General features: G+C 38.1%; 1 protein-coding gene across 2 annotated transcripts; it reads left to right on the top strand.

The window, feature by feature from the left end:
• The first annotated feature begins 26,935 nt into the window (after window positions 1–26,935).
• metrnla (meteorin like, glial cell differentiation regulator a) lies at window positions 26,936–55,638 on the top strand. Of its 2 annotated transcripts, XR_009824626.1 has the most exons (5): window positions 26,936–27,243; window positions 36,946–37,334; window positions 49,837–49,896; window positions 52,851–53,251; window positions 54,164–55,638. XR_009824626.1 is itself a non-coding variant. In XM_062037344.1 (4 exons), the coding sequence occupies exons 1-4, from the start codon at window positions 27,158–27,160 to the stop codon at window positions 53,162–53,164; spliced, it is 849 nt and encodes a 282-aa protein (XP_061893328.1). In that variant the 5' UTR covers window positions 26,936–27,157; the 3' UTR covers window positions 53,165–55,638. The 2 variants fall into 2 exon arrangements, 1 of the variants encoding a protein (XP_061893328.1); XM_062037344.1 differs by having other exon boundaries at window positions 52,851–55,638.
• Window positions 55,639–62,500: the final 6,862 nt, after the last annotated feature.

Below are 62,500 nucleotides of genomic sequence, written 5' to 3'. Positions count from 1 at the left end.
TCTTTAAAGGTCAAAGGCTTCGCTGGGGTCACAAGAAGGTTACCTGTCACCAAACCACTTCCGGTTCAGATTGCGGGACACACACTAAAGCACCCCTTCGTGATTGACCTGCACACACCCTGCCAGATTGGTAATGACCTCCTTTACAGACTGTACCCTGACATTCAATATCGCACAGAAGGAACCTTCCTGGTGTTACCTGACGGCTCAACCACCCAGCTGCGACACCACTACCAAGGCTCCTCCATGAGCTCATACCACAGCCTGAAACAACAGGAATGGCTGACATCCAACTGCTCTAACAGTGAAAACCCTGACTGACTGAGATGCTTCCGTGTGTTCTGCCACCCGACTCGCCATATGTTATGATCACCAGTTAGACACTCATACCAGGAGACCTTTGACTCCTTTGTATATTTATATATGTTGGAACTCAAGGTGTGGTTGCTCATGTTGACCTATCTTTGAAACAACTAACATGGTATAAGATTGACACAATTGTGTCCCACATTGTTCACTTGCTCTCTGTCTCGCCTACAAAACCAAAGAACTTAGGTGCAATGATAAGACACGGCGTAGCTGCCAAACATTACACCGACACCCAAATACCACATTTTCAATTGTTTAGGTTTAGCCCATGGTTATGTTAAACACATAACTATGGGCTGCACTTTAGACACCTGTAGGCTACGAGGAGCTAGCAGCTACACAAAGTTGCCATGGCAGAAGTCTGATAGAAAGTATTCAGTAACAAACGTGTCCGCATCATTCAACTTTCTACAACATGAGCTTGACTTAATGAATTATTGGGGCCACCAGGTGTGGTAAAATTTCAAAATACTATTGATAAAGCATCCGCCATACGGGTAGTATTTTTCTAGTATTTGTGACAATATAAAATATAAGCATATTTAGTGGAGTTTGAGTTATTTGTGATATTGCTAAGGGGTCCCCTACCCTAACAACACCCCCCAGTGGACCATAGAGGCTAAAGAGACAATCATTGACCTCAAACATGACCTGTCCTCCGCTACTTGACTATTAGCTGACCTTTTTCTTAGATGTTTCTGAAAGTGATAGTATGACTAACACAGTCCTTTTTTCAGAAACAGAAGGGGGTGAGTGAGGGTGGATACAGACTCCTTGGAACAAAATCGACAATCATCCGACTCTGACACATTCCATAGTTTTAACGTTTTTACCGTGGGTAAGAAGTTATAACTAATTTTAATTTGAAAATAACGATTTTACACATCGATAGTAGTTTAGTAGATCAAATTTAGAATATGGAGGAGGTGAGGGTGAACCATATATAGTCTTTGATTTCACTGATATGATCAATACGGTACAAGGGAAAAGGTACGTACTGACTTGTGTTGACAATCACAGTGGTTGGCCGGAAGCAACAACAGCCTCAAAAGAGGATGCAACATCAGTAATTAAATGACTTGTGAATGACCTAGTACCCCGACATGGTTTCCCCAAAAAGATTAGGTCAGACAACGGCAACCATTTAAAAAAAAAAAAAAACCTCACTTAGCCTTGGTCGAAAAGGCTTTCGGACTAGAACACAGGTTTGGGGTACCATCCTGAGTCCCAAGGTAAGGTTGAAAGGATGGACCAGAACATTAAAAACTAATTGGCTAAAATCTGTGCACAGACCAAATTTAATTGGATTGACATGTTGCAATTAGCGTTAATGATCATTCGAAGGTCCGTGAATAAAACTGTTTTACCGCCCTTTGAGTTTTTTCACCCTATGAGCTGCATACAGGTCAGCCATTCACAGGACCAGCAGCCGCCATGGAAGGAGGACTCAGCGTAAAACCAAAATGGTATTTTACACAAAAAATGCAGAATTTGTGTGCCAGTTCTTCTGTACAGATACGAGGATGACAGCCCGCCACTCCAGATTCCCTTCCGGCCGCTGAGAGGGTCAAGATCAAGGTCATCAAACGCAAGTGGACGGAGCCCAGGTGGACTGGTCCCTTCAAGGTCGTGGAACGGACGTCTCACGCCCTTCGACTAGCTGGAAAAGGGGACACCTGGTACCACCTCTCCCTCTACACTCCTGCTGAAGAACCTGACAGATTACCAGCGGATGTCATTGCTGACATCGCCACTACATCTGCCCCACTCGACCCCCAGCAGCACCTTTTGAGCCTGAGGCAGCTGAAGAAGAACGGGAGCAGAAAACGACTCATTTTTAGTGTCATAGAAGAGCGAGGCTTTAATTACACACACATAATCCTACAGCCCAGAAGACGACGCTGAGAGAGAGATTTTCTACCTATATTACTCTTTTTAACTTCTATATTGTATATCCTTATTTGAGACCAGCCTTTATACTCGAAGTTATCCAATTTCTCTTGCTTGTTTTCAGCATAACTATCTGTGTCGTTATATTAAGTGAAAAGTTTGATGTTTATCCCCGTTTCGTTACCTGAATTACTCTGATTTTGATAGACGAAAAGCAGGATGTCACACCGGGTAGTGTTCCCTGACGGACTGGTGCTTGGGCGTGTTCTACTGTTTTTGTGTCTCAGTTCTTCCTTCCTGACGACAGTGACTGACAAGTGTCTAAGAACAAACAGCGGACTTTAAATAGACTGGGTCAAAGGGGATAGCAAGACTTATTTTTTGACCTATGCAGTGTGATTAATTACGGGGGACACAATAGCTATTACCGTGGTAATAACCTCTATATTTGTTACGACGCAACCTGAACCATTGGTGTCGGATGCAGACAACATACTATGGTAAGTGGTGCCCATCGTCCCTTTTATGTTGTTTTGGGGGTTGACCTGACTGATACAGACTCTAATTATTAAAATTAATGTCCTTGAGAGGGCGTTAACTACCTCTACACCCTCTGTAGCACCTAAAGTACCACCCCACCTTGGTGGTGTTTCAAAGGCTCTCACATCTGTGCGTGCTAATGACATCACCACCGAAGGCCTGGTAACTTTGACCTTAGGAGCGGGTACAGGTAAACCTGTGGCTCAGGTGGATGCCAAAACCTGGGTGACTGTGTTGCTTGTTCCGCTGGACGTCCTTTTCCCCACACTTACCCCGCCCCTTTTAAGTTGACTGACATAAATGGCTCAAACTGTCTTATTTCCTTGTTCTCTGAACCCACGCCACCAGGGTGCGATTTGTTGGCTAGTGTGTACCCTTCTGTTGACAATTCCACCCGACTTCTTCCATTTGTGGCCCAAAAGCTGAATTACACGTGTTTTCAATTCAAAGGACCCTCTTCGTCCCCCAACAAATTGGGTGACATTAACCCTTCCTGGTGCACCACACTGATAGATGGCTCAAGGATAGGCCCTTGGGCACGAGCTGACGTATTCTGGTATTGTGGGGAGCACAAATTGTACATTAGAATCCCAACGCTATCCGTAGGGCTTTGTGCTATGGTTAGACTGGTGACCCCACTCACCCTAGTGGGTACCAAATTAACTCCCCTTGTAACTCCTGTCTCAGCGGCCTCTCTAACTTCTTGCCGACGCCGCCATGTTTTATCTCGGAGGAGTTTAAAGGGCTCCTTTGATCTGATGAGAAACCCTGATGGTGTTTACTTTGATGCAATTGGACAACCAAGAGGGGTCCCCTCACAACACAAATTGTGGTGTGAATCCTGTGCAGGTTTCGAGAACCTTCCTATCATTGGTGCTATTTTCCCTGTGACTGCTACTAAAAATGTAGAACGCATTAACTATGTTTTTTATAATCTGTTGAGACTGACCAACCTGACTCGTGACGCCGTTGAGGGACTTGCTGAACAACTTGCCCCGACCTCCCTCATGGCCATCCAGAACCGCATAGCCCTTGACCGCATCCTAGCCAAGGAAGAAGGTGTGTGTGTGCACAATGTTTGGTGACCAATGCTGTACCTTCATTCCTAACAATGCTGCCCCCGTTGGCTCGGTCCAGAGCGCCTTAGAAGGCCTCAGAGCCTAAGAACTTACTGAAGTTTCCGGTGTCTCTGACCCCTTTAAAGATTGGCTTCATAACACCTTTGGCAGGTGGTCTGACCTAATTAAGTCGGCCCTGGTCTCCATTGGAGTTTTCTTGGCCGTCATAACCTCATGCGGATGCTTTATTGCCCCTTGTGCTAGGTCTCTATGCACCCGCATCATTGTTAGAGCTGTCAAAGGTCAACCCCACCCTGGTTCTGGGCTTGCTATGTCACTGAAGGGGGTCAAGCATAGTGGTGACTTTCAGGGACCGTTAGTTTCCTTCCCTGACAATGACGACATTGACGTTGACTCCCTCCTTCTCTCTCCCATGTAACTATGGTTTGATTGTTTATCGATAGCTTGCTCGAAAACCAAAACAGCACCTACTTTAATGTAGGGCGTGCTTTAGAGGTGTTGCTCTCGTAGGAGAGATCTTTTGGTTAAGATCTGAAGGGGGATTGTAGATAATGCATATGTTTAAGAGCTATTTCTTTATTCATAATCATGTTTGAATCAGCTCATTTCTTTCCTTACCTTTACTCTGTATACTAGTTTCTCTTTGTCTTCAGATTGCCTGGTTAGATAGGGTCGTAAACCATCAGGAATGTGAACACAACCCCCAAGTCTCTCTTCTTATCAGTGTTGGGGGGAGGGGAAAGGCGGGCTTTCTTTGTGTGAAAAGAGTTGCTTTTGGCCTGTGGAAGGCCAGATCAACTTGGGCTGCGCATTTGTATGTGTTGTTCGAGGCTGGTCTCATTATTGCCAAAGCTTTGACAATAAAATTACAAAATACCTATTCTGTGCTTGGTGGTACGTTTGAGTTCAGTTGATATGTCATTAAGGAACTTGGGACTGACCAGCGTTTTACATCCCACTTGGAGGAACATCTGGTCAAACGCAACAATATATATATGTATATATATATGTATATATATGTATATATGTATATATATATATGTATATATATATATGTATATATATATATGTATATATATATATATGTATATATATATATATATATATTTATATATATATATGTATGTATACACACACACACACATGTGGGTTACTGGTTCAATCCCCACCTTCTACCATCCTAGTCACGTCCGTTGTGTCCTTGAGCAAGACACTTCACCCTTGCTCCTGATGAGTGGTGGTTAGGACCTTGCATGGCAGCTCCCGCCATCAGTGTGTGAATGTGTGTGTGTGAATGGGTGAATGTGGAAATAGTGTCAAGGCGCTTTGAGTTCCTTAAAAAAAGGTAGAAAAGCGCTATACAATTACAACCCATTTACCATTTACCGTGCATACATATATACATACATATATATGTTTGTATATTATATGTATGTATGTATTTATGTATGTTTATATATATATATATATATATATATATATATATATATATATATATATATATATATATATATGTATATGTATATGTATGTATATGTATGTATGTATGATATACCAGCCCTCAGACACATTTTTTTCTCTAAATTCATTAGCATTATTGACACACATACATATATATATATATATATATATATATATATATATATATATATATATATATATATATATATATATATATATATATATATATATATATATATATATATGATGTATACATATACACATACATATACATATATATACTGTATATACTGTATATATATATGTATACATATGTACACACACATATGCATACATATATACATACATATATATGTATGCATATATGTATGCATATGTGTGTGTGTGTGTGTACATATGTATACATATATATATATATATATATATATATATATATATATATATACCGTATTTTTCGGACTATAAGTTGCAGTTTTTGTCATAGTTTGGCCGGGGGTGCGACTTATACTGAGGAGCGACTTATGTGTGAAATGATTAACACATTAGTGTAAAATATCAAATAATATTATTGATGTCATTGACGTAAGAGACTAGACGTATAAGATTTCATGGGATTTAGCGATTAGGAGTGACAGATTGTTTGGTAAACGTATAGCATGTTCTATATGTTATAGTTATTTGAATGACTCTTACCATAATATGTTACGTTAACATACCAGTTGGTTATTTATGCCTCATATAACGTACACTTATTCAGCCTGTTGTTCACTATTCTTTAGACATTTTAAATTGCCTTTCTAATGTCTATTCTTGCTGTTGGATTTTATCAAATACATTTACCCAAAAAATGCGACTTATACTCCAGTGCGACTTATATATGTTTTTTCTCTTCTTTATTATGCATTTTCGGCCGGTGCGACTTATACTCCGAAGTGACTTATACTCCGAAAAATACGGTATATATATATATATATATATATATATATATATATATATATATATATATATATATATATATATATATGTATGTGTATGTGTGTCAATAATGCTAATGAATTTAGAGAAGAAAATGTGTCTGAGGGCCACATGAGGTGTGTACAGTATGTTGGACTACCACATGACGTGTGTACAGTATGTTGGACTACCACATGACGTGTGTACAGTATGTTGGACTCCCACATGAGGTGTGTACAGTATGTTGGACTCCCACATGAGGTGTGTACGGTATGTTGGACTACCGCATGAGGTGTGTACAGTATGTTGGACTACCACATGAGGTGTGTACAGTATGTTGGACTCCCACATGAGGTGTGTACAGTATGTTGGACTCCCCCATGAGGTGTGTACAGTATGTTGGACTCCCACATGAGGTGTGTACAGTATGTTGGACTCCCACATGAGGTGTGTACAGTATGTTGGACTCCCACATGAGGTGTGTACAGTATGTTGGACTCCCACATGAGGTGTGTACAGTATGTTGGACTACCACATGAGGTGTGTACAGTATGTTGGACTCCCACATGAGGTGTGTACAGTATGTTGGACTACCGCATGAGGTGTGTACAGTATGTTGGACTACCACATGAGGTGTGTACAGTATGTTGGACTACCACATGAGGTGTGTACAGTATGTTGGACTCCCACATGAGGTGTGTACAGTATGTTGGACTACCACATACAGTATCAGACACACAAACCCCAGAGCAGACAAGCTGCTGAGTCATCCCTCCAGAAGCTTCTAAAGGTGCAAAGGGTGTGTGTTGGGCGCCATTCTGCCTGAGCTGGCCAAGGACCCAGCGACTACCACAACAATAAGATCACAGAGCGTGGTGTAGCCGCACTCAGCCTCTCTGATCCCTCATCTGATCTGGCGGCTGATGGCGTGTTCTGTCCGCTCAGCAAATCGCCCGCTTTCAACTTGGTCCAGGTTCTTGTAGGTCGTAAGCTTCTTCCTGCTTGAGTTTAAAAGCTAAAAATGTCCTCCCAGACCTTGAGTGAAAGTCTATCGGGGTCATCTGGGTCCACGCTGTTCTACTTAGAAGGGAGAAGAAAGGTAGTGGTGGAATGAAGTATTGTACAGGAACTAATCACCCTGCACAAAGCATCTTGGGAATGAACAAAACAAGCTCCTCCCACCTCCGCGCTCTCATGACGGCTGTCGCCAGAAATTAGCCGTCTTAATGCCTGATGTGTTTGGTGCGGCGCATCCTACGCTGGTGAAGAATGAGGATGAACTTTCTCCTCCAGGAAACGGGCAAGGCACAAAGAAGGCGGGTGGGTGAGTGGGTGAGTGGGTGGGGGTGTGAACCCAGGACACTTTCTCCACAGGAAGCCATGAGAATGAGAGCAGCGAGGCTAATCTGGAGGAGCGGAAGTCGTCCTGCCTGCAAGTGCTTCCTGCTGTCAACCTTGCTGGTCTCTGCCCTCAGACTTCACTCTGACTGACTTCAGACTTCACTCTGACTGTCTTCAGACTTCACTCTGACTGTCCTCAGACTTCACTCTGACTGCCTTCAGACTTCACTCTGACTGTCTTCAGACTTCACTCTGACTGCCTACGAGCCTTATGGCAAACCTCTAAAGATGGCCAATGAGAACACAGTGTGGAAATTAAACCTGTTTCTCACCAATTTCTGAGTTAAAAGTTCAAGTTAAAGTACCAATGATAGTCACACACACACTAGGTGTGATGAAATATGCCCTCTGCATTTGACCCATCACCCTTGTTCACCCCCTGGGAGGTGAGGGGAGCAGTGAGCAGCAGCGGTTTCCCGCCCCAGGAATCAGTTTTGGTGATTTAACCCCCAATTCCAACCATTGATGCTGAGTGCCAAGCAGGGAGCTAATGGCTCCCATTTTTATAGTCTTTGGTATGACTCGGCCGGGGTTTGAACTCACGACCTACCCATCTCAGGACAGACACTCTAACCACTAGGCCACTGATATTATCTGCCACACGTAGAAAGCCGGTCCGTGAAAGTAATGAATACATTAAACCGGTCCGTGGTGGGAAAAAGGTTGGGGACCCCTGCTGGAGAGGACGCTGGTTCTCTGAAATATACAAAATGAGACTAATAGTGAAGGGAGTAGTCCGGCCCTCCGAATCCTTTTCTTCCTGGAAAGGTGACCTCCCCTAAAAATGTAGTGGACTCTCCCTGCCCTCGGTCAACCATGACCTTGGGGGAGCAGCAAAAGTGGCCCTTGCCCGTGCTAACTGGCAGCACGTGCAAGGTTCAATGACTGCAGGGTTAACAGTGGATACAGAGTCAAGTATTCTAAGACTCCTCTACACATACCTTTGTTTTGATGTCAGCATTCTTTCTGTCAGTGACATTCTGCATGAAGAGACAGCTGTAATGTCTTCATGTTGCAGTACCACTTCCGGAAGGATCCACGTTGGCAAGAACCTTCTGCTTTACTTCCATCATTTAAAGGCCTACTGAAATGATTTTTTTTATTTAAACGGGAATAGCAGATCCATTCTATGTGTCATACTTGATCATTTCGCGATATTGCCATATTTTTGCTGAAAGGATTTAGTAGAGAAAATCGACAATAAAGTTCGCAACTTTTGCTCGCTGATAAAAAAAAGCCTTGCCTGTAGCGGAAGTAGCGTGACGTCACAGGAGCTAGTATTCCTCACAATTCCCCGTTGTTTACAATGGAGCGAGAGAGATTCGGACCGAGAAAGTGATGATTACCCCATTAATTTGAGCGAGGATGAAAGATTCGTAGATGAGGAACGTTACAGTGAAGGACTAGAGAGGCAGTGATGGACGTATCTTTTTTCGCTCTGACCGTAACTTAGGTACAACGAAAATGAGAGTCGAGAACGCGAAATGGACATTCAGTGCCTTTTATCTCCACGACAATACATCGGCGAAATGCTTTAGCTACGAGCTAACGTGATAGCATCGTGCTTTAACTGCATATAGAAACAAAAAAATAAACCCCTGACTGGAAGGATAGATAGAAAATCAACAATACTATTAAACCGTGGACATGTAAATACACGGTTAATGCTTTCCAGGCTGGCGAAGGTTAACAATGCTGTGCTAACGACGCCATTGAAGCTAACTTAGCAACTTAGCAACGGGACCTCACAGAGCTATGCTAAAAACATTAGCTCTCCACCTACGCCAGCCAGCCCTCATCTACTCATCAACACCCGTGCTCACCTGCGTTCCAGCGATCGGCAGAAGGACGAAGGACTTCACCCGATGCGTTTGGCGGCCCGGAGACGTAGGAAGTCAAGGTGAGGTCGGCGGCTAGCGCGGCTAGCGCGGCTGGCGCGGCTAGCGCGGCTAGCGCTCCAACAAAGTCCTCCTGGTTGTGTTGCTGTAGTCCGCTGCTAATACACCGATCCCACCTACAACTGTCTTCTTTGCAGCCTTCATTGTTCATTAAACAAATTGCAAAAGATGTCCAGAATACTGTGGAATTATGAAATGAAAACAGAGCTTTTTGTATAGGATTCTACGGGGTACCATAACTTCCGTTACTCTGACTTCGTCACGCGCATACGTCATCATACCGCGACGTTTCAGCCGGATATTTCCCGGGAGATTTAAAATGTCACTTTATAAGTTAACCCGGCCGTATTGGCATGTGTTGCAATGTTAAGATTTCATCATTGATATATAAACTATCAGACTGCGTGGTCGCTAGTAGTGGCTTTCAGTAGGCCTTTAATTCCACATACAGATATATTGAAGGTATTAAGTGTTGTACGTGCATACAAATGTTTTAAATTACATTTTTCTCTAAGATTATATTTCTCCTCTTTTTTTGAGAAGAATTGTTGTATATGCTTGGCTAGCAGGTTGTAGTTTGCTATGTGTATAATTTTAGCTCTTCAAACTTAAAGTGTTTACAAAGTACAAAAAGAATAACCATGATAAACCTTCTGAATTTATTTCATCCATCCATCCGTTCATTTTTTCAAAATAATCTTACTCATCTCACCATATGAAATGTAATTTACTTCACGGTGTATTATTTATTTATTTTTATTGTGATTACTCAACTCAACTCAACTGTAAAAATTGTACAGTGTATGTCAAAATTGCAGTCCTAATTAGGGTTGTCCCGATACCAATATTTTAGTACCGGTACCAAAATGTATTTTGATACTTTTCGGTACTTTTCTAAATAAGGGGGACCACAAAATTGCGTTATTGGCTTTATTTTAACAAAAAAATCTTACTGTACATGAAACATATGTTTATTATTGCAATTTAGTCCTTAAATAAAATAGTGAAGAATAGACAACTGCAATCCAATCCAATCCACTCTATTTATATAGCACATTTAAACAACAAAAATGTTTCCAAAGTGCTGCACAACAATATCAAAAACAATATTCAAATATTATCCTTAGCGCCACCAATGACTGAATAAAAACAAAAAAATAAATAAACATAAAACCAATATAAAAACAATATAAAAATAAATATGATTAAAAACGATTTTAAAGGGTAAAACCAATTAAAACAATGAATAAAAATCTTAATTCAAAAACACAGAGGACCACACAACACACGTAGTGTTAAAAGCCAGAGAATAAAAGTGGGTCTTAACTTGTCTTTTAAAGACAAAGACTCCTAATTAGTCTGCTGACGTATGCAGTAACATATTGTGTCATTTATACACCTATTATTTTGTACACATTATGAGGGACAAACTGTAAAAATGTATTATTAATCTACTTGTTCATTTACTGTTAATATCTGCTTATTTTCTCTTTTAACATGTTCTATCTACACTTCTGTTAAAATGTAATAATCAGTTATTCTTCTTTTCTTTGATACTTTACATTAGTTTTGGACGATACCACACATTTAGGTATGGATGCGATACCAAGTAGATACAGGATTATACATTGGTCATATTCAAAGTCCTCATGTGTCCAAGGACGTATTTACTGACTTTATAAACACAATATACATTTATAAGAAAAAAAGATTGTGTGACGATAAAAAGTATCGATATAATCATAGTAGTATTGACTTGATACGCTCCTGTACTTGGTATCATTACAGTGGATGTTAGGTGTCGATCCACCAAAGCCGTTTGTTTACATTGTGACGCTGGTGAGCTACAATGTGTAGTGAAGCATGTTTAGCTATTCTTATTTGTCGCCATGGAGACCAGGATTAGTGATTTAGAAGTAGCTAAAACACTAGCCGCTAGCTAGCTAGCCATGTCTTAAAGCACCTCTTCCTGAGAGTGTTTCAGTGTTATAACTTTACCTTTATCTTTACTTTTTACGCCAAAATGCATCCATTCCCCCTTTTCTGTCTACACACTGTGTCTGCTTGTAAGTACTCTGTGTGTGTGCGCTGCCAAACATGCTCCTCCGCTCGTAAAACTAGCAATGTCAAGACGTGACGACGCGCCGTCATGCCCGTTAAATTTTTTTCTTTTTTTTAAATGGGGAACTGGTACTTTTCAAACAGAGAATAGTACCGTTTTTGATTCATTAGTACCGCGATACTATACTAGTACTGGTATACTATACTAGTACCGGTATACCCCACAACCCTAGTCCTGATTGACATCTGATGGCTTTTAATGACGAATACTCTCAGGCCTAAATTCTTCTTGTGAGCTCAGTTTGCTGGATGAAGGATTTGATAGCCCGGCACAGCTTGAAGGCATCAAGGGGCTCACGCAGGAACCTCCAATAGCAACCCCCACATGTCCTTGTAACAGATACTACTTTAGCAGCTCTTCTCTCGCTCGCGTCTTATTTTGAGATCCTGCGTTGGCGCGTAATCCAAACAAGAGGCAGCCTTTTGTCTTCTTTGGCTTCATGGAATGTTCTTTGTGACTTGAGCCAGATGTGACGTATTTGATACATTCCTCTCCACATGTCAATGACACTGTTTAAGTAAGAGGGTGGCACACAGGGGTGAAGAGATACACAGACCGTGTTTAAGTAAGAGGGTGGCACACAGGTGTGAAGAGATACAAAGACCATGTTTAAGTAAGAGGGTGGCACACAGGTGTGAAGAGATACACAGACCATGTTTAAGTAAGAGGGTGACACACAGGTGTGAAGAGATACAAGGACCATGTATAAGTAAGAGGGTGGCACACAGGTGTGAAGAGATACACAGACCATGTTTAAGTAAGAGGGTGGCACACAGGTGTGAAGAGATACACAGACCATGTTTAAGTAAGAGGGTGGCACACAGGGGTGAAGAGATACACAGACCATGTTTAAGTAAGAGGGTGGCACACAGGGGTGAAGAGATACAAAGACCATGTTTAAGTAAGAGGGTGGCACACAGGTGTGAAGAGATACAAAGACCATGTTTAAGTAAGAGGGTGGCACACAGGTGTGAAGAGATACACAGACCATGTTTAAGTAAGAGGGTGGCACACAGGTGTGAAGAGATACAAAGACCATGTTTAAGTAAGAGGGTGGCACACAGGTGGGAGGAGATACACAGACCATGTTTAAGTAAGAGGGTGACACACAGGGGTGAAGAGATACACAGACCGTGTTTAAGTAAGAGGGTGGCACACAGGTGTGAAGAGATACAAAGACCATGTTTAAGTAAGAGGGTGGCACACAGGTGTGAAGAGATACACAGACCATGTTTAAGTAAGAGGGTGGCACACAGGTGTGAAGAGATACACAGACCATGTTTAAGTAAGAGGGTGGCACACAGGGGTGAAGAGATACACAGACCATGTTTAAGTAAGAGGGTGGCACACAGGGGTGAAGAGATACAAAGACCATGTTTAAGTAAGAGGGTGGCACACAGGTGTGAAGAGATACACAGACCATGTTTAAGTAAGAGGGTGGCACACAGGTGTGAAGAGATACACAGACCATGTTTAAGTAAGAGGGTGGCACACAGGTGTGAAGAGATACAAAGACCATGTTTAAGTAAGAGGGTGGCACACAGGTGTGAAGAGATACACAGACCATGTTTAAGTAAGAGGGTGGCACACAGGTGTGAAGAGATACACAGACCATGTTTAAGTAAGAGGGTGGCACACAGGTGTGAAGAGATACACAGACCATGTTTAAGTAAGAGGGTGGCACACAGGTGTGAAGAGATTCAAAGACCATGTTTAAGTAAGAGGGTGGCACACAGGTGTGAAGAGATACACAGACCATGTTTAGGTAAGAGGGTGGCACACAGGTGTGAAGAGATACACAGACCATGTTTAAGTAAGAGGGTGGCACACAGGTGTGAAGAGATACACAGACCATGTTTAAGTAAGAGGGTGGCACACAGGTGTGAAGAGATTCAAAGACCATGTTTAAGTAAGAGGGTGGCACACAGGTGTGAAGAGATACACAGACCATGTTTAAGTAAGAGGGTGGCACACAGGTGTGAAGAGATACACAGACCATGTTTAAGTAAGAGGGTGGCACACAGGTGTGAAGAGATTCAAAGACCATGTTTAAGTAAGAGGGTGGCACACAGGTGTGAAGAGATACACAGACCATGTTTAGGTAAGAGGGTGGCACACAGGTGTGAAGAGATACACAGACCATGTTTAAGTAAGAGGGTGGCACACAGGTGTGAAGAGATACACAGACCATGTTTAAGTAAGAGGGTGGCACACAGGTGTGAAGAGATACACAGACCATGTTTAAGTAAGAGGGTGGCACACAGGTGTGAAGAGATACACAGACCGTGTTTAAGTAAGAGGGTGGCACACAGGTGTGAAGAGATACACAGACCATGTTTAAGTAAGAGGGTGGCACACAGGTGTGAAGAGATACAAAGACCATGTTTAAGTAAGAGGGTGGCACACAGGTGTGAAGAGATACACAGACCATGTTTAAGTAAGAGGGTGGCACACAGGTGTGAAGAGATACACAGACCATGTTTAAGTAAGAGGGTGGCACACAGGTGTGAAGAGATACACAGACCATGTTTAAGTAAGAGGGTGGCACACAGGTGTGAAGAGATACACAGACCATGTTTAAGTAAGAGGGTGGCACACAGGTGTGAAGAGATACAAAGACCATGTTTAAGTAAGAGGGTGGCACACAGGTGTGAAGAGATACAAAGACCATGTTTAAGTAAGAGGGTGGCACACAGGTGTGAAGAGATCCAAAGACCATGTTTAAGTAAGAGGGTGGCACACAGGTGTGAAGAGATACACAGACCATGTTTAAGTAAGAGGGTGGCACACAGGGGTGAAGAGATACAAAGACATGCGTGTTACGTCCAAATGACAGCGTTCTTGTGTTGCTCACAAGGAATGCGGCCCGAGGTTGGATGTGAGTGACAGTCTGGAAGCGAGCCAGGTAGGGAGGATGATGACAAGCGTACGGCGGCAGGTCGTCAACATACCACTACAACGACACATGGAACACACTTCTGTGACTGACGTTCCAATGTCAGCTTGTCGTCACCAGCTCTTACCAAACAGGCACAGCAGAAATCTGCAGAGTTCAGAGTCAAAACAGGAAGTTGGGAAACTTTATTTGTAATAAACATATTTATTTGTTTTCCAGAGGTGCGAGTTGTAGTTTAGTCAAACTGTCACACTCTAGGGTTGGAAACCTTATTGGCTGAGTGAGCCATGAAACATCAATATTTTCATAAATCTACCAATATTTTGGTACCAATACCGATGCTTTTCAGTACTTTTTGATACTTTTCTAAATAAAGGGGACCACAAAAAAATTGCAAAAATTTACTTTATTTTAACTAAAAATCTTAGTGTACATGAAACATATGTTTATTTTTGCAAGTTTGTCCTTAAATAAAATAGTGAACATACTAGACAACTTGTCCTTTAGTAGTAAGTAAACAAACAAAGACTCCTAATTAGTCTGCTGACGTATGCAGTAACATATTGTCATTTATACACCTATTATTTTGTACACATTATTATGGACAAGTGGTAGAAAGTGAATTATTAATAATATTAATAATAATAATAGATTTTATTTGTAAAAAAAGCATTTTACATTGAGCAAACAACCTCAAAGTGATACAGTGTATGAATAAATAAATAAAAACAAATATAAAGATAATAAAATAAATTAAAATAAAAACTAGTGAAGTGAATTATATTTATATAGCGCTTTTCTCTAGTGACTCGAAGCACTTTACATAGTGAAAGCCAATATCTAAGTTCCATTTAAAGCAGTGTGGGTGGCACTGGGAGCAGGTGGGTAAAGTGCCTTGCCCGGGGACACAACGGCAGTGACTAGGATGGCGGAAGCGGGGATCGAACCTGGAACCCTCAAGTTGCTGGCACGGCCACTCTACCAACCGTGCTATACCGCCCTAGAACAGCCTAATAGCCAGAACTAGCACGCATAAATCCAAAAAAAAGAAGGGTTTTTAAGCCTTTTTTAAAAGCATCCACAGTCTGTGGTGCCCTCAGGTGGTCAGGGAGAGCGTTCCACATACTGGGAGCGGCAGAGCACAAAGCCCGGTCTCCCATAGTTCGTAGCTTTGTCCTCTGAGGTTGGAGGAGGTTAGCCTGTCCGGAGCGGAGGTGTCGTGTGGAGGATTTGGGGGTGAGCAGTCTACTTAACATCTGCTGTCAGGTGTAGATCCACCCAATGTTTACATTGTGACGCGAGGGTGTGTAGTGCGTAGTACTTATAAGAAACTTTTTTTGTCGCCATGGAGGCGAGGATTAGTGATTTAGAAGTAGCTAAAACACTAGCTGCTAACTAGCTAGCCATGTCTTAAAGCACCTCTTCCTGAGGGTGTTTCAGTGTTATAACTTCACCTTTATCTTGTATCTTTACTTTTTAAGCCAAAATGCGTCCGTTCTCCCTTTTCTGTCTACACACTGTGTCCGCTTGTAAGTACTCTGTGTGTGCGCGCTGCCGAACATGCTCCTCTGCTCGTAAAACCAGCAAGGTCACCATGTGACTTGGACGCGGGCGCAGGGGGGGTGCGGGACCAATACGTTTCAGAGACGATATAGTACTGAATGTGATTCATTAGTATCGGGGTACTATACTAATACCGGTATACTGTACAACCCTAATCTAAACGTATTATTCATCATAGCATTGTTATACTGACTAATAAATTGAACACTTCTTACCTTGAATGTGACGTGTGTCAACCCTAACCCTAACCCTAACCCTGGATTCCAGTTCATTAAAATAGCACAACACTGGATATTGTTCAGAGAAGTTACATTTAAGAACTTGCACACAAAGCAACACTGGAGGTGACTATGACGTGGGTATTTTCCGCGCTTGCGTACTAGGTGGCATTGTGTCGGCGGACGGAGGGGGGCGGGGTCTTAAAACGGTGGCATTGTTGTGTGTGTGAGGACACGGATAAGGTTAGGTGGGATTTACCCTGGATAACCTTATCCCGGCTCAGTGTAAATGTTTCTAAGTTTAGACAATTGAGCGAGTTTAATTTCGGACAGGATGTGGAAATAACCCTGACAAGTGTAGGCGCAAAGTGTGAAAGGCAGCATGTGTGATGGTATGGGGGTGTATTAGTGGCCAAGACATGGGTAACTTACACATCTGTGAAGGCACCATTAATGCTGAAAGGTACATACAGCTTTTGGAGCAACATATGTTGTTATCATGGACGCCCCTGCTTATTTCAGCCATACAATGCCAAGCCACGTGTTACATCAGCGTGGCTTCATAGTAAAAGAGTGCGGGTACTAGACTGGCCTGCCTGTAGTCCAGACAATGAAAATGAAAATGAAGCCTAGAATATGAGAAGGGAGACTGTTGAACAACTTAAGCTGTACTTTAAGCAAGAATGGGAAAGAATTCCACTTCCAAAATGTGTCTCCTCAGTTCCCAAACCTTTACTGAGTGTTGTTAAAAGGAAAGGCCATGTAACACAGTGGTCAAAATGCCAATGAATCTCAAAAATTGTTGTTAACACTAGACATCACTTGTGAGTGTGAACGAAGTGGCCCCGCATAGTGCTAAAACTTCTCCCAATTAGTGACACAATGTCATATTTCATCGTTAAACAACAATCTATCGAAAGTATTTCAATTAGGGATGTCCGATAATGGCTTTTTTGCCGATATCCGATATTCCAATATTGTCCAACTCTTAATTACCGATACCAATATCAACCGATACCGATATATACAGTGGTGGAATTAACACATTATTATGCCTAATTTGGACAACCAGGTATGGTGAAGATAAGGTCTTTTTTTTTAAAATTAATTAAAAAAATAAGATAAATAAAATAAAAACATTTTCTTGAATAAAAAAGAAAGTACAACAATATAAAAACAGTTACATATAAATGAGTAATTAATGAAAATGAGTCAAATGAAGTGTTAAAGGTTAGTACTATTAGTGGAGCAGCAGCACGCACAATCATGTGTGCTTACGGACTGTATCCCTTGCAGACTGTATTGATATATATTGATATATTGTTAATATTAATAACTGTATCCCTTGCAGACTGTATTGATATATTATTATTATTATTATAATAATATATAATATATTATTAATAATAATATATTAATTAATAATATAATATTAATTAATATATTAATTAATATTATTAATTAATAATATATTAATTAATAATATTATTATTAATTAATATATTAATTAATAATATAATAATATATTATTATTATAATAATATATTAGATATTATTATAATATCTGTCCGATATTATCGGCCGATATATGCGTTAAAATGTAATATCGGAAATTATCGGTATCGGTTTTTCCATTATCGGTATCGTTTTTTGTTTTTTTTAAAAAATTTTTTAATTAAATCCACATAAAAAACACAAGATACACTTACAATTAGTGCACCAACCCAAAAAACCTCCCTCCCCCCATTTACACTCATTCACACAAAAGGGTTGTTTCTTTCTGTTATTAATATTCTGCTTCCTACATTATATATCAATATATATCAATACAGTCTGCAAGGGATACAGTTATTAATATTAACAATATATCAATATATATCAATACAGTCTGCAAGGGATACAGTTATTAATATTAACAATACATCAATATATATCAATACAGTCTGCAAGGGATACAGTTATTAATATTAACAATATATCAATATATATCAATACAGTCTGCAAGGGATACAGTCCGTAAGCACACATGATTGTGCGTGCTGCTGGTCCACTAATAGTACTAACCTTTAACACTTCATTTGACTCATTTTCATTAATTACTAATTTATATGTAACTGTTTTTATATTGTTGTACTTTCTTTTTTATTCAAGAAAATGTTTTTAATGTATTTATCTTATTTTACTAATTTTTTTAAAAAGTACCTTATCTTCACCATACCTGGTTGTCCAAATTAGGCATAATAATGTGTTAATTCCACCACTGCATATATCAGTTGATATCGGTATCGGTTGATATCGGTATCGGTAATTAAAGAGTTGGACAATATCGGAATATCGGCAAAAAGCCATTATCGGACATCCCTAATAAAAACTATACCAATAATAAAAAACCGATACCGATCATTTCCGATATTACATTTTAAAGCATTTATCGGCCGATAATATAATTTCAACAAAAGAAGATCATCTCCAGGGTGTGAGAGCAGACAAATCCCATCCTGTCAGCAGGGTCGTTTATTTGATGGTTGCTTTTTCACCTGCAGGTGGCTTCTGGTCATGAAAGTGAGTCAGCAGGAGTTCAAAACAACAACCATACCCCCCCCACCCCCACCCCCAACAGCCAACCCCACCCTGTCACCCTCAACTCCACAGGAGGTCCCCCCTCAATGTTGCATACCATGAGAACGCCTCCAATGTTGTAAAAAAGGAGCGGTGTCGGCAGACGTGTAACCGTTTCCTGCTGTCTGCCATCAATGTATGACTCCTGCGTCTCATCCCGCCAAAGCAATGCTCATGACAGGTGGAGGGTGAGAGTCAAACCTGTTTGCCCACAGCAGCCACCAAGGACAGGGAACAACAAGTCATGGAGCAACTGGAATAATAGGGAGAAAAGTGCCTTTGACACACATGCCGGCTTTACTTGGTGTGAAATAAACACCTTTAAGACACCTGCTGTGCTCATTTTGGTATCCTTTCACTCGGCTGCAACTACTCCTCTTCTGGCTTTGCTTTGGATGAAGATTTGTATCTAGAGTATCAACTTGTGTGCCGCAAATAACGCTAAGCAACAAGTATGACGTAACTAAACAAAAAAAAAAAATCACACGAATGTGCTCAAAAACTGCATGGGAATATTCATATTTAGGGATGTCCGATATTATCGGCCGATAAATGCTTTAAAATGTAATATCGGAAATTATCGGTATCTGTTTCAAAATGTTCGGTATCGGTTATAAAAAGTAAAATGTATGACTTTTTAAAAGGCCGCTGTGTACACGGACGTAGGGAGAAGTACAGAGCGCCAATAAACCTTAAAGGCCTACTGAAATGACATTTTTTTATTTAAACGGGGATAGCAGATCCATTCTATGTGTCATACTTGATCATTTCGATATTGCCATATTTTTGCTGAAAGGATTTAGTAGAGAACATCGACGATAAAGTTCGCAACTTTTGGTCGCCGATTAAAAAAAGCCTTGCCTGTACCGGAAGTAGCGTGACGTCACAGGTTAAAAGGCTCCTCCCATTTCCCCGTTGTTTACACCAGCAGCGAGAGAGATTCGGACCGAGAAAGCGACGATTACCCCATTAATTTGAGCCAGGATGAAAGATTCGTGGATGAGGAACATGAGAGTGAAGGACTAGAGTGCAGTGATGGACGTATCTTTTTCCGCTCTGACCGTAACTTAGGTACAAGCTGGCTCATTGGATTCCACACTTTCTCCTTTTTCTATTGTGGATCACAGATTTGTATTTTAAACCACCTGGGATACTATATCCTCTTGAAAATGAGAGTCGAGAACGCGAAATGGACATTCAGTGCCTTTTATCTCCACGACAATACATCGGCGAAGCACTTTAGCTACGGAGCTAACGTGATAGCATCGTGCTTAACTGCAGATAGAAACAAAAGAAATAAACCCCTGACTGGCAGGATAGACAGAAGATCAACAATACTATTAAACCATGGACATGTAAATACACGGTTAATGCTTTCCAGCCTGGCGAAGCTTAACAATGCTGTTGCTAACAACGCCATTGAAGCTAACTTAGCTACGGTACCTCACAGAGCTATGCTAAAAACATTAGCTATCCACCTACGCCAGCCAGCCCTCATCTGCTCATCAACACCCGTGCTCACCTGCGTTCCAGCGATCGACGGCGCGACGAAGGACTTCACCCGATCATCGACGCGGTCGGCGGCTAGCGTCGGCCAGCGCGTCTGCTATCCAAGTCAAAGTCCTCCTGGTTGTGTTGCTGCAGCCAGCCGCTAATACACCGATCCCACCTACAACTTTCTTCTTTGCAGTCTCCATTGTTCATTAAACAAATTGCAAAAGATTCACCAACACAGATGTCCAGAATACTGTGGAATTTTGAGATGAAAACAGAGCTTTTTGTATTGGATTCAATGGCGTCTGAATACTTCCGCTTCAACCAGCGACGTCACGCGCATACGTCATCACACATAGACGTTTTCAACCGGAAGTTTAGCGGGAAATTTAAAATGTCACTTTATAAGTTAACCCGGCCGTATTGGCATGTGTTGCAATGTTAAGATTTCATCATTGATATATACCGTATTTCCTTGAATTGGCGCCGGGAATATAGTATTCGCCTGCCTAGAATTACAGCCGGGTCAAATTCGTTTCGCAAAATAATTACCGCATGCTTGGCACTTCCGCCGGGTCAAATATGAGTCATTAAATGACTCCCGCCTCCAGGTGGTAGAGGGCGCTAGTGATCCTTCTTGCGACTACCAGTACTGCAGGAGACAGGTACTGCAGAAGAAGACAACAAGCAGCAAGCATGCAGCAATTGTTTGCTTGCACTTTTACCATGGAGGATTACATATCTAAAATTAAACCGTTTTCTAAACTGGACTTTCAATCGAAGCAGGAGATAATAATTAAAGGAATATCTCCAGAGACTTTTAAAATTGAAGAAAGATGAGAAAGACTGCCTTTGATCAGAAGCAGCTGCACATGGACCCATTTACAAGTAAAGGTAAGATCATAATAACGTTTTTTTTATTAAATGTGCTTTTCATGATAAGGTATGCGCCGGAGTGAGAAGAGGTTTTAAAATAATTAGAGCATGCTTGCTCATTCCGCATGGTTTTGGTAACCGCAGGAGTGAGAAGAGGTTTTAAATTAATTAGCGCCCCTGCGGCTATTCAAGGAAATACGGTAAACTATCAGACTGCGTGGTCGCTAGTAGTGGCTTTCAGTAGGCCTTTAAGTTTACATGAACTCAACATCAAATTTGAAGTAAGTAAGTAGACGTTAGTAGATATTTTGGCTGTCACCGTAGGCTGATGTTAGCTTCCCTGCTATGAATCACTGTCAAATGTACATCGTGTGGGGACATTTATTAACGCACTGCAGCCTCATAGACACACACACACGCACAGTCGCACACACACACACACACACACACACACGCATGCATAGAAACACCAGTCAGAAGTGCACAGTGTGTTCCCAGGTGCGAAAGGATGGCAACGGTACTTCAAACCACGTCAGAATAAAGTTTGTAACATTAAGTTGTTTTGGTCAATTTTCACCTAGTGGACTAGTGGTTAGAGTGTCCGCCCTGAGATGGGTAGGTCGTGAGTTCAAACCCCGGCTGAGTCACACCAAAGACTATAAAAATGAGAGCCATTACTTCCCTGCTTGGCACTCAGCATCAAGGCTTGGAATTGGGGGTTAAATCACCAAAAATGATTCCCGGGCGCGGCCACTGCTGCTGCCCACTGCTCCCCTCACCTCCCAGGGGGTGATCAAGGGTGATGGCTCATATGCAGAGAATAATTTCTCCACACCTAGTGTGTGTGTGTGTCAATCATTGCTACTTGAACTTAACTTTATCTGGGTGTTGTGGTGCACTAGTGAGCATATCAATATCTCCAAAGTCATTAATATTGGTCAAGTCAGCACAAAAGCACCTTGGTCGAGGTTCTAGCTGATGTGAGCCTCCCCTCACAGAAAATGGAGGAGAAAAAAACAAAACCTGTTTAAAGCTTTTGTAGAATATGACGAGACAGCCATGCAAGACTATAGTCGCCTCTCGGTTTATTGTTTTGCTTTTTCCCCCTGTGGGAACAAGCAGAGCTGCATGGACTTGTCCAACTGTTACGACCGGCTTCATTTATAAACATCCCTCCCGTAACAGACATTATCCGCTTCTTGTGAAACTCTGATGTCTGGAGCGATGGGAAACTAAACCCGTCCGACGAGGAGAAGCGTTTGTCTGTGCGATGTGTCAGGATTCAGGATTACAGGGTACAAGTTCTGGCTTGGACACTTTTTTTTTTACCCAACTGACAACTGTTGAGAAAGGACTATTTGGTGGATGAACTGACAGCATGTTGTGGTGTGTGTGTGTGTGAGTAAGTTGGTGTCATGGTTGGACGTCATGGCCACATGGCTCCCTGATGAGGTCACTGAACAATGAGGCGTGTTGCGACATGACACCTGTCACTCTTTGCTCGGCTTTATTGCTCCACTAAAACTGTTTTGGGTGGGGGGTTGCAACAAAATACTCCTTTTTTGGACATTGGTTTTAGAAGAAGTTTTTCTTGTAAAACTTTGACTTGTGTTGAGTAAAATGACGACTTTTAATATAATACTGCCAACATTTTAAAGTTTTCTTATAAAGTTGTGACTTTTGTGGAGTAAAATTACAACTCTTTTCATAATATTGCCAAAATTGTAAGCTTTTCTTGTAAAATTGCGACTGTTATTGAGTAAAATTCCAACTTATATTAGTGGCATTGAATAGTTATTAAAGATAACAACCTATGAATCATCCATCCATCCATCCATTTTCTACCGCTTGTCCTTTTTTGGGTTGCGGGGGGTGCTGGAGCCTATCGAATCGTACATACCTTTTATAAATGTGTCGACTTTTTCTTATAAAATTGGGAACAATTTCTCATATTCTTTCTGTTTCTGTAACATTGCAATATTTTCTCGTAAAATTATTATTCTTATGTAAAATTATTACTTTTTTATGTAAAATGGTGACATTTGTCATATAGAATTCTGACTTTTATCACAATATTGCCAATTTTTTCTTGTTCTTGTAAAATAGTGACATGTATGACTTTTGTCATCATTTTGCCAAGTAAAATTCTGATTATTATTATGATAATATTGCCAACATTTTAAAGTTTTCTTATAAAGTTGTGACTTTTGTGGAGTAAAATTACAACTCTTTTCATAAAATTGCCAAAATTGTAAGCTTTTCTTGTAAAATTGCGACTGTTATTGAGTAAAATTCCAACTTATATTAGTGGCATTGAATAGTTATTAAAGATAACAACCTATGAATCATCCATCCATCCATCCATTTTCTACCGCTTGTCCTTTTTTGGGTTGCGGGGGGGCTGGAGCCTATCGAATCGTACATACCTTTTATAAATGTCTCGACTTTTTTCTTATAAAATTGGGAACAATTTCTCATATTCTTTCTGTTTCTGTAACATTGCAATATTTTCTCGTAAAATTATTAATTTATGTAAAATTATTACTTTTTAATGCAAAATGGTGACATTTGTCATATAGAATTCTGACTTTTATCACAATATTGCCAATTTTTTTGTTGTTCTTGTAAAATAGTGACATGTATGACTTTTGTCATCATTTTGCCAAGTAAAATTCTGATTATTATTATGATAATATTGCCAACATTTTGAAGTTTTCTTATAAATTTGTGACTTTTGTGGAGTAAAATGACGACTCTTTTCATAAAATTGCCAAAATTCTAAGCTTTTCTTGTAAAATTGCGACTGTTATTGTGTAAAATTCCAACTTTTATCATAATATTGCACAAATGTTCAGTTTTTCTTGTAAAATTTTGACTTGTGTTGAGTAAAATGACGACTTTTATTATAGTACTGCCAACATTTTAAAGTTTTCTTATAAAGTTGTGACTTTTGTGGAGTAAAATTATGACTCTTTTCATAAAATTGCCAAAATTGTAAGCTTTTCTTGTAAAATTGCCACTGTTATTGAGTCAAATTCCAACTTTTATCATAATATTGCACAAATGTTCAGTTTTTCTTGTAAAATTTTGCACAATCAGCCTTTTCATATAAAGTGATAAAAGAATGGAACCACCTCACAACAAACTTGAAAAGTCTAACAGAGTAATTCACAGTTGAAGTTAAAAGGTGGCTTTGGAGCAATCAAAGCTGCTCACACGGCCAATAAGGTGGACACTATGTCCGACATGTCAACTTCATGTCTATTATATTTGTCCATGAGAGCACTTTTGTTGTAAATTGTGAGGTGTGTGTGTCATGCTTGTTTTTACAAACGATGACAGATGTGAACAAGAGCATGTATTGTCTATGTTATGATGTAAAGGAGGGGTGGTTGTAATGTATAAGTATGTGTCAATGAAAGGGCATTTTATGACTTTTCTTAATTTGATTACATGCTATAATATAATTTTATTGTTATAATTTTACTGCGTGATTTTTGTACATCTTTAATTTAGGTAGCCAGGGACTGCAGATGGAAATGAGCTATTTAGCTATAATCTGGTACAGAACATATCTGTCTTTGAGCTCAATGTTTCTGTGCATTGTCCCTTCAAATAAAGACTAAACTAACTAATACGGCCTATTATATGCGCACTATTGACTAAATATGCACCAAAAAAATACTTGGTTCACTTAGTCTGCAGTCAAGATCAGGGGCCGTACTTATCATGCTTCTTAGAGTGCCATTTTACACTTAAGTCCTGAGAATTTGCGAAATTTAGTCCTACTCTCAAACTTAAGAATAAAAGCTTTTTATCAACGTTCTTAAGTCTAAGAATCACTCCTACTCTCCACGATATTTAAGAGACCTTCAGAGGTGTCTTAAGTGGTTAGGAGTTGCCAGCAGGGGATGGCACTGAGGCGAGAGAGACGTGTGCGAACGTTCAGGGAACGGAACAATGTTTTTTTTTATTTTGATGACGAGCAGCTGATCAAACGGTATCGTTTAGACAGAGCGGATATTATTTTTGTCACAGATTTAATACTTTTCGATTCCTTGTTGATTTCTGCATGTGTCTGCAGTGGGCTAGTATATATAGAGCCACCCACACCAGTTTCAAATTAGTTGCCTAATTAATGAATTGGAAAGAAAATGTTATGACAGTAGCGTATGTGTGTGGCCGTGAGGTGAGTGACGTCAGTGAGTGTGTGGGCGATAGAAGAGAGGGAGCGGTAGCGTGAGTGCCGGCGGGGACTAGTTTGTTTTGTATTATTTTGTAGTTTATTGTCGAAATATACACTCCCATTGTCCACTTAAATATTTCCAAGATATTTCTTTATTCTTAGACAACGGATTCCCTTCCGTGATTGGTCATTTCTATGGACACAGAAATGACGTCACCTAAAATTGCGTTTACGGTACATAGTAATGTCGTAATTCAGCTCTGAGTGTGACACTTAAGATTCAGTCCTACACTTCGCTGAAAGTGTGAGTAAGACGCTTGATAACTAACTTTTAAGTGCAGCTTTCAGCCAAGAATTTATTTACTCTCAAGTCAACTCTTAGCAGACTTCTTAGGAGTAATTCTAAGAAGCTTGATAAGTACGGCCCCAGATTTGAAGCACTTTGGAGTGTTTAGACTGGCAAAAAAATATCAGATGTCTGTCACAAAAGGGGCAAAATAAATCAGATTTGGCGTGCAGTGTTAACTACTTCAAAGTCCTTAACTGCTATTAAACGAAGCAAATTCTAAGTATTATTTGAATAGCTTGCATCGTATTTAGAACTCAATTGGTCATAATTACATGCACAAAGTGCATTACAGTTGATGTCAAACGACTTTAAACAGTGTAGTGACATTCAAAATGCTCTTTTATGTCCTTTGTGTTCTTTGAAGTTTGATGTTTGGCTATGGCTATGAGTTGTTTTTCCCTTGGCCTCAGTCTGGACCCCCTCTCCAGAGGCCCAGGTTTAGACCGATTTTTTTTTCTCACCCCCCAAACCCCATTGTTTACCTGTACCTCACCTTTTTTGTAAGGGCCGTCGGAAGTTGGCAGACCCGTCAGCGATCCTGTTCTGTCTCCCTGTAATGTTTGATCCTGTTCTGTCTCCCTGTAATGTTTGTCTGATCTTGAATGGGATTGTGCTGAAATGTTTAATTTCTGCTCGGGTATTAATAGAGTATTTCTGATTCTGATTCTGATTCTGAAAACAAGAGCTTTATCATGTTTTTTTAGAAAAGCAGAATTATTGATATTTATGTTTTACTCTTTCTGGGAAAGCTGCTTATTTGTTCATGTGTGACATTTAGCATTAATATAAGGGACAAGCGGTAGAATATGGATGGATTATCAAACATGCAGTATGTACCACAAGAAAAAGAGCCATTGTGAGTCGTACATCCTATCCATCCATCCATGTTTTACTGCTGGCGTTTCCTAAAAAGAATAAGGCTGGAGGGAGCTTCGATATCCGAGCAGAGGCGACATCACTTGAACGCGTCACTACTTGATAAACAGCGGTGGGCGGGGCGTGACGTGACGTTTACGGACTGGTGGACAGCGTCGAAACTCTCAGCACATTTCATCGAGGGCTTGTTGTCGACGGGGACGGAGGCGACGGAGAAAGTTGGGAGATTTCACGCCGCCATACCAGGCTCGGGGAAAGTTGGGAAGAAAGTAAACCGAGTGGACAAAAGTCGGAGTCTGTGGGAAAGGAAATGTGTCGACGGTGGCGGACTTGAAAGCCACTTTGAGGCGCGAAGGGGAGACAAACATGCGAGCCTCCTTGCTGCTGCTGCTTGTACTGTGGAGGACTTCAGTGGGCCAGTACTCCAGCGACCAGTGCAGCTGGAAGGGCAGGTAAGCTCGTCTTTTTACTGGCGCTTCACTAAACTTCTATTACTTCATATTCTAAGTAGAAAATACAACACTAATACGTGTTGTAAATAAGAGAGTGAGTTACAAATCATGCAGAAGTGGCTATTTTGTCAACAGGACAGCGATAATGACGTTTTTTCCCCTTCAGTTCACTATTGAAGTTTACAAATATGTTTTGTTACATAGTGAAAATAAAGCTGTTTATAAAAGGTATGTACGATTCGATAGGCTCCAGCAACCCCAAAAGGGACAAGCGGTAGAAAATGGATAGATGGATGTATGATTCATAGGTTGTTAACTTTAATAACTATTCAATGCCACTAATGTAAGTTGGAATTTTACTCAATAACTGTCAAATTTTTACAAGAAAAACTGAACATTTTTGCAATATTATGATAAAAGTAGGAATTTTACTCAATAACAGTCGCAATTTTAAAGAAAAGCTTACAATTTGGGCAATTTTATGAAAATAGTCGTAATTTTACTCCACAAAAGTCACAATTTTATAAGAAAAGTTTAAAATGTTGGCAGTATTATAATAAAAGTCGTCATTTTACTCAACACAAGTCAAAATGTTATGAGAAAAACTGAACATTTGTGCAATATTATGATAAAAGTTGGAATTTTACTTAAAAACAGTCAGAATTTTACAAGAAAAGCTTACAATTTTGGCAATTTTATGAAATGGGTCGTAATTTTACTGCACGAAAGTCACAATTTTATAAGGAAACTTTAAAATGTTGGCAGTATTATAATAAAAGTCGTCATTTTACTCAACACAAGTCAAAATTTTACAAGAAAAACTGAACATTTGTGCAATATTATGATAAAAGTTGGAATTTTACTCAATAACAGTCGCAATTTTAAAGAAAAGCTTACAATTTTGGCAATTTTATGAAAAGAGTCGTAATTTTACTACACAAAAGTCACAACTTTATAAGGAAACTTTAAAATGTTGGCAGTATTATAATAAAAGTCGTCATTTTACTCAACACAAGTCAAAATTTTATGAGAAAAACTGAACATTTGTGCAATATTATGATAAAAGTAGGATTTTACTCAATAACAGTCGCAATTTTACAAAAAAGCTTACAATTTTGGCAATTTTATGAATTGGGTCGTAATTTTACTCCACAAAAGTCACAATTTTATAACAAAACTTTAAAATGTTGGCAGTATTATAATAAAAGTCGTCATTTTACTCAACACAAGTCAAAATTTTACGAGAAAAACTGAACATTTGTGCAATATTATGATAAAAGTTGGAATTTTACTCAATAACAGTCGCAATTTTACAAGAAAAGCTTACAATTCTGGCAATTTTATGAAATGAGTCGTAATTTTACTCCACAAAAGTCACAATTTTATAAGAAAACTTTAAAATGTTGTCAGTATTACAATAAAAGTCGTCATTTTACTCAATACAAGTCAAATTTTACGAGAAAAAATGAACATTTGTGCAATATTATGATAAAAGTTGGAATTATACTCAATAACAGTCGCAATTTTACAAGAAAAGCTTACAATTTTGACAATTTTATGAAATGAGTCGTAATTTTACTCCACAAAAGTCACAATTTTATAAGAAAACTTTAAAATGTTGGCAGTATTATAATAAAAGTCGTCATTTTACTCAACACAAGTCATAATTTTACGAGAAAAACTGAACATTTGTGCAATATTATGATAAAAGTTGGAATTTTACTCAATAACGGTCGCAATTTTACAAGAAAAGCTTACAATTTTGGCAATTTTATGAAAATAGTCGTAATTTTACTACACAAAAGTCACAATTTTATAAGAAAAGTTTAAAATGTTGGCAGTATTATAATAAAAGTCGTCATTTTACTCAACACAAGTCAAAATGTTATGAGAAAAACTGAACATTTGTGCAATATTATGATAAAAGTTGGAATTTTACTTAAAAACAGTCAGAATTTTACAAGAAAAGCTTACAATTTTGGCAATTTTATGAAATGGGTCGTAATTTTACTGCACGAAAGTCACAATTTTATAAGGAAACTTTAAAATGTTGGCAGTATTATAATAAAAGTCGTCATTTTACTCAACACAAGTCAAAATTTTACAAGAAAAACTGAACATTTGTGCAATATTATGATAAAAGTAGGAATTTTACTCAATAACAGTCGCAATTTTAAAGAAAAGCTTACAATTTTGGCAATTTTATGAAAAGAGTTGTAATTTTACTACACAAAAGTCACAACTTTATAAGGAAACTTTAAAATGTTGGCAGTATTATAATAAAAGTCGTCATTTTACTCAACACAAGTCAAAATTTTATGAGAAAAACTCAACATTTGTGCAATATTATGATAAAAGTAGGAATTTTACTCAATAACAGTCGCAATTTTACAAGAAAAGCTTACAATTTTGGCAATTTTATGAAATTAGTCATAATTTTACTCCACAAAAGTCACAATTTTATAAGAAAACTTTAAAATGTTGGCAGTATTATAATAAAAGTCGTAATTTTACTCAACACAAGTCAAAATTTTACAAGAAAAACTGAACATTTGTGCAATATTATGATAAAAGTAGGAATTTTACTCAATAACAGTCGCAATTTTAAAGAAAAGCTTACAATTTTGGCAATTTTATGAAAAGAGTCGTAATTTTACTACACAAAAGTCACAACTTTATAAGGAAACTTTAAAATGTTGGCAGTATTATAATAAAAGTCATAATTTTACTCAACACAAGTCAAAATTTTACAAGAAAAACTGAACATTTGTGCATTATTATGATAAAAGTAGGATTGTACTCAATAACAGTCGCAATTTTACAAGAAAAGCTTACAATTTTGGCAATTTTATGAAATGAGTCGTAATTTTACTCCACAAAAGTCACAATTTTATAAGAAAACTTTAAAATGTTGGCAGTATTATAATAAAAGTCGTCATTTTACTCAACACAAGTCAAAATTTTACGAGAAAAACTGAACATTTGTGCAATATTATGATAAAAGTTGGAATTTTACTCAATAACAGTCGCAATTTTACAAGAAAAGCTTACAATTTTGGCAATTTTATGAAATTAGTCGTAATTTTACTCCACAAAAGTCACAACTTTATAAGGAAACTTTAAAATGTTGGCAGTATTATAATAAATGTCTTCATTTTACTCAACACAAGTCAAAATTTTATGAGAAAAACTGAACATTTGTGCAATATTATAATACAAGTAGGAATTTTACTCAATAACAGTCGCAATTTTACAAGAAAAGCTTACAATTTTGGCAACTTTATGAAAAGAGTCGTAATTTTACTCCAAAAAAGTCACAACTTTATAAGGAAACTTTAAAATGTTGGCAGTATTATAATAAAAGTCGTCATTTTACTCAACACAAGTCAAAATTTTACGAGAAAAACTGTACATTTGTGCAATATTATGATAAAAGTTGGAATTTTACTCAATAACAGTCGCAATTTTACAAGAAAAGCTTACAATTTTGGCAATTTTATGAAAATAGTCGTAATTTTACTCCACAAAAGTCACAATTTTATAAGAAAACTTTAAAATGTTGGCAGTATTATAATAAAAGTCGTCATTTTACTCAACACAAGTCAAAATTTTACAAGAAAAACTGAACATTTGTGCAATATTATGATAAAAGTTGGAATTTTACTCAATAACGGTCTCAATTTTAAAGAAAAGCTTACAATTTTGGCAATTTTATGAAAAGAGTCGTAATTTTACTCCACAAAAGTCACAATTTTATAAGGAAACTTTAAAATGTTGGCAGTATTATAATAAAAGTCGTCATTTTACTCAACACAAGTCAAAATTTTATGAGAAAAACTGAACATTTGTGCAATATTGTGATAAAAGTAGGAATTTTACTCAATAACAGTCGCAATTTTACAGGAAAAGCTTACAATTTTGGCAATTTTATGAAATGAGTCATAATTTTACTCCACAAAAGTCACAATTTTATAAGAAAACTTTAAAATGTTGGCAGTATTATAATAAAAGTCGTCATTTTACTCAACACAAGTCAAAATTTTACGAGAAGAACTGAACATTTGTGCAATATTATGATAAAAGTTGGAATTTTACTCAATAACAGTTGCAATTTTACAAGAAAAGCTTACAATTCTGGCAATTTTATGAAATGAGTCGTAATTTTACTCCACAAAAGTCACAATTTTATAAGAAAACTTTAAAATGTTGTCAGTATTACAATAAAAGTCGTCATTTTACTCAACACAAGTCAAAATTTTACGAGAAAAAATGAACATTTGTGCAATATTATGATAAAAGTTGGAATTTTACTCAATAACAGTCGCAATTTTACAAGAAAAGCTTACAATTTTGACAATTTTCTGAAATGAGTTGTAATTTTACTCCACAAAAGTCACAATTTTATAAGAAAACTTTAAAATGTTGGCAGTATTATAATAAAAGTCGTCATTTTACTCAACACAAGTCATAATTTTACGAGAAAAACTGAACATTTGTGCAATATTATGATAAAAGTTGGAATTTTACTCAATAACGGTCGCAATTTTACAAGAAAAGCTTACAATTTTGGCAATTTTATGAAATGAGTCGTAATTTTACTACACAAAAGTCACAACTTTATAAGAAAACTTTAAAATGTTGGCAGTATTATAATAAAAGTCGTCATTTTACTCAACACAAGTCAAAATTTTACGAGAAAAACTGAACATTTGTGCAATATTATGATAAAAGTTGGAATTTTACTCGATAACAGTCGCAATTTTACAAGAAAAGCTTACAATTTTGGCAATTTTATGAAAAGAGTCGTAATTTTACTCCACAAAAGTCACAACTTTATAAGAAAACTTTAAAATGTTGGCAGTATTATAATAATAATAATAATCAGAATTTTACTTGGGCAAAATGATGACAATAATTTACAAGAACAACAAAAAAATTGGCAATATTGTGACAAAAGTCAGAATTCTATATGACAAATGTCACCATTTTGCATTAAGAAGTAATAATTTAACATATAAAAGTAATAATTTTACGAGAAAATATTGCAATGCTACAGAAACAGAAAGAATATGAGAAATTTCTGCTCCGCCGCTCCCAGTCTGTGGAACGCTCTCCCTGACCACCTGAGGGCACCACAGACTGTGGATGCTTTTTTAAAAAGGCTTAAATTAAAAACCCTTATTTTAGATATATGCATACTAGTTTTAGCTATTTGGCTGTTTTAGTTTTTATTTTATTTTTTATTTTTTATTATCTTTTAATTTTTTATACACTGTAGCACTTTGAGGTTGTTTACTCAATGTAAAGTGCTTTTTACAAATAAAATCTATTATTATTATTATTAAATTGTTCCCAATTTTGTAAGAAAAAAGTCGACACATTGTGGGAAAATGCGGGCGGTGGGGGGCTTGGATTTTATTTGCATTTTAATATTTCCAGCTTTGCAATGTTGCCAATTGATGCTGATTATAGTGACTGTTTTTTACCAAGTGTGGTTTGGTTGAAAGGGGTGAAGGGCTTGCTTTTATCAACGTGTGAGATGCATGCTAGTGATTAGAATCCAGATGATGCGCTAGAAAAAATCTGCATGGGGTACTAAAATTGAAGGTCTGTAATCATAAATTGTATCAAAGCAGCCTCGTGTTTCTTTGTGATGGAAGCTTGAGCCAGGCATCTGCCGAAATGTCTCAGCTTTCCAGGCTACACTGTTTTTTTCCCCTTTGTAATCGTGCAGTCAGGAGGGGCACATCTTTGAGCTGTGCACCAATAATCTGCTGTTCATTAGTGGGCCTGTTCACTAGGCTTTAATTGCATGCAGAAAAGATGGAAGTTGGAAGCGGCTTGAGTTAATTAGAGGCACACCGAGCAGCGCCGCACATGCTCCACATGTCCACGGCTTTTTAAGGTCCATTTAAATCAGAGCATCTCATTTTCAGGAAACAGGGCGTTTCTCCATCTGCAGTCAAACCGCCAGCTTGGCACGCTCCCGGGCCGATGATGGCTTCCTGCCTCTGGCCTCCGCCGCAGAATGACTGACGGACCACTTTTTTTTCTTTCCTTTTGAGACCCCGAGCTGGCCTTAAATTCGAGAGGCAGTCGTTTGGTCTCGCTGGCGCCAGAGTCCGAGGTGCTGCCCGGAAAAGACTCCTTCGCCGTCTTTGGTGGCTTGAAAGCGAGTGGAGGTTGGGTGCGTGACCAGCATTTGCACTCGCACGCAGCAGCCACAGTTACTTGTCTGCTCCAAGGCCGTCTATTCATGCACTTTTTGCCTACAAAGTCGTCCAAAGGCAGCCTGCCAGCGGTGCGCTTGGCCACCGCGCCACGGGGGAGGGGGGGGATCGTTAATGCCCCTTTTCCACTGAGCAAGTACCCAAACCTAGGTGATTTTGGACTGACAGGAATCGAGCCAAAGCTGGGAAAAAATTGTGCTAAAAAGACCCCGAAATGTGGTAAACTGCTTTGTCCTTTGACTGGTCTGGATATGTAACTCACTTTCCACCAAGCATTACGCTTCCATAGGGAATGCATTTTTCTGCATTTCCACTGTAAATGGTCCCAAACATTTTATCGCAGTAGTATGTTACAATTCACCTCGTCTTTGATGACTCCTTTTAACTTTAAAGTGCAAAGTGCTGGCTTACTCAACGCAAGTCAAAATTTGACAAGAAAAAGTGAACATTTGTGCAATATTATGATAAAAGTTGGAATTTTACTTAAAAACAGTCGCAATTTTACAAGAAAAGCTTACTATTTTGGCAGTTTTATGACAAGAGTCGTAATTTTACTCCACAAAAGTGACAATTTTATAAGAAAACTTTAAAATGTTGGCAGTATTATAATAAAAGTCGTCATTTTACTCAACACAAGTCAAAATTTGACAAGAAAAACTGAACATTTGTGCAATATTATGATAAAAGTTGGAATTTTACTCAATAACAGTCGCAATTTTACAAGAAAAGCTTGCAATTTTATGAAGAGTCATAATTTTACTCCACAAAAGTCACAACTTTATAAGAAAACTTTAAAATGTTGGCAGTATTATAATAAAAGTCATCATTTTATTCAACACAAGTCAAAATGTTACAAGAAAAACGGAACATTTGTGCAATATTATGATAAAAGTTGTAATTTTACTCAATAACAGACACAATTTTACAAGAAAAGCTTAGAATTTTGGCAATTTTATGAAATGAGTCGTAATTTTACTCCACAAAAGTCACAACTTTATAAGAAAACTTTAAAATGTTGGCAGTATTATAATAAAAGTCGTCATTTTACTCAACACAAGTCAAAATTTTACAAGAAAAACTGAACATTTGTGCAATATTATGATAAAAGTTGGAATTTTACTCAGTAACAGTCGCAATTTTACAAGAAAAAGCTTACATTTTTGGCAGTTGTATGACAAGAGACGTAATTTTACTCCACAAAAGTCACAATTTTATAAGAAAACTTTAAAATGTTGGCAGTACTATAATAAAAGTCGTCATTTTACTCAACACAAGTCAACATTTTACAAGAAAAACTGAACATTTGTGCAATGTTATGATAAAAGTTGGAATTTTACTCAATAACAGTCGCAATTTTACAAGAAAAGCTTAGAATTTTGGCAATTTTATGAAGATTCGTAATTTTACTCCACAAAAGTCACAATTTTATAAGAAAACTTTAAAATGTTGGCAGTATTATAATAAAAGTCGTCATTTTACTCAACACAAGTCAAAATTTTACAAGAAAAAATGAACATTTGTGCAATATTATGATAAAAGTTGTAATTTTACTCAATAACAGTCGCAATTTTACAAGAAAAGCTTAGAATTTTGGCAATTTTATGAAGAGTTGTAATTTTACTCCACAAAAGTCACAATTTTATAAGAAAACTTTAAAATGTTGGCAGTATTATAATAAAAGTCATCATTTTACTCAACACAAGTCAACATTTTACAAGAAAAACTGAACATTTGTGCAATATTATGATAAAAGTTGGAATTTTACTCAATAACAGTCGCAATTTTACAAGAAAAGCTTACAATTTTGGCAATTTTATGAAAAGAGTCGTAATTTTAATCCACAAAAGTCACAATTTTATATGAAAACTTTAAAATGTTGACAGTATTATAATAAAAGTATTTTCTTTTCTTTCTTTCTTTCTTATAGTTTATTTCGAACATGAACACATTTACATCATAATACATCACACAATTTAATATCATTTCATTTACATCATGCCCGAAAAGGAGTAGGAAGAAGCAAAGCTTATTTAATCCTACCCCTTTCCCACTTCAAAGCGTTTACAATTATATAAAATCATTTACTGACCTTTTTATATAATAAAATAACATCTATGAATTAGTATATACAACAGTTTGTAATTTGTAATTAAATAATTCAGTCATTATTAACGTAGTCATCATTTTACTCAACACAAGTCAAAATTTTACAAGAAAAAATTAACACTTGTGCAATATTATGATAAAAGTTGGAATTTTACTCAAAAACAGTCGCAATTTTACAAGAAAAGCTTAGAATTTTGGCAACTTTATGAAGAGTCGTAATTTTACTCCACAAAAGTCACAATTTTATAAGAAAACTTTAAAATGTTGGCAGTATTGTAATAAAAGTCATCATTTTATTCAACACAAGTCAAAATGTTGCAAGAAAAACTGAACATTTGTGCAATATTATGATAAAAGTTGGAAATTTTACACAATAACAGTCGCAATTTTACAAGAAAAGCTTACAATTTTGGCAGTTTCAAGACAAGAGTCGTAATTTTACTCCACAAAAGTCACAATTTTAGAAGAAAACTTTAAAATGTTGGCAGTACTATAGTAAAAGTCATCATTTTACTCAACACAAGTCAAAATTTTACAAGAAAAACTGAACATTTGTGCAATATTATGATAAAAGTTGGAATTTTACTCAATAACTGTCGCAAGTCTTCCAAAGGCAGCCTGCCAGCGGTGTGCTTGGCCACGGGGGAGTGGGGGGGGGGGGGGGGGGCGGGGTGGGGGGGGTGGGGGGGGGGGTCTGCGATCCTTAATGCCCCTTTTCCACTGAGCAAGTACCCAAACCTAGGTGATTTTGGACTGACAGGAATCGAGCCAAAGCTGGGGAAAAAATTGTGCTAAAAAGACCCCGAAATGTGGTAAACTGCTTTGTCCTTTGACTGGTCTGGATATGTAACTCACTTTCCACCAAGCATTACAATTCCATAGGGTATGCATTTTTCTGCATTTCCACTGTAAATGGTCCCAAACATTTTATCGCAGTAGTATGTTACAATTCACCTCGTCTTTGATGACTCTTTTTAACTTTAAAGTGCAAATATATGCCTGGTCACAATATACTAAAGTTCAAGTACCAATTAGAGATGTCTCTGAAGAATGGCCAAGAAATCATAAATTCTCCCAGGGTATGTAAACTTATGAGCACAACTTTATGTATGTATGCATATATATATATATATATATATATATATATATATATATATATATATATATATATATATATATATATATATATATATATATATATATACACACTTAAAACAAGTAAAACACTCAAACATAAAATCTGCTTAGTGAGAATTATCTTGTCAGACGGAAAATAAGCAAATATCACCCTTATTTGAGATATTTAATCTTACTTATATTTCAGTTTTTGCAGTGCTAACTACTAACTAGCCTACTTTTCCTCCAGCGGGCTGACTCACGAGGGCCACACCCGGGACGTGGAGCAGGTGTACCTGCGCTGCTCGCAAGGTTCTCTAGAGTGGCTCTACCCTACCGGCGCCATCATCGTCAACCTGCGGCCGAACACGCTCTCCCCTGCTAGCGCCCGCCTCACAGTCTGCATCAAGCCCAGCGCCGACTCCAGCGCCACTAACATTTATTTGGACCTCAATGGGCGGCTACGACTGCTGCTTCGCGAGCAGGACCAGGCCAGCAGTAAAGTGCACTGCTTTGGCATACAAGAGGGGGCGCTGTTTATCGAGGCCGTCCCACGCACGGATATCAGCCGGCGGGTTACGGCGTTCCAGTACGAGCTAACGAGCAACATGCACGGAGTGGAAGAGCCCTCGCTGGCAGGTAAGAGGAAATGTCTTCTTCAGGACGAGCTAACCCCTATGTGGCAAAGTCCAGGCCCGCGGGCCAGATCTATGGCCCCCGGGATGATCTTTGATTAGTATTAGATCAGTCCCTTTGGGGCCTATGTGTCAAGGTCAAGGCCAGCGGGCCAGATCCAGATCACCAATGAATGATGTATGATGATATTTGATTAGCAATGTTTCCCACACATTCATTTATTTGTGGCGGCCCGCCACGAAAGAATTACGTCCGCCACAAATAAAAAAATAATAATTGGTTTTTTTTATTATTTTTTGTCCTGTCCAGCTTCTCAGGCAAATCATATAGTTGATGTAGATGCCCATATAGGCTGTTCACATTTACTTTACAAAAGAGAAGTGTAGGATACTTCTCTTGCTGCCTTATTTGTATTTGACCACTACTGTTTTCTGTTTGTTTGTTACTGACTGTGGCAGGACACCTCTGCCTCTGTTTCACTTTATGTTGCTGGTAAATAATATGGTTGTAGTAGTAGGCTAAAGTTAAATTATTTAGTATGCACTAATTAAAGGGGCAGAGCTTTAAGAGACATTTTAGCTTTTATATTTTGTAAGAACCACAATTAATAAATATATTTCAGTGAATAACTTATTGTTAAAGTCTGTATATAAATATGTACATAAAGTGTTGTAATTATATTGTAAAATGGATGGATGGACGTTTAAAACAGAACTGTTATTATTAATTAGTAAGTATACATTTTTTGAGCCTTTTTAGAGAAAATCATATCATTGTAGTAAATTATGCAAATTACGCGATGATGTCATGGTGACCACGCCCACAGCCACGCCCCCACCGCCACAGGTATCTTGGCAGTTTATGGGAAACACTGATTAGTATTAGAACCGGTCTGCTGCTGTTTTGCACGCACCAATACTCCATCAGTGTTGGCGCTAGAAAATTTCAAAATGGGGTCCCAGGGACCCCATCAAGTCATAAAAATGGGGTCCCACAGTACATTTTCGGGGTCCCGCTTTTTGGTAACAATTGATAAATGTATGCATTATCATGTTATATCTCTCATTCTATATTGTGTTTTGGAAAAAAGGTTGTCATAAACGTTACTTCATTCATAAACAATCATTTAAATAACACATTTTTATGCACATGTAAATGTATTCAGTTATAAACATTCTTTCACTTTCTTATTTCCTCCATGGATCTAAACTTCACCGCTGCCTGTAGTTTTTTCTATATTTGTATTGTAATATTTTCAGAATGTGTTTGTTTTTTTTGTCTTACTTTGGCCAAAAATAGAACAATCTGAATTTGTCTTTATTTTCTACTTTTAATGCCATGATTTGAATAGTCTGGCCCGCGTGTGCACACTAGAGATGCGTGGATAGGCAATTATTTCATCCGCAACCGCATCATAAAAGTCGTCATCCACCCGCAATCCACCCGAACTAACATTTTATCAAAACCACAACCGCCCGCCACCCACCCGTTGTTATACATCTAATATAGACGATACAAGGCATTCCTGTTAAAGAAATGAGACTGATCCAATGCAGCAGAGACATTCAATGCGTGCCACGCAATAATATCTCTTGGCCACGCATTAGATCAGGGGTCACCAACGCGGTGCCCGCGGGCACCAGGTAGCCCGCAAGGACCAGATGAGTAGCCCGCCGGCCTGTTCTAAAAATAGCTCAAATAGCAGCACTTACCAGTGAGCTGCCTCTATTTTTATTAATTTTATTTATTTACTAGCAAGCTGGTCTCTCTTTGCCCGACATTTTTAATTCTAAGAGAGACAAAACTCAAATAGAATTTGAAAATCCAAGAAAATATTTGAAAGACTTGGTCTTCACTTGTTTAAATTAACTCATTATGTTTTTTACTTTGCTTCTTATAACTTTCAGAAAGACAATTTTAGAGAAAAAATACAACCTTAAAAATTATTTTAGGATTTTTAAACACATATACCTTTTTACCTTTTAAATTCCTTCCTCTTCTTTCCTGACAATTTAAATCAATGTTCAAGTAAATTAATTTTTATTATTGTAAAGAATAATAAATACATTTTAATTTAATTGTTCATTTTAGCTTCGGTTTTTTCGACGAAGAATATTTGTGAAATATTTCTTCAAACTTATTATGATTAAAATTCAAAAAAATTATTCTGGCAAATCTAGAAAATCTGTAGAATCAAATTAAAATCTTATTTCAAAGTCTTTTGAATTTCTTTTAAAATGTTTGTCCTGGAAAATCTAGAAGAAATAATGATTTGTCTTTGTTAGAAATATAGCTTGGTCCAATTTGTTATATATTCTAACAAAGTGTAGATTGGATTTTAACCTATTCAAAACATGTCATCAAAATTCTAAACTTAATCTTAATCAGGAAAAATTACTAATGATGTTCCATAAATTCTTTTTTAAAGTTTTTCTCTTCTTTTTTTCGGTTGAATTTTGAATTTTAAAGAGTCGAAATTTAAGATAAACTATGTTTCAAAATTTAATTGTCATTTTTTTCGTGTTTTCTCCTCTTTTAAACCGTTCAATTAAGTGTAAATATCATTAATTATTAATAATAACATAGAGTTAAAGGTAAATTGAGCAAATTGGCTATTTCTGGCAATTTATTTAAGTGTGTATCAAACTGGTAGCCCTTCGCATTAATCACTACCCAAGAAGTAGCTCTTGCTTTCAAAAAGGTTGGTGACCCCTGCATTAGAGCATACTTGCCAACCCTCACGGTTTTACCGGGAGACTCCCGGTATTCAGCCGGAGCTGGAGGCCACGCCCCCTCCAGCTCAATGCGGACCTGAGTGGGGACAGCGGCGACAGTCTGTTTTCACGTCCGCTGTAGAATGATGGAGGGCGAGTTCTTGGTTTCTTATGTGGGTTTATTGTTAGGCAGTTTCATCAACGTCCTCCCAGCGCGGTAACAACACACAACAACAGCAGCCACGTTTTCGTCTACCGTAAAGCAGTTCGTCTGCCGTAAACTGCAATGTTGTGACACTCTTAAACAGGACAATACTGCCATCTACTGGAAAGCCTTCAGAACACTGAAATTCAAGTATTTCCTTTTATTTATATGTATAATAAAATAAAAATAAAAAATAAATATATATATATATATATATATATATATATATATATATATATATATATATATATATATATATATATATATATATATATATATATATATATATATATATATATAGGAAATACTTGAGTTGGTGAATTCTAGCTTAAATATATTCCCCTCTTAACCACGCCCCCAACCACGACCCCGGCAGGCAGTGTTGCCCTGTTTGAGACGGTCACAGCATTGCTGTTTACGGCAGACGACCTGCTTACGGTAGGACCAAAACGTGACTGTTGTTGTTGTGTGATGTTGCCGCACTGGGTAGACGTTCATGAAAACTGCCTACAATAAACCCACCTAAAGAAACAAAGAACTCGCCTTCGATCATTTACATGGGTAACAACATTTAACTATGTATTTTTTTTCTGAATTGGTTCAACCGCCACCCGCCCGAATCTATTTAGAATCTATTTTTTTCGTCATAAAACCGCCCGACCCTCGGTTTGCCCGCGGACTCCGCGGGTGTACCCGCTAACCGCGCATCTCTAGTGCACACATTTTCCTCCATGCGGCCCCTGAGATAAAAATACTTTGACACGCCTGAGCTCACCGATTAATGAATGAATGAAATGAGTTTATTTCGGTCATGTAATCAACCATTTTGCGTGATCAATTCAACAGCACAGATTATACACATTTAACAATCACACACATTCACACACAAAAAGGAAAGGAACAGGCTGAAGCCAAGGCTTATATCTGCCTATCCTATACCTTCACTGAAAATTAGATTGCCTGGAACATCAACGTTCAAAAAATCAATGGGATGAAAGTAGAGATGTCCGATAATATCGGCCGATAAATGCTTTAAAATGTAATATCGGAAATGATCGGTATCGGTTTCAAAAAGTAAAATTACTGGCTTTTTTTTAAACGCCGCTGTACGTAGGGGGAAGTACAGAGCAGTTGCGTCTACCAGTCAGCAGCCCCTCCCCTCTCCCCTCTCCCACACACAACACAGGAGTTGACGACTGCAGCATGAGAGGTTTACTGGCGACACTTGATGACCTCATCAAACCGCCGCCAGCGTAGCATAACAACAACAAGAGTGTGTTGTTGCCGGTGCTATAGCCGTGGCTATTAAAGGCCTACTGAAAATATTTTTTTTATTTAAACGGGAATAGCAGATCCATTCTATGTGCCATACTTGATCATTTCGTGATATCGCCATATTTTTGCTGAAAGGATTTAGTAGAGAAAATCGACGATAAAGTTCGCAACTTTTGCTCGCTGATAAAAAAAGCCTTGCCTGTAGCGGAAGTAGCGTGACGTCACAGGAGCTAGTATTCCTCACAATTCCACGTTGTTTACAATGGAGCGAGAGAGATTCGGAGCGAGAAAGTGATGATTACCCCATTAATTTGAGCGAGGATGAAAGATTCGTAGATGAGGAACGTTACAGTGAAGGACTTGAGAGGCAGTGATGGACGTATCTTTTTTCGCTCTGACCGTAACTTAGGTACAAGCTGGCTCATTGGATTCCACACTCTCTCCTTTTTCTATTGTGGATCACGGATTTGTATTTTAAACCACCTGGGATACTATATCCTCTTGAAAATGAGAGTCGAGAACGCCAAATGGACATTCAGTGCCTTTTATCTCCACGACAATACATCTGCGAAATGCTTTAGCTACGAGCTAACGTGATAGCATCGTGCTTTAACTGCATATAGAAACAAAAAAATAAACCCCTGACTGGAAGGATAGATAGAAAATCAACAATACTATTAAACCGTGGACATGTAAATACACGGTTAATGCTTTCCAGGCTGGCGAAGGTTAACAATGCTGTGCTAACGACGCCATTGAAGCTAACTTAGCAACTTAGCAACGGGACTTCACAGAGCTATGCTAAAAACATTAGCTCTCCACCTACGCCAGCCAGCCCTCATCTACTCATCAACACCCGTGCTCACCTGCGTTCCAGCGATCGGCAGAAGGACGAAGGACTTCACCCGATGCGTTTGGCGGCCCGGAGACGTAGGAAGTCAAGGTGAGGTCGGCGGCTAGCGCGGTTAGCGCAGCTAGCGCGGTTAGCGCAGCTAGCGCGGCTAGCACAGCTAGCGCGGCTAGCGCTCCAACAAAGTCCTCCTGGTTGTGTTGCTGTAGTCTGCTGCTAATACACCGATCCCACCTACAACTGTCTTCTTTGCAGCCTTCATTGTTCATTAACCAAATTGCAAAAGATGTCCAGAATACTGTGGAATTATGAAATGAAAACAGAGCTTTTTGTATAGTATTCTACGGGGTACCATAACTTCCGTTACTCTGACTTCGTCACGCGCATACGTCATCATACCGCGACGTTTCAGCCGGATATTTCCCGGGAAGTTTTAAATGTCACTTTATAAGTTAACCCGGCCGTATTGGCATGTGTTGCAATGTTAAGATTTCATCATTGATACATAAACTATCAGACTGCGTGGTCGGTAGTAGTGGCTTTCAGTAGGCCTTTAAGCTCGCTCGCTCGGTGACTGACTAACGACACCATGTCTATGGTTTGGGATTATTTTCAAGTGTGTCTGATGGATAAAACAACTGGCAATTTGCAATGACTGAAAAAAGTAGGTTATGCAACGAGGAACCAAGACGTCTTCCTTCAGCATTTCAGAAGCTCTGGCTAACTGCTAGGCCACTTCAAGCACTCACCACTAGCTTGCAGAACATTTGTGTTACTCATACAAATACGTTAGAGCAGGGCAGACTGAGCCCAGTTTATAATTCCCTGTTATACAGTATACCAGGCAGTCTTGCACTAAAGGAGGACTATGTTATTGTTTACTTCATTACTCTAGTATACTCTGGACTGAAGCTGTGTGCCTTCATTGTTTTTGTAGCTGTTGTTTTGAGGCATGTTTAAAAAAAGATATAAAAAATAATGCACTTTGTGAAAGTCAAAGTATAGTATTTCCCATAGTTGTAGTGGGTATCAGGATTATCTCAGGGAGAGCATGTCCCAAATTCCAAGCTGCTGTTTTGAGGCATGTTAAAAAAAATAATGCACTTTGCGACTTCAATAATAAATATGGCAGTGCCATGTTGGCACTTTTTTCCATAACTTGAGTTGAAGTTGTTCTCTTATTTTGGAAAACCTTGTTACATTGTTTAATGCATCCAGCGGGGCATCCCAACAAAATTAGGCATAATAATGTGTTCATTCCACCACTGTATACACTACCGTTCAAAAATTTTGGGGTCACATTGAAATGTCCTTATTTTTGAAGGGAAAGCACTGTACTTTTCAATGAAGATAACTTTAAACTAGTCTTAACTTTAAAGAAATACATTCTATACATTGCTAATGTGGTAAATGACTATTCTAGCTGCAAATGTCTGCTTTTTGGTGCAATATCTACGTAGGTGTATAGAGGCCCATTTCCAGCAACTATCACTCCAGTGTTCTAATGGTACAATGTGTTTGCTCATTGGCTCAGAAGGCTAATTGATGATTAGAAAACCCTTGTGCAATCATGTTCACACATCTGAAAACACTTTAGCTCGTTACAGAAGCTACAAAACTGACCTTGAGTTTCTGGAGCATCACATTTGTGGGGTCAATTAAACGCTCAAAATGGCCAGAAAAAGAGAACTTTCATCCGAAACTCGACAGTCTCATCTTGTTCTTAGAAATGAAGGCTCGAACACAAAATTGTTTGGGTGACCCCAAACTTTTGAACGGTAGTGTATATCGGTATCGCTTGATATCGGAATCGGTATTTAAGAGTTGGACAATATCGGCAAAAAAGCCATTATCGGACATCTCTAGTTATGCCCGAAATGACAAGATCACGGGTACAAGCGGCCGAAATGAGTTTCCTCCGCCGGGTGGCGGGTCTCTCCCTTAGAGATAGGGTGAGAAGCTCTGTCATCTCAAAGTAAAGCCGTGGTTCGGGCATCTGGTCAGGATGCCACCCGAACGCCTCCCCTAGGGAGGTGTTAAGGGCACGTCCGACCGGTAGGAGGCCACGGGGAAGACCCAGGACACGTTGGGTAGACTATAGGGGTGTAACGGAACGTGTATTTGTATTGAACCGTTTCGGTACGGGGGTGTCGGTTCGGTTCGGAGGTGTACCGAACGAGTTTCCACACGGACATATTAAGTAGCGTAACGCACGTTGTGTAAACAATGCACACCGAGGCACAACACACGGCATGCTAGCAGCTAACGGGCTAGGATAGACTGACCATACGTCCTCTTTTCACCGGACATGTCCTCTTTTGCGGAGCTGTCAGGGCGGAGTTTCTTAAATGCCTCAAATGTCCGGAATTTTGAGTTAGGGTTGCGTGTATTTTCAATGTACGTTCAGGGTTAAGAAGGGGTTAAAAACAAAACAAACAGCAGCATTGGTGAGGGAGGGGCAGAGAGAGAGAGAGAGAGAGAGTTATGATAAACGTGCATGCGTCGCCAGGCTCTGCTTTTTATCCATAGATTTATCACATTTAATTTTTTATTATCTATAGCAGGGGTGTCAAAAGTGTGCCCCGGAGGCCATTTGCGGCCCACAGCTAATGTTTTAAAGGCCCACGGCACATTCTAAAAATACTATTAAAATAAACAGAAAACATAACAAAAGTGAAATAAAAAAGCTTAAAGGTTAAATGTCATTTAGAAAAAGTTGCAATGTTGACTAATAAAACAAAGCTGTTTTTTTTTTCTTTCAAACTGTCATTGCTCAAAACATAATATTGAATCAAAATCAATGTTATTATGAATTATTGACCTATCCAAGGTTCCCATTACTTCACATCAAATATTCCACTAAGACAAATATTGTTGGTGGAAGATTTTGCAAATTTGGTGAATAAATAACCCAAAAATTGACTATTTTGTTGTTTTCTTACTGTACCTTAAAATGAACCGAACCGTGACCTCTAAACCGAGGTACGTACCGAACCCAAATTTGTGTGTACCTTTACACCCCTAGTAGACTATGTCTCCCGGCTGGCCTAGGAACGCCTCGGGATCCCCCGGGGAATAGCTTGACGAAGTACCTGGGGAGAGGAAAGTCTGGGCTTCTTTGCTTAGGCTGCTGCCCCCGAGACCCGACCCTGGATAAGCGGAAGAAGATGGATGGATGGACATTTGTACACCACAATGATAGACCTACCAATGAACTCTTCCATTGTGCAGGTGTACTTTATGTTGTGATATGTTTAGAAGAGCCATCTGCTGCTGCTGATGGAAACAGTAACTCACTGGGCCTCTTATTATAGGCAAGGCAAATGTGTGTGCGAGTGTAAAACCACAGTCTAAAAGTGGGCCTCCGTGTAAAGCAAGCATCTGTTTTCCCGCTGTGTACCTGTCTAACCTTCAAGTCAGGGCGCCATCCCCCCTTTTCCTTCACTCAAACAGCATGAGGCCACATCTGTCTTCACCTACCCTCCGCGTCATGTGGCATTACCAGGCACGGGCCAAAGAGGGCGCCGTCTGGCATAGACGGCACTCTGGTGTGTCACCTCAAAGCCGCGGCTGATGGATGAACGAGAAGCTCCGCCTCTCCGTCGTCCGTGTTCCGCCAGCGCGTCCTCCCAGCAGATGTTCCATGCTGTCACCCTCATTATTCCGACTTCCCCCGTCTCTCATCTCCCAGCCACGTGGAGTGGTTTTCAGTCGGCCCCCCGTTATTAGCGGAGTTCAAAAAGCGCGTTCCAGATGTTTTGCCGTGGAGCGCCTCCCTTCCCTGTGAAGTGGTCTTCTCCAGAGGGGTGACCGGTGCGGCATGCCGACTCAGCTCTGTGGTGCAAATTCAAAGCTGAGCACACTTGAACAGTTTTTTATGTGGACGATTGACTTCAGGCTACTTTTTATTGTTCTTAAACTTGTGGCAGCTTGACCTCTGACCCCCATTTGATGGCCTTTTATTAATATGTGGATATTTTGAGGCCATAATAATAATAATGATAATAGATTTTATTTGTAAAAAGCACTTTACATTGAGTAAACAACCTCAAAGTGCTACAGTGTATTAAAAAAAATCAAATAAAAAATAAAAAGATAATAAAAAATAATAACTAGAACAGCCAAATAGCTAGAACTAGTATGCATATATCTAAAAAAGGCTTTTTTAAAAAGAAGAGTTTTTAAGCCTTTTTTAAAAGCATCCACAGTCTGTGGTGCCCTCAGGTGGTCAGGGAGAGCGTTCCATAGACTGGGAGCCCAGTCTCCCATAGTTCTTAGTTTTGTCCTCGGAGGTTGGAGGAGGTTAGCCTGTCCGGAGCGGAGGTGTCGTGTGGAGGATTTGGGGGTGAGCAGTTCTTTGAGGTAGAGGGGGGCATTTCCATGGAGGCACTGGTGGCACCGAATGGAGATGTTGACATGCAGAGAGTTTCAAGCACTCTTCATTCTCTAGCGGGTGACTTTTCAAATGATGCTACAAATTAGCAGTAATGCTACTTTTTGTAGCTACGCATACATGACATATTACGGTTGTCTGTTCAACATCTTCCCGCTTGAAGCCAAACCACCGCCAGACGATGGACCCCCTGCTGTTTTTCTTGGGAATTAATTCTTCCTTCATTTGTTACCAGATTCGCACCTTCTTTCTCTCGTATTAGTGTTTCCCATAAACTGCCAAGATACCTGTGGCGGTGGGGGCGTTGCTGTGGGCGTGGCTATGGGCGTGGTCACCATGACATCATCAAGTAATTTGCATAATTTACTACAATGATATGATTTTCTCTAAAAGGCTCAAAAAATGTATACTTACTAATTAATAATAACAGTTTTGTTTTAAACGTCCATCCATCCATTTTACAATATAATTACAACACTTTATGTACATATTTATATACAGATTTGAACAATAAGTTATTCACTGAAATATATTTATTAATTGTGGTTCTTACAAAAAATATATCTTATAAAAATATAAAAGCTAAAATGTCTCTTAAAGCTCTGCCCCTTTAATTAGTGCATACTAAATCATTTAACTTTAGCCTACTACTACAACCATATTATTTACCAGCAACATAAAGTGAAACAGAGGCAGAGGTGTCCTGCCACAGTCAGTAACAACTAAACAGAAAACAGTAGTGGTGGTAGATAGACACAAAGCTTCATGAAACATCTGATCCACCGAACAAAGAGCTCCAAAAATCTTGATCCTACACTTCTCTTTTGTAAAGTAAATGTGAACAGCCGATATGGGCATCTACATCAACTATATGATTTGCCTGAGAAGCTGGACAGGACAAAAAAATTAATTAATTAATTTTAAAAAATAAAACATTTTTTTGTGGCGGTTTTAATTCTTTCGTGGCGGGCCGCCACAAATAAATGAATGTGTGGGAAACACTGTATTACCACTTGCACCACAGCTAACTTTACCCATGTCGCTGAGCAGAGAGGTAGGTGCGAGAGTGATAAGAGCCTGTAGTGTAATGCCCGCAGCTAAAAGCAACTGTGTGAGAACGTATACCGTATTTTTCGGAGTATAAGTCGCTCCGGAGTATAAGTCGCACCGGCCGAAAATGCATAATAAAGAAGGAAAAAAACATATATAAGTCGCATTAGAGTATAAGTCGCATTTTTGGGGGAAATGTATTTGATAAAAACCAACATCAAGAATAGACATTTGAAAGGCAATTTAAAATAAATAAGGAATAGTTACACTGAATAAGTCTACGTTATATGAGGCATAAATAACCAACTGGTATGTTAACGTAACATATTATGGTAAGAGTCATTCAAATAACTATAACATATAGAACATGCTATACGTTTACCAAACAATCTGTCACTCCTAATCGCTAAATCCCATGAAATCTTATACGTCTCGTCTCTTACGTGAATGACATCAATAATATTATTGGATATTTGACGCTAATGTGTTAATCATTTCACACATAAGTCGCTCCTGAGTATAAGTCGCACCCCCGGCCAAACTATGAAAAAAACTGCGACTTATAGTCCGAAAAATACGGTACTCCAATATCACGATATAGTCATTTTCTATATTGCACAGAGACAAACCTGCGATATATGGAGTATATTCCATATATCGTCCAGCCCTACTACCAACCATCGTTACAAATTTTATTGCATTATTAGCTTTATTTGAACAAAAAAATGTTAGTGTACATGAAACATATGTTTATTATTGTCATTTAGTCCTTAAATAAAATAGTGAACATACTAGACAACTTGTCTTTTAGTAGTAAGTAAACAAACAAAGACTCCTAATTAGTCTGCTAACATATTGTGTCATTTATCCACCTATTATTTTCTACACATTATGAGGGACAAACTGTAAAAATTGATTATTAATCTACTTGTTCATTTACTGTTAATAACTGCTTATTTTCTCTTCTAACATGTTCTATCTACACTTCTGTTAAAATGTAATAATCACTTATTCTTCTTTTCTTTGATACTTTACATTAGTTTTGGACGATACCACACATTTAGGTATCGATCCGATACCAAGTAGTTACAGGATCATACATCGGTCATATTCAAAGTCCTCATGTGTCCAGGGACATATTTACTGACTTTATAAACATAATATCTTTTTTTTTTTTTTAAAGGAAAAAATATTTTCTGAAGATAAAAAAATATCGATGTAGTCAGAGTAGTGAATCACTATTGTACTTGGTATCATTACAGTGGATGTCAGGTGTAGATCCACCCATGGCATTTGTTTACATTCAGGTGCGCTAGCTTTTGTGAGCTATTGTGCTAAGTTGTGTAGTGAAGCATGTTTAGCTATTCCTCGTCCTGCAGTGATAATGATACTTGTAAGAAACTTACTTTATTTGTCGCCATGGAGGCCAGGATTGGTGATTTAGAAGTAGCTAAAACACTAGCTGCTAACTAGCTAGCAATGTCTTCAAGCAGGTCTTCCTGAGGGTGTTTCAGTGTTATAACTTCACCTTTATCTTTACTTTTCACACCAAAATGCGTCCGTTCTCCCTTTTCTGTCTACACACTGTGTCTGCTTGTAAGTACTCTGTGTGTGTGCGCTGCCCAACATGCTCTTCTGCTCGTAAAACTAGCAATGTCATGACGTCATGCCCGGGAACCGGTACTTTTCAAACAGAGCATGGTACCATTTTTGATTCGTTAGTACCGCGATACTATGCTAGTACTGGTATACCAGTAGGTACATAATAATGTAAATAAAACAGGATATAAAATAGAGTATGTTATAAATAGCAAAGGTTAATAGGAATATATTTTCTGTATTAACACGGATTTAAAGAACATTGTAAATTAAAAAAAATTAACACAATATTTTTGTGATTTATTGATTTTTGGGATACATAACAATAGTTTTATTGCAAAATGTACCGTGTCCAGTACAAGATGTTGTCTCTGCTATGATTGGTGAGTCACCAACTTGTGTCTGTGTTGTCTTCTCAGCTCCATGTCAGCCTTGCAGTGATGCTGAGGTTCTTCTAGCCGTGTGCACCAAAGACTTTGGTAAGTGCTAAACTCTTTAGGGCAGACCCTGGGCAAAGTGTGGCCCCAAACGCACGTGTGTCAGAAACAGATTATATAGAATATATCATATTGAAGGTGTTTATCACACTTTGCATTCATATTTTGCTGTTTGTTACATTTTTGTTGTGTTTTGCTTGATTGTAAAAGATGGAAGAGCTGGTCTGAGAAGTAAAATATGTTAATATCAGTGTTTTATTGTTTATAGTTAATATTGTAAATCCCACTTTCTTTATTTTCATGTACATTTTGGGTGTCTCATTCAGTCAAAAACTGTAAAATTCCATTCCGTTTTTTTCATGTGGTCTGTCATAACTTTTTTAGAACTCTATGAGACATTGTGACTTTTGGTATTAGTGTTCCTGGAAAAAAAGGGAGCCAAACACACATACTGTACAGCAGCTTTTTACACTATATATCATTTATACACACATACTGTACAGCAGCTTTTTACACTATATATCATTTATACACACATACTGTACAGCAGCTTTTTACACTATATATCAGGCCTAGGCAATTATTTTGACTCGGGGGGCCAAATTTAGAGAAATGTGTATCTATTTTTAGGAACACTAATACAAAACCTTACAATAATGTCTGATTGAATGCTAAAAATGTTATGACAGACCGCCTTAAAAAAACGTAATGGAATTTTTACATTTTTCTATGAACGATAAAACACTGAATATTGACAAAATACGTCACACCCCCTTTCGATCGACATATTTTACAATCAAGTGAAATGCAACAAACAGTGAAATATGAACGCAAAGGGTACAAAATAAACACACCTACAATCTGATATATCTGATATTTGCTGAATTTCCCCCAGGGATCAATAAAGTACTTTGTATTCTATTCTATTCTATTCTATTTTATATATCACTAAGCTTTAGAAATTTGTTGTGAAAATCTCCTTCCGCGTCTGTGGAAACACTCCCCCGTGGGGGGGGTTGATTTTTTTTTTTTCTTTCTTTTTTTTTTCATAAAGAAATACAATCATGTGTGCTTACGGACTGTATCCCTGCAGACTGTAGTGATCTATATTGATATATAATGTATATATTGTGTTTTTTATGTTGATTTAATTTTTAAAAAAAAAATTTTTAATTTTTTTTTTTAAATTACATTTCTTGCGCGGCCCGGTACCAATCGATACCGGTCCGCGGCCCGGTGGTTGGGGACCACTGACGTAGATGACCATAGTAACTAATTAGATGACCATAGTAACTAATTGGATAAGCATATTAACTAATTAGATGACCATAGTAACTAATTAGATAAGCATAGTAACTAATTAGATAACCATAGTAACTAATTAGATAAGCATAGTAAGTAATTAGATGACCATAGTAAGTAATTAGATGACCATAGTAACTAATTAGATAAGCATAGTAACTAATTAGATGACCATAGTAACTAATTAGATAAGCATAGTAAGTAATTAGATGACCATAGTAACTAATTAGATAAGCATAGTAACTAATTAGATGAGCCTAGTAACTAATTAGATGACCATAGTAACTAATTAGATGAGCATAGTAACTAATTAGATGAGCCTAGTAACTAATTAGATGACCATAGTAACTAATTAGATGACCATAGGAACTATTTAGATGACCATAGTAACTAATTAGATGAGGCTAGTAACTATTTAGATGACCATAGTAACTAATTAGATGAGCCTAGTAACTAATTAGATGACCATAGTAACTAACTAGATGACCATAGTAACTAATTAGATGAGCCTAGTAACTATTTAGATGACCATAGTAACTAATTATATGAGCCTAGTAACTAATTAGATGACCATAGTAACTATTTAGATGACCATAGTAACTATTTAGATGACCATAGTAACTAATTAGATGACCATAGTAACTAATTAGATGACCATAGTAACTATTTAGATGACCATAGTAACTAATTAGATGACCATAGTAACTATTTAGATGACCATAGTAACTAATTAGATGACCATAGTAACTATTTAGATGACCATAGTAACTAATTAGATGAGCCTAGTAACTAATTAAATGACCATAGTAACTAATTAGATGACCATAGTAACTAATTAGATGAGCATAGTAACTAATTAGATGACCATAGTAACTAATTAGATGAACTTAGTAACTAATTAGATGATCATAGTAACTAATTAGATGACCATAGTAACTAATTAGATGAGCTTAGTAACTAATTAGATGATCATATTAACTAATTAGATGACCATAGTAACTAATTAGATGATCATAGTAACTAATTAGATGACCATAGTAACTATTTAGATGACCATAGTAACTAATTAGATGAGCCTAGTAACTAATTAGATGACCATAGTAACTAATTAGATGAGCATAGTAACTAATTAGATGACCATAGTAACTAATTAGATGAGCATAGTAACTATTTAGATGACCATAGTAACTAATTAGATGATGCATAGTAACTAATTAGATGAGCACAGTAACTAATTAGATGACCATAGTAACTAATTAGATGAGCATAGTAACTAATTAGATGAGCATAGTAACTCATTAGAAGACCATAGTAACTAATTAGATGACCATAGTAACTAGTATATGATGCATATTCCAAGCATGTAAAGACTTAGTATAGTTGAAGACTTAGTTAGGGTGATTATAAAAGATGAGTGACATCATAATGGCCGCTACACTTTACATCTTAAACATCTAAACAAATATATTTGGGAATGTCCAGCGGGCCAGATTGAAAAGCTCAACGGGCCCCATGTGGCCCCCGGGCCTTCATTTGCCCAGGTCTGGTATATATCATTTATACACACATACACATTTTTTCTCTCAATGTGGCCCCCCGAGTCCAAATATCTGCCCAGCTCTGCACTAGGTCACATGGTGTAGGTCACATGGTGTAGGTCACATGGTGTGTAACGGTGGTGTGCATGTCCACAGTGGTGCGGGGCAGCATCCAGCAGGTGGAGCAGGAAGAGGAGCGCTCGTCCGTCAGCGTGGACATCAGCCGCCTCTACAGACAGAAGACCCAGGTCTTTGTCCCGGGGGGTCCCAGGGTACGCAGGTGGTCGGGACACATCAAGATGCCCCTGCAATGCGGCGTCGAGCCCCGGGAGGGCCAGTTCCTCTTCACAGGGACGGTGCGCTTCGGGGAGGCGTGGATGGGCTGCGCACCGCGATACAAGGACTTCCTGCGCCTGTACAGACAGGCGCTGAGTCAGGGGAGCAACCCTTGTCACCTGGACACGGACTGAGTGGTACCCGTGGTGACCAGGACGACCCCTTGTCACCGGGACACGGACTGAGTGGTCCCCGTGGTGACCAGGATAACCCCTTGTCACCTGGACACGGACTGAGTATGGACTTGTTTGGAGCCAGAGGTCTCCATGGTGACCAAGACTACCCCTTATCACCTGGACACAGACTGAGTGGTCTCCATGGCGACCAGGATGACCCCTTATCACCTTGACACGGACTGAGTGGTCTCCATGGCGACCAGGACGACCCCTTGTCACCTGGACACGGACTGAGTGGTCCCCATGGTGACCAGGATGAACTCCTTGTCACCTGGACACAGACTGAGTGGTCTCCATGGCGACCAGGATGACCCCTTATCACCTTGACACGGACTGAGTGGTCTCCATGGCGACCAGGACGACCCCTTATCACCTTGACACGGACTGAGTGGTCCCCATGGCGACCAGGACGACCCCTTGTCACCTGGACACGGACTGAGTATGGACTTGTTTGGAGCCAGAGGTCTCCATGGTGACCAAGACTACCCCTTATCACCTGGACACAGACTGAGTGGTCTCCATGGCGACCAGGATGACCCCTTATCACCTTGACACGGACTGAGTGGTCTCCATGGCGACCAGGACGACCCCTTGTCACCTGGACACGGACTGAGTGGTCCCCATGGTGACCAGGATGAACTCCTTGTCACCTGGACACAGACTGAGTGGTCTCCATGGCGACCAGGATGACCCCTTATCACCTGGACACAGACTGAGTGGTCTCCATGGCGACCAGGATGACCCCTTATCACCTTGACACGGACTGAGTGGTCTCCATGGCGACCAGGACGACCCCTTGTCACCTGGACACGGACTGAGTGGTCCCCATGGTGACCAGGATGAACTCCTTGTCACCTGGATACAGACTGAGTGGTCTCCATGGTGACCAAGGCGACCCTTGTCACCTGGACACAGACTGAGTGGTCCCCATGGTGACCAGGACAAACCCCTTGTCACCTGGACACGGACTGAGTGGTCTCCATGGCGACCAGGATACGCCTTGTCACCTAGACACAGACTGAGTATGGACTTGTTTGGAGCCAGAGGTCTCCGTGGTGACCAAGACAACCCCTTATCACCTGGACACAGACTGAGTGGTCTCCATGGTGACCAAGACAACCCCTTGTCACCTGGACACAGACTGAGTGGTCTCCATGGTGACCAGGATGAACCCCTTGTCACCTGGACACAGACTGAGTGGTCTCCATGGTGACCAAGGCGACCCCTTGTCACCTGGACACAGACTGAGTGGTCTCCATGGTGACCAAGACGAACCCCTTGTCACCTGGACACAGACTGAGTGGTCTCCATGGTGACCAAGACAAACCCCTTGTCACCTGGACACAGACTGAGTATATACTTGTTTGGAGCCAGCGGTCTCCATGGTGACCAAGACAACCCCTTGTCACCTGGACACAGACTGAGTGGTCTCCATGGTGACCAAGGCAACCCCTTGTCACCTGGACACAAACTGAGTATGGACTTGTTTGAAGCCAGAGGTCTCCATGGTAACCAAGACAACCCCTTGTCACCTGGACACTGACTGAGTGGTCGCCATGGTGACCAAGGCGACCACTTGTCACCTGGACACAGACTGAGTATATACTTGTTTGGAGCCAGTGGTCTCCATGGTGACCAAGACAACCCCTTGTCACCTGGACACAGACTGAGTGGTCTCCATGGTGACCAAGACGAACCCCTTGTCACCTGGACACAGACTGAGTGGTCTCCATGGTGACCAAGACAACCCCTTGTCACCTGGACACAGACTGAGTGGTCTCCATGGTGACCAAGACAACCCCTTGTCACCTGGACACAGACTGTGTGGTCTCCATGGTGACCAAGACGAACCCCTTGTCACCTGGACACAGACTGAGTATATACTTGTTTGGAGCCAGCGGTCTCCATGGTGACCAAGACAACCCCTTGTCACCTGGACACAGACTGAGTGGTCTCCATGGTGACCAAGACAACCCCTTGTCACCTGGACACGAACTGAGTGGTCTCCATGGCGACCAAGACGAACCCCTTGTCACCTGGACACTGACTGAGTGGTCTCCATGGTGACCAAGGCAACCCCTTGTCACCTGGACACAAACTGAGTATGGACTTGTTTGGAGCCAGAGGTCTCCATGGTAACCAAGACAACCACTTGTCACCTGGACACAGACTGAGTGGTCTCCATGGTGACCAAGACAACCCCTTGTCACCTGGAAACTGACTGAGTGGTCGCCATGGTGACCAAGACAGATCTAAATGTAGCAGCCCCCCCTTTCATGTTTGTGTACAAAATGAACGTTGTATATTTTACTTTGTAAAAAGCTCGATTTACTGTTTAATTTGTGTTTGTTTTTTTTTAATTGTTTTTGTTTATAAAAAGTCCCGAATGTGAAAAAGTATTGAATTAAAAAAAAAAAGTTGCTTCGACACGATTAAGAGAGTGAAAAGTCATTGCTGACGTCTTAGCAGCAGGAAGTCATCTTATCAGCCACTTCCTGCCGTGATAGTGGTTGTGTTGAGTCCAGGTCCGGGTGAAAGACATCATTGTTGCAGTTTGGGACGTGATTGAGCGCTGAAGGCGGTCCTGTGACTGAGCACGCTCAACATGCATCCAGCTACTTCCTGCTCATCATTTCACATGGGGCTTTTATTTTGGTGTCTCTCTCTCTCTCTCTCTAGCAGTTGTCCCACTTGGACCCCCCAACACTCTTTTCCCCCCCTCTGTCCTGAACGCCGACGTCAATCAGTCAGTCCTGGAACTGCAGGACTGGGAAAGGCAAACATGGTCTCCATGGCAACCGCTCCTCACTGGGAACCATCTCATGTTGTCTTTGACACGCTGCTCCTCCCTCTGGAATTTGAACCCTCCGTCCTACTTTGGCTGTGTGTGGGGGGGGGGGAATAGGGAAATAACTTTAGAAAATAGTTTTTTTGTTTTATATTTGTATTTTGTTAGTACAAAAGCAGTGACGTTGTCACGTTGTGTTAATAACAACAGAAAATCCTTTTCAACTTATATTCAACTGAATAGACTGCAAAGACAAGATATTTAACGTTCCGACTGGTAAACTTTGTTATTTTTTGCAAATATTAATAAATAATAATAAATAATAATTATTATTATTATTAATAAATAATTAATAAATATTAATAAAAACAGAAAATCATTTTCAACTTATATTCAATTGAATAGACTGCAAAGACAAGATATTTAACGTTCCGACTGGTAAACTTTGTTATTTTCTGCAAATATTAATAAATAATAATTATTATTATTATTAATAAATAATTAATAAATATTAATAAAAACAGAAAATCATTTTCAACTTATATTCAATTGAATAGACTGCAAAGACAAGATATTTAACGTTCCGACTGGTAAACTTTGTTATTTTTTGCAAATATTAATAAATAATAATAAATAATAATTATTATTATTATTAATAAATATTAATAAAAACAGAAAATCATTTTCAACTTATATTCAATTGAATAGACTGCAAAGACAAGATATTTAACGTTCCGACTGGTAAACTTTGTTATTTTTTGCAAATATTAATAAATAATAATAAATAATAATTATTATTATTATTATTAATAATTAATAAATATTAATAAAAACAGAAAATCATTTTCAACTTATATTCAATTGAATAGACTGCAAAGACAAGATATTTAACGTTCCGACTGGTAAACTTTGTTATTTTTTGCAAATATTAATAAATAATAATTATTATTATTATTAATAAATAATAAATAATTAATAAATATTAATAAAAACAGAAAATCATTTTCAACTTATATTCAATTGAATAGACTGCAAAGACAAGATATTTAACGTTCCGACTGGTAAACTTTATTTTCTGCAAATATTAATAAATAATAATAAATAATTATTATTATTATTATTAATAAATAATTAATAAATATTAATAAAACAGAAAATCATTTTCAACTTATATTCAATTGAATAGACTGCAAAGACAAGATATTTAACGTTCCGACTGGTAAACTGTATTTTTTGCAAATATTAATAAATAATAATAAATAATTATTATTATTATTAATAAATAATTAATAAAAACAGAAAATAATTTTCAACTTATATTCAATTGAATAGACTGCAAAGACAAGATATTTAACGTTCCGACTGGTAAACTTTATTTTTTGCAAATATTAATAAATAATAAATAATAATAATTATTATTATTATTAATAAATAATTAATAAATATTAATAAAAACAGAAAATCATTTTCAACTTATATTCAATTGAATAGACTGCAAAGACAAGATATTTAACGTTCCGACTGGTAAACTTTGTTATTTTTTGCAAATATTAATAAATAATAAATAATAATAGATAATAATAATTATTATTATTAATAAATAATTAATAAATATTAATAAAAACAGAAAATCATTTTCAACTTATATTCAATTGAATAGACTGCAAAGACAATATATTTAACGTTCCGAATGGTAAACTTTGTTATTTTTTGCAAATATTAATAAATAATAATAAATAATTATTATTATTATTATTAATAAATAATTAATAAATATTAATAAAAACAGAAAATCATTTTCAACTTATATTCAATTGAATAGACTGCAAAGACAAGATATTTAACATTCCGACTGGTAAACTTTGTTATTTTTTGCAAATATTAATAAATAATAATAAATAATAATTATTATTATTATTAATAATAAATAATTAATAAATATTAATAAAAACAGAAAATCATTTTCAACTTATATTCAATTGAATAGACTGCAAAGACAAGATATTTAACGTTCAGAGTGGAAAACTTTTGTTATTTTTTGCAAATATTAGCTCATTTGGAATTTGATGCCTGCGACATGTTTCAAAAAATTTGAGGAATTTGGGGCTTTTTTACGTAAAAAGCCGGCAGCTTAGTTGCCAGAATGTTTGTGCTAAATTAAAATAGTTTTTTTACAACATTTTATTGTTCATGGAAAAACTGTACAAGTTCCTTTTTTATTCTGGCAACTTAGCTGGCAGTTTTTCTACCGTAAAAAACAAATGTACCGTCTTTCCACTTACACAAATACACCGTTAAAAACAAGATTTTACAGTCAAAATATGGCAGCTCAGTCAACAGAATTTTTTCGCAATTTTCAATTGACTATGCTGTAAAATAACACTGTAACATGTATTGTCATTTGTGTTAACTTGATGGGTAAAATGCTGTAAAATCACAAAGTCAAGCAGATATTTAAGTATTTTTATTTAGACAAAAAATGTTTGGAAATATACTGTAATATTTGCAAAGATTAGCTCATTTGGAATTTGATGCCTGCGACATGTTTCAAAAAAGTGGCAAAAAAGTTGAGGAATTTTGGGGTTTTTTTACGTAAAAAGCCGGCAGCTTAGTTGCCAGAATGTTTGTGTTATAAGGCTTAGTGGCCACATGCGTGGACAGCACCTTTTAGCTCTTATTTCCAAAAATGGTGTACACTACTGAATTGGGGTCTTATGGCCACTTATGTGGACACTTATACTGCCATCTGGTGGTGTCAGAAGAGTATAACATACAGTGGAATTTGGGGGGGAAAAGTGTAAATATAAGAATTAGCATGTCACTAAACATGAAGTACACGTTTGTGTACTTATGGACTAAGTACATCATATCAAAAGATGATTCTTAGTTTTTATTCTAATTAGGGTCCAATAAGCCCAAATAGCAAAGAGAAATAAAAAAAAAGCATGTAAACAAACAGCTTGGGCCTTAAGAGGTTTTTAAATGGACATTGTTTTTTTTACAACATTTTATTGTTCATGGAAAAACTGTACAAGTTCCTTTTTTATTCTGGCAACTTAGCTGCCAGTATTTCTACCGTAAAAAACAAACGTACCGTCTTTCCACTTACACAAATACACCGTTAAAAACAAGATTTTACAGTCAAAATATGGCAGCTCAGTCAACAGAATTTTTTCGCAATTTATCTGTAAATAATACTGTAACATGTATTGTCATTTGTATTCATTTGATGGGTAAAATGCTGTAAAATCACAAAGTCAAGCAGATATTTAAGTATTTTTATTTAGACAAAAAATGTTTGGAAATATACTGTAATATTTGCAAATATTAGCTCATTTGGAATTTGATGCCTGCGACATGTTTCAAAAAAGTGGCAAAAAAGTTGAGGAATTTTGGGGGGTTTTTTTTACATAAAAAGCCGGCAGCTTAGTTGCCAGAATGTTTGTGTTATAAGGCTTAGTGGCCACATGCGTGGACAGCACCTTTTAGCTCTTATTTCCAAAATGGTGTACACTACTGAATTGGGGTCTTATGGCCGCTTATGTGGACACTTATACTGCCATCTGGTGGTGTCAGAAGAGTATAACATACAGTGGAATTTGTGGGGGGGGGGGGGGGGGGGGGGAGTGTAAAAATAAGAATTAGCATGTCACTAAACATGAAGTACACGTTTGTGTACTTATGGACTAAGTACATCATATCAAAAGATGATTCTTAGTTTTTATTCTAATTAGGGTCCAATAAGCCCAAATAGCAAAGAGAAATAAAAAAAAAAAGCATGTAAACAAACAGCTTGGGCCTTAAGAGGTTTTTAAATGGACATTGTTTTTTTTTACAACATTTTATTGTTCATGGAAAAACTGTACAAGTTCCTTTTTTAATTTTCTACCGTAAAAACAAATGTACCGTCTTTCCACTTACACCGTTCAAATAAGAAAATCCTTTTCAACTTATATTCAATTGAATAGACTGCAAAGACAAGATATTTAACATTCAGAGTAGAAAACTTTGTTATATTTTGCAAATATTAGCTCATTTGGAATTTGATGCCTGCGACATGTTTCAAAAAAGTTTAGGAATTTGGGGCTTTTTTACGTAAAAAAAAAAACGGCAGCTTAGTTGCCAGAATGTTTGTGTTAAATTAAAATAGTTTTTTTACAACATTTTATTGTTCATGGAAAAACTGTACAAGTTCCTTTTTTATTCTGGCAACTTAGCTGCCAGTTTTTCTACCGTAAAAAACAAATGTACCGTCTTTCCACTTACACAAATACACCGTTAAAAACAAGATTTTACAGTCAAAATATGGCAGCTCAGTCAACAGAATTTTTTCGCAATTTTCAATTGACTATGCTGTAAAATAACACTGTAACATGTATTGTCATTTGTGTTAACTTGATGGGTAAAATGCTGTAAAATCACAAAGTCAAGCAGATATTTAAGTATTTTTATTTAGACAAAAAATGTTTGGAAATATACTGTAATATTTGCAAATATTAGCTCATTTGGAATTTGATGCCTGCGACATGTTTCAAAAAAGTGGCAAAAAAGTTGAGGAATTTTGGGGTTTTTTTACGTAAAAAGCCGGCAGCTTAGTTGCCAGAATGTTTGTGTTATAAGGCTTAGTGGCCACATGCGTGGACAGCACCTTTTAGCTCTTATTTCCAAAATGGTGTACACTACTGAATTGGGGTCTTATGGCCACTTATGTGGACACTTATACTGCCATCTGGTGGTGTCAGAAGAGTATAACATACAGTGGAATTTGGGGGGGAAAAGTGTAAATATAAGAATTAGCATGTCACTAAACATGAAGTACACGTTTGTGTACTTATGGACTAAGTACATCATATCAAAAGATGATTCTTAGTTTTTATTCTAATTAGGGTCCAATAAGCCCAAATAGCAAAGAGAAATAAAAAAAAAGCATGTAAACAAACAGCTTGGGCCTTAAGAGGTTTTTAAATGGACATTGTTTTTTTTACAACATTTTATTGTTCATGGAAAAACTGTACAAGTTCCTTTTTTATTCTGGCAACTTAGCTGCCAGTATTTCTACCGTAAAAAAAAAACGTACCGTCTTTCCACTTACACAAATACACCGTTAAAAACAAGATTTTACAGTCAAAATATGGCAGCTCAGTCAACAGAATTTTTCGCAATTTATCTGTAAATAATACTGTAACATGTATTGTCATTTGTATTCATTTGATGGGTAAAATGCTGTAAAATCACAAAGTCAAGCAGATATTTAAGTATTTTTATTTAGACAAAAAATGTTTGGAAATATACTGTAATATTTGCAAATATTAGCTCATTTGGAATTTGATGCCTGCGACATGTTTCAAAAAAGTGGCAAAAAAGTTGAGGAATTTTGGGGGTTTTTTTTACATAAAAAGCCGGCAGCTTAGTTGCCAGAATGTTTGTGTTATAAGGCTTAGTGGCCACATGCGTGGACAGCACCTTTTAGCTCTTATTTCCAAAATGGCGTACACTACTGAATTGGGGTCTTATGGCCGCTTATGTGGACACTAATACTGCCATCTGGTGGTGTCAGAAGAGTATAACATACAGTGGAATTTGTGGGGGGGGGGGGAGTGTAAAAATAAGAATTAGCATGTCACTAAACATGAAGTACACGTTTGTGTACTTATGGACTAAGTACATCATATCAAAAGATGATTCTTAGTTTTTATTCTAATTAGGGTCCAATAAGCCCAAATAGCAAAGAGAAATTAAAAAAAAAAAGCATGTAAACAAACAGCTTGGGCCTTAAGAGGTTTTAAATGGACATTGTTTTTTTTACAACATTTTATTGTTCATGGAAAAACTGTACAAGTTCCTTTTTTAATTTTCTACCGTAAAAACAAATGTACCGTCTTTCCACTTACACCGTTCAAATAAGAAAATCCTTTTCAACTTATATTCAATTGAATAGACTGCAAAGACAAGATATTTAACATTCAGAGTAGAAAACTTTGTTATATTTTGCAAATATTAGCTCATTTGGAATTTGATGCCTGCGACATGTTTCAAAAAAGTTGAGGAATTTGGGGCTTTTTTACGTAAAAAAAAAAAAAACGGCAGCTTAGTTGCCAGAATGTTTGTGTTAAATTAAAATAGTTTTTTTACAACATTTTATTGTTCATGGAAAAACTGTACAAGTTCCTTTTTTATTCTGGCAACTTAGCTGCCAGTTTTTCTACCGTAAAAAACAAATGTACCGTCTTTCCACTTACACAAATACACCGTTAAAAACAAGATTTTACAGTCAAAATATGGCAGCTCAGTCAACAGAATTTTAGGCTATTTCAAAAGAAAGTTCTGTAAATAACACTGTAACATGTTTTGTCATTTGTGTTCATTTGATGGGTAAAATGCTGTCAAATCACAAAGTCAAGCAGATATTTTAGTATGTATTTTTATTTAGACAACAAATATTACAATACTGTAATATTTGTTGCAATATTGGATACTATTAAAGTTTAAAAGGCGTGTCATTTCAA

Source organism: Entelurus aequoreus, linkage group LG25 (genome assembly GCF_033978785.1).
Source record: "Entelurus aequoreus isolate RoL-2023_Sb linkage group LG25, RoL_Eaeq_v1.1, whole genome shotgun sequence".
NCBI classification, from domain to species: Eukaryota; Metazoa; Chordata; class Actinopteri; order Syngnathiformes; family Syngnathidae; genus Entelurus; species Entelurus aequoreus.
Note: the sequence above shows the minus strand (reverse complement) of the source record. Positions and strands in the feature narration are given on the sequence as shown.

Coding starts and splice junctions, on each gene's coding strand:
- metrnla (XM_062037344.1), top strand. CDS start 27,158: ATGCGAGCCTCCTTGCTGCTGCTGCTTGTACTGTGGAGGACTTCAGTG. Junction 37,335..49,836: donor GGAAGAGCCCTCGCTGGCAG/GTAAGAGGAAAT, acceptor TTGTCTTCTCAG/CTCCATGTCAGCCTTGCAGT. Junction 49,897..52,850: donor CGTGTGCACCAAAGACTTTG/GTAAGTGCTAAA, acceptor GCATGTCCACAG/TGGTGCGGGGCAGCATCCAG.